The sequence below is a fragment of the Miscanthus floridulus genome, chromosome 15 (assembly GCF_019320115.1).
Source record: "Miscanthus floridulus cultivar M001 chromosome 15, ASM1932011v1, whole genome shotgun sequence".
Taxonomy (NCBI): domain Eukaryota; kingdom Viridiplantae; phylum Streptophyta; class Magnoliopsida; order Poales; family Poaceae; genus Miscanthus; species Miscanthus floridulus.
Window position 1 is genome coordinate 19,394,719 of NC_089594.1, and position 70,838 is coordinate 19,465,556.

The 70,838-nt window shown below is 45.4% G+C and overlaps 2 protein-coding genes, 2 long non-coding RNA genes, 6 other non-coding genes and 2 pseudogenes across 11 annotated transcripts; 10 read left to right on the plus strand and 2 right to left on the minus strand.

Annotated features, from left to right (window-relative positions):
- The first annotated feature begins 3,285 nt into the window (after positions 1-3,285).
- LOC136509776 (small nucleolar RNA R71) lies at positions 3,286-3,393 on the plus strand. The gene has a single exon (XR_010772515.1). It is a non-coding gene; the product is annotated as a small nucleolar RNA R71 (small nucleolar RNA).
- Positions 3,394-7,031: 3,638 nt separating this feature from the next.
- On the plus strand, positions 7,032-22,429 carry LOC136507136 (uncharacterized; annotated as a pseudogene).
- Positions 22,430-28,089: 5,660 nt separating this feature from the next.
- On the plus strand, positions 28,090-28,191 carry LOC136509723 (small nucleolar RNA Z278; annotated as a pseudogene).
- A 105-nt stretch (positions 28,192-28,296) lies between these two features.
- Positions 28,297-28,398, plus strand: LOC136509753 (small nucleolar RNA snoR97). Its single transcript, XR_010772494.1, has one exon. It is a non-coding gene; the product is annotated as a small nucleolar RNA snoR97 (small nucleolar RNA).
- A 574-nt stretch (positions 28,399-28,972) lies between these two features.
- LOC136509748 (small nucleolar RNA Z157/R69/R10) lies at positions 28,973-29,067 on the plus strand. The gene has a single exon (XR_010772490.1). It is a non-coding gene; the product is annotated as a small nucleolar RNA Z157/R69/R10 (small nucleolar RNA).
- A 71-nt stretch (positions 29,068-29,138) lies between these two features.
- On the plus strand, positions 29,139-29,234 carry LOC136509745 (small nucleolar RNA Z157/R69/R10). The gene has a single exon (XR_010772488.1). It is a non-coding gene; the product is annotated as a small nucleolar RNA Z157/R69/R10 (small nucleolar RNA).
- A 75-nt stretch (positions 29,235-29,309) lies between these two features.
- LOC136509756 (small nucleolar RNA snoR80) lies at positions 29,310-29,445 on the plus strand. Its single transcript, XR_010772496.1, has one exon. It is a non-coding gene; the product is annotated as a small nucleolar RNA snoR80 (small nucleolar RNA).
- Positions 29,446-33,385: 3,940 nt separating this feature from the next.
- LOC136507873 (uncharacterized) lies at positions 33,386-33,893 on the plus strand. The gene is made up of 3 exons (XR_010771767.1): positions 33,386-33,546; positions 33,626-33,799; positions 33,877-33,893. It is a non-coding gene; the product is annotated as an uncharacterized lncRNA (long non-coding RNA).
- Positions 33,894-34,051: 158 nt separating this feature from the next.
- On the plus strand, positions 34,052-35,118 carry LOC136506670 (uncharacterized). Of its 2 annotated transcripts, none has more exons than XM_066501562.1 (3): positions 34,052-34,260; positions 34,342-34,593; positions 34,983-35,118. In XM_066501562.1, the coding sequence occupies exons 1-3, from the start codon at positions 34,102-34,104 to the stop codon at positions 35,058-35,060; spliced, it is 489 nt and encodes a 162-aa protein (XP_066357659.1). In that variant the 5' UTR covers positions 34,052-34,101; the 3' UTR covers positions 35,061-35,118. The 2 variants fall into 2 exon arrangements, with proteins under 2 accessions (XP_066357659.1, XP_066357660.1); XM_066501563.1 differs by having other exon boundaries at positions 34,052-34,245.
- A 2,195-nt stretch (positions 35,119-37,313) lies between these two features.
- On the minus strand, positions 37,314-39,767 carry LOC136507137 (uncharacterized). The gene is made up of 2 exons (XM_066501955.1): positions 38,945-39,767; positions 37,314-38,467 (listed from the first exon to the last, which is right to left on the minus strand). Exons 1-2 carry the CDS (start codon positions 39,765-39,767, stop codon positions 37,314-37,316), a joined length of 1,977 nt encoding a protein of 658 aa, XP_066358052.1.
- Positions 39,768-43,725: 3,958 nt separating this feature from the next.
- TRNAK-UUU (transfer RNA lysine (anticodon UUU)) lies at positions 43,726-43,798 on the minus strand. The gene has a single exon. It is a non-coding gene; the product is annotated as a tRNA-Lys (tRNA).
- A 10,870-nt stretch (positions 43,799-54,668) lies between these two features.
- Positions 54,669-59,048, plus strand: LOC136509243 (uncharacterized). The gene is made up of 3 exons (XR_010772286.1): positions 54,669-57,311; positions 58,377-58,644; positions 58,782-59,048. It is a non-coding gene; the product is annotated as an uncharacterized lncRNA (long non-coding RNA).
- The last annotated feature ends 11,790 nt before the right edge of the window (positions 59,049-70,838 follow it).

Genomic DNA, 70,838 nt, shown 5'->3' on the forward strand with positions numbered 1-70,838 from the left:
AGTTCATCATTTCTTACTGTGCAGAAATCATTTCTAGGAAAAAGATAAAATCCTAGCCATTTGTGCATGAACCGCAAAGTAGGTTGGTGAAAGACATTGGTGCGAGGGCGGTAGCAAACAATTTCTTTCGATATCTCCCTCCAAAACTTATTCCTATCAAAGTCTTGTATAGCTGAGTCTACATCAATTATGCACTAAGCAGGGAATCCTAGAAGCTCACTAAAGTTCTTCCAGGGAAAAGAAAATTATTTCCCAAAGAACCTAAATGAGACTTCCGAGTCAGTGGTTTGTAAAGTGCATAAAAATTCAATAGTCAAAAGCTTGCACCCTGACTCATCTATTTCCCATTCATCCTCCCATCATATAGCCTTGAAAATAAGTTCAAATTCGAAATCCATACCTATGGACTGAAGTAGGGCTGGATCGAAGGCAGGGGTGAGGACGAAATCCTGGTCCTTCAGCTTCTTGTAGATGTTCTTCTCCCTATAATCCCAGAGCTTGAGCTGCTTTTCTTGTAGAAGAACGTTCCTCTCCACGGGGGCTAATCGGGACGGTGCTCCAATAGTGGGAGACGGAGGATCAACCTCCATGTTGGTGCTTGCTCGGGACGAAGAACTTCTTGTTAAATGGAACAATATCGTCCGCTTGAGCTTGCCGACGATCTTGCTCATTTTCCTGCAAAATAGACAAAAACAACACAACTCGTGGAACGGGATTAGGAAAAAAATATTAGTGGTTAGCCGTCCAAAAGTTAATTGTCCAGAGGTTAGTCGTCTGAGATTGCCTAGTGAATATTCTAATCAAGATTTTGGCATGTCTTCCTCCCTAATTCTTTTTAGTTTCCTTTCTTGATTTGGACAGCACTACCACTCTTAAACTCTATTTTTCTTGCTTAAATTTCAGCAGCACCTCTCCAATTTTCTCCCAAGATTTTCACACTACTTTCACACTCAATCTTTCCCACACTCTTTCTTTCTTCAACACTACTTCTACCAATGGAAATTCAACTATGAATTTTGCTTCTGGAATTTCAAACTCAGGTGGTTGCCATTTGTTGTGTTGGAGACCGAGAGCAGCAAGGAAGGAGTGGGATTTATAGAGGGGGAAGCAGCAGGCCAGCTGGCCTAGTGGTGGGGCCGGCCAGCCCCACCTCATGGCTAAATGGCCTCTCCATTTTCCTGATCCCTCTTTGCTTCGTGCTTAACCAAATGTTGGTGCCCGTCGGTGCTCTTTTGGTAGATATGGCCGATGGAGATTGATAGTAGAGGATAAGAAGGTGAAAGTAGAGATATGGAGGTGATGGAAGTGATAGGTGGTGGTTGTGGAGGTGATCATGGTGGGTCCCAAGTTTCTGTGGGTCCTAGTGCCTGTATTTCTATCGTATACATGTATAAAAATGCAATGCAAAATTACTTTTGTGAAACTATGAAATATGAGAAGATGAATGATGGTATTTTTTATTGTTGCACCTCCATAGTAAATATTTCTTACGGGGTTCTTACGCTCCATAAAAATTATTTACATGGGACTAGAATTTTTCGTATGCCGTGATGAGAATTGTTTATTTCATTTTTCTAATGCAAGTTTTAAGAAGTAAATATGCCGAAGTAAAAATATCATGCAAAAAGTAAATATGGATAACTACTGAGTTACCTCCCGGCGAGGGTTTAGAATTTTGAGTCCACCGAACTAGACTTCTCCATTCAAGTTCATTCTTCAGGTGTATCCTTCGGTCCTGGAAATGGAGACCTTGATACTTGCTTCTCATGCCACTCCAAATTGGAGCATTGTTCCGGTCTTGACTTGAAAGCGAACCGCTCTTCCTTTCCGTTAATATGGAATTTGATCTCTCCAGCTCCGACATCAATATGCGCATTTGTAGTGCTCAGGAAGGGTCTCCGAAGAATGATTGGTGTCTTCATGTCCTCCTGCATGTCAAGTACCACAAAATCTATAGGAACAAAAAAGTTTCATATTTTTACCAGAATATTCTCAGCGATTTCTGTAGGGTAGCGGACCGATTGGTCGGCTAGTTGTAAGCACATCGATGTTGGTGTGAGTGTTGAATAGTTGAGCTTATCGAAAACCTTCTTGGGCATGACACTGACACTTGCTCCAAGATCGCATAACGCATTCTTAAAGTTCTGGCTCCCGATCGAACAATCGATAGTGGGGCATCCTGGATCCTTCATTTTGACTAGTGAAGAGTTTAGGATGGCTGAACTACACTCCTCCATTAACTTAATTACCTTAGTGCAGGGCAGTGGTCTTTTGTTGATGAGGATGTCTCAGAGATACTTCGCGTAGGTAGGCACCTGTATGGCATCTAGCAACGGAATATTGATATATAACTTTTGAATTACCTCTACAAACTTACCAAACTGCTCATCCATTTTGGCTTTTTGATATCTGCGTGGAAACGTTAGGAGGGTTGTGTCATGAAAATCTTGTTGTAACTCTAGCTCTGGTGGCCCAACTTCTTTGTCGTTCTCCTTCTCCTCTTCCTATACTTCCACTGGTGTCTTACATGTCCTTGTTGGATATGGCGGATCATGAGTAGATTTGCCACCTCTTGTGGTTATGGCGTTTACCTTCTCAAGGTTAGTGGCAAAAGGCAGAGCAGAGGCCAATTGGGCTAATTGAGATTCTATCTTTTTATTATAGCTAAGTTGGTATTGTATGGCAGAAGAAAAACTATCCATTTTAGTATTTATATTTTCTAGGACCTTATCATTAAAAGCAAGCTTTTTAGAAATACTCTCATTAATCCTAGCTTGTTATAAGATTAAGTCTCTTAAGGATGGTTGTTTTGGATTGGAAGAATTATAATAATTACCTGGGTACTTACCTTGGTAAGTTGACCGTCGTTGATGATTCCATCCTTGTCTCTGTTGTTGTGAACCTAAATTGTTGCTGCCGATGTTTGCATCCTCTTGATATTCAGGGAATTCAACCCCCAAATATTCCTCACATATATTTTGAGCATTGAAACCATCTTGAATGGCTTGACGATCTTTCTTGTAATTGTCTCGCTGTTCGAGCCAATTCAACAGTGCGTCCATCTTGGTTGACAGTGCACACACCTCTTCTGGTACTTCTTCGCTCTTGTTGCATGATTAAATATTGCATGATAACCAGCCTTGATTAGAGGCTATCTTTTCCATAAGAGTCTCAGCTTTTCCAAGGGTGAGTGACATAAATAATCCTCCAGCAGTGGCATCGAGTTGTTCATGGGCTTTTTGATTTAATCCATGATAGAAACTTTGCATGAGCAACCAATCTTCCATTCCATGATGAGGGCAATCTAAAACATATTCTTGAAACCATTCCCATGCTTTTAGAATGGTCTCTCCTTTCTGTTGTTAGAAGTTTGAAATCTTTCCTCTAGAGGCATTGGTCTTGCCTACAGGGAAAAACTTTTCTAGGAAGGCCTTTGAACACTTTGCCCATGTATTGATGTGATCTTTGTTGATGTAGAACCACTGCTTCGCTCTTCCCACAAGTGAGAATGGAAAGAGGCTGAGTAGTATGATGTCTTGAGCAACGTCCTTGATGACAATCGTGCTACTTATCTCTAGAAAATTCTAAAGATGAGCACTAGCATCTTCGTGTGCCTTTTCGTTGAATGGGGTAGCTTGCACCATGTTAATGAGGCTTGGCTTGAGCTCAAAGTCAAGATTATTGGTTTTGAGTGTTGGTCCAGTGCGCATGTTCTCGGTGCTTGGAGCAGAGAACTCACGCAGAGTCTTGTCAGCTATAGCTTCAGAAACTGGCGTTGAGCTTCCTCTTTATTCGATTGATTCTGATTGATAGAAATTGTTGAATCACAACCAATCCTGCAATACCCTATATAAGATATGAACAAAGACAAACAAGGGTAAGCCTGCTAAAGCAAATGTAATGATTTTATCAATAAGTATTTATTTGGTCAATTCTCTTAGCCATGTGCCCCTCCCCGGTAACGGCGCCAGAAATGCTTGTTGACATTTCTTAGCATCACTCTTAACTAAGTTGTCATCCCTAGCATGATGCTAGAAATGTGTTGTTGGTAATTATGAGAACACTTGTAAACTATATATATATAAGGTATCCGCAAGCGCACAAATAATATACCATTGTTGCATTTCACCCATGAGTATACCGAGTATCGTTATTTATATTTTATCCACAGGGAGGAGCTATGGGGTTGTGTTGGCATAGAGATATTGACAAATAAGTATACTTATGATAAAACCACTGTCATGATATGGCAGGGGTAAGTCAAGTGATAAATAAATGATAAGTGTAAGGTAATAATGGTGTTCTAGAGATAGAAATAGATACTCATAAAATATAGTAAGGCTAAGCAGGAGATTCATTAAGAGCAAAAGATTCCTAAGTCATTACTTATATACTAAGTCTTTTGTACACCCAAGTATATACACTCTCATCTATAGTATAACTAACTTTGGATCTATGCATAAGGAACATTACTAAGGAAGATTAAGAACAGAGCTTGTCTTCCTTCATAATCACGTTCTACGTGCTCTACAAACGGGAAGTGGACTACAAAGGACTCAACGGGAGTGTCACATCCGCGATCTACTTCATGACCCAGAGTGCATAATGCATCCACAGGCAAACAATATCTAAGCACCATGCTTACATAATGTCGACCACTTAACTCTCTCGAGAACTGAGCTAAGAGCTTTGCGAACATATGCATATATTCATCATCAATCATAACTATATCAAACATATTACTAGAGCAAACTAGAAACATAATAAATAGCAATGTAATATTGAAGTAGCACAAAGTCATAAATAAAGAGATACAATGGCTATACCAGTCTCTAGACGGCAGATCTGGAATCCTGAGTGATAGCCCAACTCTACTTGAACCTTGCTAGCTAGCCTATACTAGAAACTTGAAGAATTAGAGCTCCATTCTCTTCTCTTAAGAAACCATAATTTCTGGTCTAATCTTGACTTATGGCAGCATGCCCTAGGGGGGACAGGGGCTGGTTATATAGGTCGGAGCGTCCAACGTGAGCCCTTGAATTAAACCGACTTAAAGGACGACGTAGATGCATCCTAGGAGGCAGTGGGAAACCGAATATGAAGGAGGCCGATAGGTGGGTCCCCCAGGGGCCGAGTGGCCTCTAGGTGGGGACAACCGGCCCCACCTGGCAGTGGCTTGGCCCCCGCTTCGGTGTGGAGTCCTCTCGAGTCTTCTGAAACCTTTTGGAGTTGATTTCGCAGCGGATAAGCGTGATTTTAATTGATGATTTGATCCTACTTGACGATTTTCTAGATATGCCCTGCTGAAAACACAGATTCACCAAAACTTATGAAAATTATCAGTTTAAACCCCTAAATCTATGTTGGTGATCCCTTTTATGTATTTAATCAAGTTAAGTTGATTGTTTATGATGAATGATAACTACTGTCAACACCTACATTCCTTATTGTTCATGTCTACTCCCGTCGTCCAACAAAAAAAATACAATTGCGCTTTTTGAAAAATCAAACAATTTGAAGTTTAACTAAAATTATATAAAATTATACTACTTTAGCAATACTTTTCAGCGAACGAACAGTGTTTTGCTCTCACAACAAATCAGCATAAACATCAGCATAAGTCAAATTTCAGCAAAACGAATAAGACCAAAATAAGTATCATTAAATTGTAATTTGTACGTAACTCATAGTTGCATTTTTTACGGAGAGAGTATCAAGTGACACTGGAATAAATCCAACACCTACAACTGAAACCGCAACACAACATGCACGCAAACGCTACTCCCTATGAGCACCGTCGTTAAATCCTGGAATAAATCTAGGGTCTACCACTGAAATCATAATGCCGTTAAATCCTAAAATAAATTTAGGAAAATACGAGTATCCGTGCCAAGTCTAGAACTTAACCCAGATGAATAGGTTCCACCATAATGAACCTAACCAACTGAGCTGCCTCAGTTCACAGTCAAATACTACTTCTAATTAATTAGTGGTGTGAAAAATGCAGTATTCATGTTTGCATGTGACCTTATCGTAGCAATAGAACATGGCCTACTTTGAAATTAAATATTCATGTGAGCGAGTATGCATATAATTGAACATGTGCTTTATTAAGAAACTTTGGATTATATATAGAATATGACAAAGTACTACTTTCTGATCCACTAATTTAGAGGATTTTTTTTCAAATTTGTGGAGACCATTTCAGGGCTATAAACAACTTACGCAAAAACTCAAATATAACATTACGGAAAGAATTTTAATTTGAAAACTATAAAAGCAATGATGCTAGACCCAAGCAAAATTGGTTGTGTTTGATTCTTAGCATCTACATAAAAAATTACAATATTTCTTAAGGTGTTTAGGTATTTTATTTGAGATCACACAAAAATAAAACATAAAAATAAATGGTGCATTTGGAAATGCTAGCCAGTAGTCCAATCGGCCACCCCAAGACTGATAGGCCTATCGACACTGGGTGGGCCGACTGCCCCTTTTGGCTGCTGAATTGCTGACTAGTGTTCAGTTGGCTTACTGATCACCGACTAGACCATACTTCAATTTTTTCGCTTGCCATGTAGGAATTAGGATGTCGGCCTCCCACTAGCGATAGGTACTAGTTTTACAATTTTATAAAAATAACATTTAGAACTGCAATTATTTATTAAAATAATATTATTTCAAAAAAAGGAGCAAATTATATGAGAGAGAGAGAGTATGGGGTGCAGGAGCCAAGCCAATAAATATGAGAAAGAGTATGACAGGACAGGACGTTTTTTTCTCAACAATACAAAGGCTCCGTTCGTTGGTCTGAAACTTGGCTGAAAAAAACTGTTTCCGGCTGGTTTGTTGTGAGCGAAAAACATTGTTCGGCTGGTTTGATGAACAGTAACACGTGAGGGGGAAGCCGGCTGGCTGAACCCGTCCAGACCAGCGAACAAGCCAAAAGATTGTTGTTCGACTGTATTTGATGCACGAGAAGAGAGGAGGGGTGGGACGCAGCACATGGGTGGGACGCTCGCTCAACATGTATGCTCGCATGGAACTGCCGAGGCTCAGGCGGGAGCCTTCACAGTTCCAAGACGACACACCTAGCCCGCCTAATCAGCTCGACTAATGCGTAGGTATGCTTCATTTCAGAAACTAGAAACTCTTCCATCAAACGAACTGCGCTTATAAATCGTTTTAGTTCCTTTGATGCATTTGTAGTTCCATCTCAAGGCCAATCCAGTGGCCTTTGGCTTATCTGGAATAATGAAGTTAATTTTACAGTAGTAGATCACTCCCACCATTATATCTTCGCTTTGTGTACAAACACTCTTAGTTCACAACAGTTTGGTCTAGTTTGCATCTACGGTGACCCTCATCACCGAGCTACCAATGCCATATGGAATCAAGTGCTTAATTTTGTTGAAAATAATAGCAACTTGCCTATATTATGTATGGGAGATGTGAACGATATCATGTATGTCAATGAAAAATTAGGTCCTGGTAGACCTGATGCACGTCGTATTAATGCTTTTTATGATCATGTGAAGCAGTGTGGTTTTATTGATTTGGGGTACAGCGGACCAGCTTACACTTGGACCAACAAGAGATTCACCACAACGCCGACGTTTCAACGCCTTGATCGATGTCTTGCCAATGCAGAATGGTGTATGGCTCACCCTGCGACGACCGTCTACCATCTCCCCATGCTTCGCAGCGACCATGCTCCAATCCTCACTATTCTTAATTCTGCGAGAAGGTGCACTAACAAACATTTTCGATTTGAGAATTGGTGGATCAGGGAGCAGGATTATCAAATGGTGGCTCAGCAGAGCTAGAGCCGTTCGGCTTCAAGACCCTTCATCCACAAAACCAAGTATTTGGCTTCGGATTTGCGCAAATGGCGTAAAACCAAACCAAAACTGGCCGACCAGCTTGCAGCTGTTGAAGATCAATTTTTGCAGGAGCAGTCAAAACCCCCTCAACATCAAGACTTTGATCTCCAAAACCACCTGACTCAATAGCACCACCAGATCCTACTTAAAGATGAAGAATTTCACCTACAGCGAGCCAAGAAAAATTGGGCTACTCAAGGAGACCGCAACACCACCTTCTTCCATCTTTCTATCACCAAAACAAATAGAAAAAATAGGATCTCTTACCTGCTGAACCCTGATGGCTCCCACTCCACTACACCTGACCAATTAGCTGACACTCTCACAGCTTATTTACGTAACATCTTCAGCTCCCAAGCTCCTAGAGGCCATCAGAGCTATATTACTAATTCTATTAATGCCTCTGTTGCTAACCATACCCATGCAGGCTTCACAGATCCACATGCTCACGACGACAACTACACCAATTCAATCCCAGACGTACAGGAGTTACACACCATTATAAAAAATATGCGCAGCAATGCCTCTTCAGGACCTGACGGCCTCAATGCGGCATTCTACAAGTCGGCTTGGACTTGGATATCTCAGGACGTCCACACCCTGGTACGTGACTTCTATACCTCAGCATTTCTTCAACCAGAGTTGAATCAAACTTTTATTGTCCTCATCCCTAAGAAAATGCAACCTGTTTTGCCGCAAGACTTCAGACCTATTAGTCTTTGTAATGTTATTTATAAGGTTATAGCTAAATCTCTGGCTGATAGACTAAAGCCTCACCTTCCCAACTACATTGATCATTCCCAAGCTGCTTTCATCAAGAATAGGCACATTTCTTCCAACATTGTCATTACCCAGGAAATCATCCACTCTTTCACTCTTAAGACTTGGAACTAGTAGGCTTTCCTCCTCAAGCTTGACATTGCCAAAGCATTTGATCTCCTTGATCGGGACTTCATTGCTGCTGCCCTCAACCGTCTGGGGTTACAATCCAATTTCATTCGTCTAATTTGGGCCTGCTTCTCTGAAAGTGCATTTAGCCCTTTAGTGGGTTTTGGATGATTAAATGACAACGTGATTAAAGGCCTAACCTGTTTGCTAAGTGTGGACAGGTAATAGGTTGTCTCACAGGTACTTAATGAAAGCCAAAAATGATGTGTTCTTGTATAAACTATCTAGTTCAAACACAAGACAACAATGCAAATGTAATTCATACAAAGGCTTATTTATTGTGGGATTTCCATATACTATGTGAAAGCAAGCTCGTAAGAATTAATTAATGAGACATGAGGGATTGCATATGGAATGGTCTCATATTTGAAGCTTGCTAAATTGAAATGAAAAAGATAACAATACAAATGAATGGATGATTCAACACAAGATGTGACTTGATGGCTTGAGATGGTGAAGATAGCAAGGAAAGGCTTTGAGGTACTAAGCAAGGGTGAAGGGCAAGCGACGGCTTGGCGGCCGAAGAACCTAGCTAGGGTGAAGAAGGAAGTACTTGCATTTAGTTGAGGTACTAATCAAGCTATGATGGTCATGTTAATGTGGAGAATCAAATCACTATTGGAGTGTTTGATGGAAGTGACTTGATACATTTGGGATTATTCAAATTTGATGAATGGAATCAAGTCACGTGCTCAAGATGGCTATGCTCAAGTGAAAAGATCAATATCAACATGTTGGCACCCTCACTTGATGAAGATTGGAATACACGGCTTCGGTTGAAAGAGATCAACTCAAAAGGTTTAAATTCGTTATACTTTTAAATTTGAGTTAATAGGAATATCGTACTATTAAGAGGGATGCATCATGTTGATAGATAATGTTTCATAAGTGCTCAAGCCAACCCATGTGAGTTTTGAGTGTTTGAGAGACAAAAGAGCTAATCTGTTTTTGCTGATCTGGCAATACCGGATGATACCGGATGTGTCCGGTATTTGCCCAGCAATAGTAATATTATTGATCTCGGGTTGGTTTGTCAGGAGTTCCGACGTGATTCGGAAGTTCCGACGATCAGGAGTTTCGGCAATGGTCGGGAGTTTCGATGTCTCGCGCTTAACTGACTTAGATGGTTCACAGTCCTGGTCATACCGGATGTGTCCGGTATGGACGACTAGAGGCCAACGGCTAGTTTTCAAATGCCTTGAGGGTTGAGAGTTCCGACGTGAGTCGGGAGTTCCGACGATCGGATGTTCCAGCATGCGTCGGGAGCTCCGACACCTCACAAACTTCAACTCAGTTACTTAGTTTTCAAATATGCTGAGGATCGGGAGTTCCGACGTGGGTCGGGAGTTCCGATGGTCGAAAGTTCCGGCATTCATCGGGAGTTCCGATGCGTCACAACGTTACTGTAACTCAGTTACCGTTGGCGCAGTGTAAGTCATACCGGACGTGTCCGGTGGCAACGGCTATAAAACGGCTAGTTTTTCCAAGGGGGCTATAAATACCCCCAAGCCTCCACCTTTGGAGGCTGCTGATTCTGCTGATCCTCTAGCATGTTTTTAAGCTTTGCTAACTCTCCCAACCCTCTCTTAGTGAGTGATTGATCAAATTTGCCAAATCCAATTGTGGGTTGAGTGAAATTCAAAAAGAGAGCAATCTCGTGATTCACATTTGTTACTCTTGGACTCTTCGGTCCTAGACGGTTAGGCGTCGCCGGAGAGCACCCGAGAGATTGTGGTGTGCCTCGGAAAGTTTGTAACGGTCGATTCCGCCACCTCGGAATCAACTAGTGGAAGGAGGAAAGGGAGTTGGAAAAGACTCCGGCTAGAGTGACCTTTGTGGTATCCTCTAGGGTTGACCTTCGCTAGGTCACCCGCAGCCCCCTCAACGGAGAGTAGGACTCGAACGAGTCCGAACTTCGGTAAAACAAATATCGTGTCTCAATTCGCATTTCATTCGATATTTGTGTTGCTCTAGCTCTTGTGCAGGTTCTCTATGTATATTGTCATCTCCAGTAGATACCTGCAGTTTGGTTTGGAGATAGAAATCAAAAGGAGCAAGTTTGGGGATGCTCTGCAGAAATTGTGTATACCGGACACGTCTGGTATTCATACCGGACACGTCCGGTATTTCCTACCTGTGCTGAAAATATTTATTCTCTGTTCTAACTTTGTGTTGCAGGGTTGTAGCTTCTATATATATTCTTTATACCTTGTATACCCTGTGTCTAACTTGTGAGGGGAGGTATTACTCTTTATTTGGAGTTTCCATTTTGGAAACTCCCTTTACTAATCATTTCCGCATTTAAAGGTGTTAATTTTCAGAAACGCCTATTCACCCCCCTCTAGGAGGCATCCTAGGTCCTTTCAATTCTTATCAGAGCAAGGTTCTCACCTAAAGCTTCACCGCCGTGAGAAAAGGATGTCGACGTCTATCGAGCTGGAGCTAGTGCTTCTTCAAAATAATGGTTCAAACTTTCTACCTTGGTCAATTCATGTACTCAATGCTTTTAGGGATATTAGTCCTCTTGTTGAGCATATTGTGGATGCAAGCATACCTCTTCCTATAGTTGATTGGAGCAACTACAAAAATTTGTCAAAAGAGGAAGAGATATGCGTGCAACTCAATGCTCAAGCTATTAATGTCATGTTGAGTACATTGAGTGCAGAGGTTCAAGATGAGGCAATCTTCAATGGACAACCACCTCCGGAGAGTGCTCATCTCATTTGGACTAGACTTTTTTATTTATATGGAAAATCCAAATGTGATGATGCACTTGAGATCGAGTTAATGGAAAGTGTGTCCATTATGTCTTCATACAGCGAAGAAGCCTCACAAGACCTCAAGAGCACCGAGCCGAAGCAAGAAGTGCAAGCAGCGCATGACCTGCTGTCTGCCTACACATACCGGACGTGTCCGGTATGCCTACCGAACGTGTCTGGTATGGCCGAGGCAGTAGAGCAGCAAGCAGCTATTTGCAACAATGCCCAAGCCCGGTGGCGATCAAGTGATGAGTCAACCTCAGTATCTCATGATACTCATCACTTGTGTCTCATGGCCAAGAAAAGTAAGAAGAAGAGTAACAAGAAAGATCAAGAAAAGGAGAAAGCACAAGTGGATGATCAAGATAAGAGTGATATTGAAGTTGAAGACAACTACAACCTTGATCATCTCAACTGCAAGGACAAGTTCATCATCATGAAGATAGTTGAAAAGAATGATGAGCTTGAAGAGATTGAGAAGCAAGAGCAATCACTTCAAAAGCAAGAATTGTTTCTCATCTCCAAGATGGAAGAACTAAAGGCTCTAAGTGAAAGGTATGAAAAATTGTCATTTGAGCATGCTTTAGTTACTAACTCCTCTTCTAGTGTTTCACAACTAGAGAAGGAAAACTTGGAGCTCAAGGCAAGGCTAGATGAACTATCAAGCAAGTATAATGTGCTACAAGCAAACTTTGTTCATCTAAAGTGCTCTCATGAGGAAGTAGTAGAATCAAGCATCATGCTTGAGGTAGCCCATGAGGTTGTGGTCACATCGGTAAAATTTTCTCAACCTCTCACAGATTCAATCACTAGTACACCATCTCAATTAAATATTTCTTGTACTAATGAGTGTGCTCCTCAAGTAAGCCAATCTTCGATTGAGCTAAATCTCATAGAAAACATAGAGCTCAAAGAAGAGGTGCAAAGATCAAAGAAAGATGTGATTCGGTTGAAGGGTAAGGAGAAAGCACAACCTTCTCATGATAACCATGATAACATGGTGAAGAAGCTTGAGAAGGGTTCAAACCTTGCTTCCTCCAAAGCCCAACAAAAGAATCACATTTCAAGCAAGACCAACACAACCAAGAGCAAGAAACATAGAAAAAGGATGTGCTATGGTTGTGGATTGTATGGACATGAGTGGGCTATGTGTCCACATAAGAGTTGGGCCGACAATGTGAAGTGGCCGAATAAAAGGCCTCAAATAAGTTGGCCAACCAAAAGAAAAGTGATGGACAAAGCGCTTGTCTCATGAGCAAGAAATTAGGGCATCCTACCAAGAAATGCCCAATGTACCAAAAGGCAAGAAAGGAAGCCCAAGTTGCAACATGAAGATGCTATGGATGCAATGAGATGGGCCACAAGGTTGATAGATGTCCATATAAGCAAAACAAGCAGAGAGCAAACAAAGGCCGCACATGCTATGCTTGTAAGAGAAAGGGGCATTTAAGCTATGAATACCCAAATGGTAACGCTCCTAAGTCGAACACATTTGTTTATAATGATATGCTTATGAAGACCACAAATGGAGTTAGCACTAGCAAGGTGATGTGTTCACCACAAACTAGTACTAAAGCCATTTGGGTGCCTAAGCACTTGTTGACTAACTCAAAAGGACCCAACAAGAGTTGGGTACCAAAGTGTGCTTAGGTTAATGATGTAGGTACTTGGTGATGAGATGAAGGACTCGGGGTGGTTGAGCAAGTAAATTGAAAATATTCACTCAATCTATCAATCAATTCTCATCATAATCTCCTATATGGTTGACCCGAAGATAATTTAATGAATATATCATTTAGTTCATCTTCACCATTGGTAACAAGTACTTAAACCGTTATAGGATAGCCACTTTGTTTGTTTTGTGCTCAATAACTCACAAATAGGCATTTTTGTAAAAAAAATTGAAAGTGGCTAATTAGTTTTACTTGATAATTTATCATGTTTACGATGTGGTGTTTTTAATAGCTCTCTAGTAGAGTAATTTATTTGTTGAGATGCAGGTGTACAATAAATACTAGAGCTAAATGAGGAATCACAAGCAGCGAATTAACCATGTCTGTCCTGCACCTACCGGACGTGTCCGATATTACTATCGGACGTGTCCGGTATGGCCAGGGACAGAAAGAAAGTTTTTCTGTTCTGTGTATTCCGGACGTGTCTGGTATACTACTGGACGTGTCCGGTATTGCAAGAACCAGAACACTAATAGGATTGCAACTGAGTCTTTGATCCACATATTTTCATATATCCTCAATTTACTCAGAAGCTTGTGGTTTACCAAATCTAAGTGGATTGTGAGCATCTCTTGAACTTAAATTTAAATATGGCAAATTATTTGGTTATGGTTCAAAATAGAAAATTGACTCCCAAATTCTTAAAAGAATAAAGTGCTAGTTGAAAGTTATTCAAATTACTTAAAGCACTTATTTAGGGGGAGCTCAGTTTCTATTTTGCATCTTTGTGGACTAACAAATTTATCTAGCATTCTTTGTAGTCCTTTGGATGAAAATTGATTTAGAATCTAGCATGATTATTTGACAATTAAGGTCAACATAAAGACTATCATGCTATATATCTTCTTAGTGGTATTCTTGTGGGCTCAAGGCAAAGGTATGTTTTTACATACATGAATTGTAAGTGCATCTAAGGCCCTTTATAAGTTAGAATGTGCATTTGTGTGACATAGGAGAGATGTTTTTCAAAACCCATAACTAGCATGTGTGGGTGATGTGAATTTAAAAACTATTTGAATCTTGGTCTTTGTGACCTAGCCTTGTCATGTGATGATTATAGCTCTCCTTGATTGTTTGATTGGCTAATCACACATGACATGGCTTTCTTAAGTCCACAATCTACTATGTCTCACAATATCTCTCTCTCAAGTAATCAAAATCTATATATGCCAAATATTTGGAAAAGAGAATTGACACTCATGGCATTTGGATAAGAAATGTATTTACACCTTATTTGGATCAAGGATATACATGTTTTTGGATCAAGAAATGATAGAGAGGGGGATTGGAATTAAGTGAATGAAATTTGGAAAAAGAACAGCCAGCCCGCAAATACCGAATGTGTCCGGTATGCGGTATGAGCGGGGTTATAAAGCGGCCGGTACCCCTTCGACCCTGGTCCTCTATCTCTCTTTTCTCTCCTCCAAGCCAACACAGCCACAGCTGTTCCACCGAAATTGGCGATCGGGTGATTCCACCGAGAAAAAGAAGAGAGGGAGATTGGATCGGAGGAGATTTGCAACAAGATAGAAGGCTCCGGGACTTGGATTTCCAATCGCATCTTCATTCACTCTCTCAAGGTACCCTAATCCCGGAGCTCATCCGATCTAAGCGGTTAGGGCATGATTTTGAAAACCCTTCGTAGAGATGCTACATTACTTGTCTAGAAGCAATGCCCAGAGTTTGGATTGTTTTGGTTGAAGATTGAGCCAAGGACCCTGGTTAGGGTTGCTGTCCGCTCATACCGGACGTGTCCGGTATGGGACAGCAGAGCAGATTTTGCTCCCTTATTTCAATCTTCTCAGTGGTTGATTCTTAGGACTAAGTTTAATTGTCTATTATGTTTTGTGAACCTTTTGACCTAGTTTGGTTGCGGTAATTACAAAGCATAGGATAATTATTCTTATTTCTATATTTTAACTAAAATAAGCTATCGTTTGGGCATGTATCTAAAATTTCTTGCAAATCTTTGGATACAGGACAGCGGCTATGAGTGTAAGACAGGAGCCTAGGTCCAAGCATAGGCATGATCTAGCTTTGGAGAAATACAAGAAGGCAAGATAGGAAATGCATCCCAGATATAGTCAGCAGGAGCAGGGGAGCAGCATGGGACTCTCTAGGGCTACTAGAGGTGCTCCACAGTACAAAGAGGGAGACAACAGTTCTTCCTCTGACATAGATACAGAGGAGTATAGGGTGGAGCCCAGTACCAGAAAGAGGAAGAGCACTGACAGAGGTTCAGATGGTGGCAGCTCAGATGATGAGCAAGAGATTGAGGAGGAGCAGGCAGTACCTCCAGCTCAGCACCAGCCAAGTCAGGGTATGCACTATGGTTTACTTGAGCCACATCCACCTAGTGTACCCTCTTATGTTTCTAGAGTTGACTATCAAGGAAAAGGGATGACCAGAAGAGCTAGAGATGAGAGGAGAATTCATCCAAGGGGCTTGTCTAGGATTCAGTTTGATCATCGATTTTAGATAGCCTTTCATATGGACTTTTAACCAGTGTGATCCTCACTAGGAACCTAGTGATTGCCAGGTCTCAGTGGATTGATTGGCAGTACGTCAGAGATTTGCAGAAGGCCTCCATTGATCACACTATTGCCATTTGTGATCATATAGGGGTTTATGAGATTATGGAGTTCCAGCATGACTGGAACACAGAGGTGGTAGCTCAGTTCTATGCCACCCTGTATGTTGAGGAGGATGAGAGGCGTATGCACTGGATGCTTGAGGGCCAGTGGTACAGTGTTGATTATGATGCTTTTGTAGCTCTACTTGGCTTCTCAGATGATGATCTTCAGAAAGATAGGATCCACACAGAGCAGGTGTTGCCTCCAGAGCAGCTCGCCTACATGTATACACCAGGAGGTGAGAGAGGAGCAGTGGGGAAGGTTCTAGGTCTTCACCCTACCTATAGATACCTGGACAGGATGTTCAGGAAGACCATTGATTGTAAGGGTGGAGACAAGGGCAACATTGCAGATTACTCCAAGAACTTGCTCCATAGGATGGCCCTAGATGCATGGCCTTTCAGCGTCTTTGATTTCATATGGTGCGAGATCAGGAGCGTTGGCGAGAGGCCCCTCAAGGGTTGTGGTTTTGCTCCCTACATCATGCACATGATTGAGCAGGTCACAGGGCATACCTTTGAGTATGACAAGGTACATAAGGCCATGAAGATTGTTGCAGACTTGCCTGAGGTTGGGGTACCTCTAGCAAGACCAGGAGGAGGAGCAGCAGCACCAGAGGCAGATGCACCTGTAGGTGGTGCAGCAGCAGGACGAGCTTCCCCTCTACCACATGCTCCTTCACGTTCTTCTTCACGTCGCCATAGTCCTCCTTCTCCTATTCGTAAGATGTTCAGTGCTATCTTTGGGATGTGCAAGGACATACGGACCTGTCAGCAGAAGGAGAGGGAGGCTAGGAGGAAGGACACTTGGACTCTAAAGCAGATTGCTTCTAGACTTGAGATTGATCCTCCTAGATCTCCACTATCAGATGAGGCAGCTAGAGAGCCTGAGACTGAGGAGCAGCAGCAGCAGTAGGCACTAGTGCACCCTGACACTTTACCACTACAGGCTCGGGTGCCTACTCACTCTCAGCCACGTCCCAGTGCTGCAGACGAGTATGCTTCTTACTGGTGGAGTGACCTCACGGGTAGTTTCTATGACCCGTCTGGTGCGAGTGGTTCTCGTCCAGCCGGTGCTACACACTCAGATGATGAGGATGCTGGTAGAGATGAAGATGATGATGAGTGATCACAGCCTTTAGAAATAGCTTGTAGCCCCTTTGTGCTTAGTATATCATTGTTGGACCTTTATGGTGATAGATGACAAAGGGGGAGAGAGACTGATTAAAACTTTAGGATATTGGTTTTATTTGCTTATCTTTGTACCTGAAGATATGTACTGTAGGCTATAGTTTCTTGTGCTTCCTTTTAATTTTTGAGCTTCATTGATGTATCTTGAGTTCGAGATAGATTGTATCATGTGAGAGATGAGACTCACTTATGCTTTATCTATGTATCTCTTGAGACATGATCTTTATTTATTTTAGTGGCTTATAGACTTGAGAAAATGTGTAATGAGTGCTATGTGTGACATACATGTGTTGTATTTATTTTCATAAGGACTATGCATGCTAGAATGAAAATATTTGATGTGATGCCTTTATATTTATTCTTGTGTGATATATCTTGTCATATGCATCACGGTTTTACCATGTCACACACACATGCACCCCACGGATGCAATGATTTAGGGGGAGTCTCCTATATGTTTTAGTATGTGCAATTGACATTTGAGGTTATTTTGTGAATTCTAATCATAAGCACATATTAAGGGGGAGCCTCTCATAAATCATTGAACCCAAAAGCTTAAATGTTTATATTCTTTTGTAAGCTTTAATCAAGTTGTCATCAATCACCAAAAAGGGGGAGATTGAAAAGTGCATCTAGCCCTTTCGTGGGTTTTGGATGATTAAATGACAACGTGATTAAAGGTCTAACCTGTTTGCTAAGTGTGGATAGGTAATAGGTTATCTCATAGGTACTTAATGAAAGCCAAAAATGATGTGTTGTTGTATAAACTATCTAGTTCAAGCAAAAGACAACAATGCAAATGTAATTCATACAAAGGCTTATTTATTGTGGGATTTCCATATACTATGTGAAAGCAAGCTCGTAAGAATTAATTAATGAGACATGAGGGATTGCATATGGAATGGTCTCATATTTGAAGTTTGCTAAATTGAAATGAAAAAGATAACAATACAAATGAATGAATGATTCAACACAAGATGTGACTTGATGGCTTGAGATAGTGAAGATAGCAAGGAAAGGCTTCGAGGTACTAAGCAAGGGTGAAGGGCAAGCGATGGCTTGGCGGCCGAAGAACCTAGCTAGGGTAAAGAAGGAAGTACTTGCATTTAGTTGAGGTACTAATCAAGCTATGATGGTCATGTTAATGTGGAGGATCAAATCACTATTGGAGTGTTTGATGGAAGTGACTTGATACATTTGGGATTATTCAAATTTGATGAATGGAATCAAGTCACGTGCTCAAGATGGCTATGCTCAAGTGAAAAGATCAATATCAACATGTTGGCACCCTCACTTGATGAAGATTGGAATACACGGCTTCGGTTGAAAGAGATCAACTCAAAAGGTTTAAATTCGTTGTACTTTTAAATTTGAGTTAATAGGAATGCTGTACTATTAAGGGGGATGCATCATGTTGATAGATAATGTTTCATAAGTGCTCAAGCCAACCCATGTGAGTTTTGAGTGTTTGAGAGACAAAAGAGCTAATCTGTTTTTGCTGGTCTGGCAATACCGGACGATACCGGACGTGTCCGGTATTTGCCCAGCAATAGTAATATTGTTGATCTCGGGTTGGTTCGTCGGGAGTTCCGACGGTCAGGAGTTTCGGCAATGGTCGGGAGTTCCGACGTCTTGCGCTTAATTGACTTAGATGGTTCATTGTCCTGGTCATACCGGACATGTCCGGTATGGACGACCAGAGGCCAACTGCTAGTTTTCAAATGCCTTGAGGGTCGGGAGTTTCCGACGGTCGTATGTTCCGCATGCGTCGGGAGCTCCGACACCTCACAAACTTCAACTCAGTTACTTAGTTTTCAAATATGCTGAGGATCGGGAGTTCCGACGTGGGTCGGGAGTTCCGACGGTCGGAAGTTCCGGCATTCATCGGGAGTTCTGACGCCTCACAACGTTACTGTAACTCAGTTACCGTTGGCGCAGTGTAAGGCAACGGCTATAAAACGGCTAGTTTTTTCAAGGGGGGCTATAAATACCCCTAAGCCTCCACCTTTGGAGGATGCTGATTTTGCTGATCCTCTACCACGTTTTTAAGCTTTGCTAACTCTCTCAACCCTCTTTTAGTGAGTGATTGATCAAATTTGCCAAATCCAATTGTGGGTTGAGTGAAATTCAAAAAGAGAGCAATCCAACCACTTGAGCACTTGTGCATATTGTCAATATCGTGATTCACATTTTTTACTCTTGGACTCTTCGGTCCTAGACGGTTAGGCGTCGTCGGAGAGCACCCGAGAGATTGTGGTGTGCCTCGGAAAGTTTGTAACGGTCGATTCCGCCGCCTCGGAATCAACTAGTGGAAGGAGGAAAAGGAGTTGGAAAAGACTCCGGCTAGAGTGACCCGAACGAGTCCGAACTTCGGTAAAACAAATATCGTGTCTCAAGTCGCATTTCATTCGATATTTGTGTTGCTCTAGCTCTTGTGCAGGTTCTCTATGTATATTGTCATCTCCAGTAGATACCTGCAGTTTGGTTTGAAGATACAAATCGAAAGGAGCAAGTTTGGGGCTGCTCTGCAGAAATCGTGTATACCGGACACGTCCGGTATTCATACCGGACATATCCGGTATTTCCTACCTGTGCTGAAAATATTTATTCTCTGTTCTAACTTTGTGTTGCAGGGTTGTAGCTTCTATATATATTCTTTATACCTTGTATACCCTGTGTCTAACTTGTGAGGGGTGGTATTACTCTTTATTTGGAGTTTCCATTTTGGAAACTCCCTTTACTAATCATTTCCGCATTTAAAGGTGTTAATTTTTAGAAACGTCTATTCAACCCCCTCTAGGCGACATCCAAGGTCCTTTCAATCTCCACTCCTAATTTCTCTATCCTTGTCAACGGTGAGCCTACAGCTACTTTCTCTCCTCAGCGCGGTATTCGCCGAGGCTGCTCCCTTTCGCCCTACCTTTTTGTGGTCGCAATTAATGAGCTTTCTATCCGTTTGCATAATGCCCTCCTCAACTCCAACCTTTCTGGAATTACTCTTGGCCCTGGGTGCCCTCCTATCCGCTCTCTTCTCTTTGTCGATGATCTCATCCTTTGTGGTGCCGCCACGGTGCATGAGGCTACCAACATCCGCAATATTCTGCATGACTTCTGCAATCTGTCCGGTCAGGTCCCCAATCTTCAGAAGTCATCTATCTTTTTCAGTAAGAATGTTAGCAATACTATCAAAGCCCATATCAGGGATATTTTTTCTGTCCCTGACCTCCTTCCTAACACCATGCACTTCAGCCACCCAATTATCTTCAACCACAATGACAGAAATAAAGCCGAGTTTATAATCAACAAATTCAGAGCTAAGTTAACCACTGTCAAAGCCAACAAACTCAACCATGCCGGCAGGCTCACCTACATTCAGTCTGTCCTTGCTTCTATCCGGCTTTATTACATGTCCACGGTCTTTTTTCCAAGACTTTTATCGAAAATACCAATGCCATCATCAGAAGATTTTGGTGGGCTGGTGTCTAGGATGACAATCCTACCTCTCCTATTGCTTTTCGATCCTAGGAGGATATTTGTCAGCCTAAGGAAAATGGTGGGCTGGGTATCAGGGATCTCTATACCGTCAACAGAAGCCTTCTCATTCATGCTGCTTACAACATTGCTAATAACAAAAACCCTTTTCTTACATCTGTTCTGAAGGCTAAGTACTACCATAATAGTTCCTTCTGGACTGCTAACACCAGTGGACCTTGGTACATTTTTTGGTCGTCCATTTTACAGGTTAAAAAAGACCTCTGCTCCAACACTGTCTACCAAATTCATGCAGGTAACACCTCAATTTGGTCCGCGCCGTGGTGTCCGATTTGGACCTCTATACATGACCACCTTCTCGTGCCTGTCACTACCTCACCCTTGCCGGCTACAGTTTCTGATCTTTGGGCGTCTAACACTCGCTCCTGGAATATGCAACTTATTTCTAACACTTTGACAACTAGGCTGTTCAGGTCATCACCGATGTCCAGTCTGTTCCTAGCGAACAGCCGGACATCCTGAGATGGACGCCTTCCAAAAATGGTCTATGCACTACTAAAAATATTTACAGGCACCTGTCTTCTCAGCTCCTGGCCCAGCTTCCATAGCAAGGTTCCAGAAGCATTCGGCCCCAAGCTAACAAAATTCTGCAGAGAGCTTGGAAAAGTAAGGAATTGTCCCCTCTCATCAAGGCCTTCACCTGGCGACTTATAAGACGAGCACTCGCCACTGCGGACCAGGCTGCAAGGTATTCCACCCACATTGACAAACATTGTACTTCTTGTAGTGCAGTGGAAGATGACGCTCACCTCTTCTTCCACTGCAACCTACCTCGAGCAGTATGGTTTTCTGCTGATCCTTCTCTCAGAACTGACACCCTTCCACAGGAACATGATGGAGTGCAATTAACTCTTCAAGATTTTATTTCTAATTCAACATCTGACCCTTTGTTCCACAAGATCTTAATCACTATGTGGTATCTCTGGAAGGCGAGAAATGATAATCGCTTCCAAAGAAAAACCTGGAGTCCTTGGCAGGTTCATCAGGCGGTTGCTGCGCACATCACCACTCTACAGCAAGCACAGATTGCAGAACCAAACACCACAGCCGCCCAAACTACTTGGCTGGCGGAACAACGATCTCAGCTACCTGCAACTGGCCCTGACCACACTCAGCAAGCTGATCACAAGTTCACAACAACCATCTACCGCAAGGTATGGCCACTCCCATTGCAGGTACTGACACAGCCTTCCAAGGGACGATCAACCACACGGTGCCTTCACCAAATCAGGGTCGCCTCACAGCCACCAGACAAACCGGCCCAACAGGTATGAATGCCTTATTAACAGGGAATCAACCTCTGATGACGAACAGGTACTTGATCAACACCCCAGCACTGCTCCAAGGCATTCGATGCTATGCTGACGCATCCACGCTTTCTGATCAACTATCTACGATGCCAAGAGAGGCTGGACTTGGAGTTTTCATTGTTAACATGCAGGTGCAGCCGACACAGACCATCTACATCAAGGCGAAATTGACAGTGCTCATGGCCGAAGCTGCGGCGCTAGCCTTAGCAGCGACTGCCACTCACTGCATGAACCTACACAATGTCAACTTCTTTATCAGACTGTGAACAACTGGTTCACTTACTTAATTCTGCAGATCAGACCAACCCACCTGACTGGAGAATCAAATGCTTTACACAGCTATTCTCCAACCTCTCAACCAGTAGACAATCAGAGATCTTTAAGATTAGTAGGAGCCTCAACACTACGGCAGATGCATTAGCTAGGCAGGCTCTCACAGACTCTGATTCACAGATTTTAAATTTAGAGTCTTCCTGTTGCTACAGCCATCATGTAAACCAATGCCCATTCATGTAGGCATTGCAATCTGTACACCTGAACTCTGTAACGTTACTATCAGCAAGATGGTGTTGAAATAAAATCGTTTGTTGCCAAAAAAAAAAACATGTAGATGCTGCAAGACATTGCAATTTTTCCGCCTGTATGTGCCTCCTCGGGATATATGCACCCATGAGACATCACTACTCCACGCTATTGGCTTTTATCATGCTGTAGGTATAGTGTATTGTACGTATACGGTACCACTTTAACGAATACAATATAAAGGTGTCCTCAACGATCAATATGAAATCGTTAGCTGGGTGCAAATAAAAAAGAAAAAAATTGCCACCCGCATGGTACAGAGGGAAGCGGGTCATGCAAGGCAGAGACAGGGGATCCATTAGAAACTGAGCGAGACAGGCGACGAGCTCATCGCTAACTAGCAGATTTTTGAACCTTCTCGATCCTGTACGTAGGCAAATAGCTAGCTAGGAAGAAGGCCTTGTTGGGGACGCCCGCCTAAATGTGCCTTTCTTCAGTCTCGATTCTGAGCAAGTTTCTCTCTCCTGAGGTCTTCTTCTACCTCTCAAGCAGCACCATCTCTCTTCACCCCAAGATGCAGAACCCTTGCTGACGCATTTTTCCCCCATGGCCACGGCTCGTCATCGCCCTCGACGTCTTATTATACTGGGCCAAATGGGACAGGCCCACTGGGCCGGCACTGGCACGCACGGCCGGCCCTGAGGGTGGGCAAGCGGGCGGCCGCCCTGGCCCTCAATCCCACGGGCCCCACCCCAAGTATACACTCAGTACATAGCAGTATCAGCATATGGCTTGGTTGGCTCGTTAAGGCCCACGGCGGCCTAGCAGATTGGCGTTCGTGATTTGTTCGTCGACTCTAAGATTGCGACTTCTCATCTCGACACCAAATCACAAATCCCGAACACAACGCAACAACTGCGACGCGATCACCCAACTCAACGGCGGCACCGTGGCGGGCGGCCAACTTGGAGTGAGACTCCAACGAGACGTACGTAGCTTCGTATGAACTAGGTATGCACTAATATTCGAAGTCCCCCAAACCACCCGCAACGGGCTATGCTAGCGCCCGGACGTCCGGACAGGACGCCCGCGCAGCCTGCCCCCATGCGCTGATGCTGATTTTTATTCCCACCCCACACGCGCACCTGCCCTGTTGCAACGCCCATGCGTCCAGACAACTCGCCTCTCCCCCGTAGCACGCCCTATCCGCCTGGATTTAAAGCCGCCCGCCTCGTCCCGCACGCGTACCCTGCCCCCGTCGCGCCCCGACCGCCGGACTCCAGCTCGTCGTGGCCCATTCTCCGGTGCCCGTGCCGTGCCACCATCACTCCCTGCGCCTGTTGACTCTCCAAACAGTATGAAACACATGCAACATGAAACATTTGAATGCAACGTTCGCATGAAATGGATAAAACATTTAAAGCATACACTTGCAACATACGTGTGAAACATATGCAACATCAAATAAAACACTTGCAACTTGCCACCATGAAAACATGCACTGCAACATAAGACTAAAACTGCTAAAACATTTTGAACATATTCTTGCAACATATGTGTGAAACATGTGCAACATCCAGATCATAACGCTTGCAACATAAGTCCGTAACAAATAAAACATTTTGAACAACACCTCTGAAACACTCGCAACATGCCTCTGAAACACATGCAATATGTGCAACATCCCTGATCTACTTTTGCAACATCCATATGAAACAATTGCAATATACCTCTGAAACACTTGCAATATGTGCAACATCCCTGATCTACTTTTGCAACATCCATATATAATAATTAAAACATATCTCTGAAACGTCTGAAACAGTTCATACGCTTGCAACATGCACTTCCATCGCAATATCTCCTTGCTGAAGTCGTGCGTCACGGTGGCTACAGCGTCGTTCATGTGTTTTTTTCTCGAATACCCAAAAGAGTTCCATGGTTCATGTGTACATAAGGGCCCCAATTTTTTGTTTCGCCCTGGCCCCTAAAAATTCAGGACCGGTCCTAGGCACGACACTAAAAAGCACGGCCCGGCCCGACGCCCATCGTGCTTGTGCCTAGCACGGCGCGGTGGTCCAGTCATGCCTGGGCCACAACTCCGGGCCACAGTGCCGGCCTGAGCACGGCACGATTATTGGGGTGCCACGGTGTGGCCCGCTTATTCTCCACCGTTAGATGGGCACTGATGGACCATAGCCGTTAGATATCAGTATATAAGCATCTCTCTGCCCAAACCCTAACTTCCTCCTCTCTCTCTCTCATCCCCTCTCATTTCCTTAGCATGTCGCTCGCTCCCTAGGCCACCGCTCCTCCCTGTTTCACCAGAGGCATCTCCACGCGACCTCGCACCTCACGAGCGGTGTTGTCCCCTCCACCCTCACCTTCGTCAACCCCGGCCACCGCCACCCCACCACCCTAGCTTGCCCTGCTCGGCGCCCCCTTTGCTCCCTAGGTCGACGAGATCTACAGCGGTGGCCTGGGTGATGACGTCGGTGCGAGGTCTGTGGCGTGGCGTGGCGGCATTGCGGGCGGGTGACTACGTGGTGCAGCGGCGTGACGGGCGCGCAATGACGACACTGGCTGACGAGCACACAACAACGTCGCAGGGTGCACAACTGCTTGCCCCAACGACGACGCACGGCGGAGTGGCAGGCTAGGGCCGGCAGTGGGCATGCGCGAGCTGCCGTGCTAACAGCACGGCACGGCACGGCTAGCCTCCCAGTGCCGTGCCTAGCAGTAAGGCACGGCACGACTAGCCTCCCATAGTGTCGGGCCTGGGTTGTAACGTCGACATGGCTAAGCTGTCGTGCCGCATTGTGCCATGCCCGTGCTAGTGCTAGTGCCAGTGCCGTGCGGTTCGGTTGGCCATGTATAGTCTTATGGGCAGTGAGTAACAACTTTTTTTCTAGCGTGCATTGTTAGTTTGTTACCCACCGCACTACCGGAGACTGTGTAGTTACCGAGTGCCCAGATAATTACCGAGTGTCAAAAGTCGGGACACTCGGAAAACATTTTATTACCGAGTGCCAACACTCGGAAAACATAAACACCCGGTAGTAGACATCTTTACCGAGTCCGAACACTCGGTAACCTCAAACACTCGGTAGAACTACAATTTTACCGAAGGGGCGCACTCGGTAAAAAGAGACACTCGGTATTGAGCTGCCACGTCTCCTAGTGTACCAACCGTGCGCTAAACGGCGTCACGGCATGACATGTTTGCCGAGTGTAGAAGTATTTGCACTCGGTAATAATAAAGTTTTACCGAGTGTAAGTTCACAACACTCGGTAAACACTATCTTTTACCGAGTGTAAGTTCACAACACTCGGTAAACACTATCTTTTACCGAGTGTACTGGAGCAACACTCGGTAAAATTCAACCAAATTTCTTGTTTGTTCCCTTCATTCTTTTCCCTCTATCCACATATGATATTGAGTTTTTTACCTGTGTGCCATTATAAAATATTGAAATGACCTGTGTACCATTAAAATTTGAAAAGGTTCTCCAATACCCTCTTTGAAATTTCTTTTGCTCTGTATACCACTTCCGTCAGCTTGCCGTTCAATTCTAACGGAGGTGGCTACGAACCAGAGTAAAAATTACCTTTTTTACCTGTGTGCCATTATAAAAGTTCAAAATGACCTGTGTACCATTGAAAAAACGAAATTGCTTGTTTGAGGCCCTAAATGAATTCAAATCAAAAAGTGGTCAACTACAAAGTTTCATAACTTTTTGAGATCTACAATTTTCATTTAGTAAGTTTTTCCATCCGAGGTCGTTTGAAAAAATTTGAATTTTAAATTGGAGAGATTCAAACGTAGTTTTGCATGATAAGATGATTTCAAATCAAAAAGTTGTCAACTACATAGTTTCATGTAACTCTGAAAGTAGTCAACTACATAGTTTCATGTAACTCTGAAACTATGTAGTTGACAACTTTTTGATTTGAAATCATCTTATCATGCAAAACTACGTTTGAATCTCTCAAATTTAAAATTCAAATTTTTCAAACGACCTCGGATGGAAAAACTTACTAAATGAAAATTGTAGATCTCAAAAAGTTATGAAACTTTGTAGTTGACCACTTTTTGATTTGAATTCATTTAGGGCCTCAAACAAGCAATTTCGGGGCATGAAATAATTGGCATTTTTTCATTTTTGTTTTGCATGAAATAATGGAGACTTTTACCGAGTGTGACCTAAAACACTCGGTAAAGATTAGCCACGGCCCACCTGCCTGCCATGCTTATGTTTACCGAGTGCCGTAGATCGGGGCACTCGGTAAACATGTACCAGGGCTGCGGTGCTTGAGTTTACCGAGTGTCGTACATCTAGGCACTCGGTAAACAGAAGCATTCAACAAGCCGTTTCTCCCTCAAATCGTTTCCTACTTTCACACACACACCGCACACGCCTCCCCACCACCGCGGCCGCCTCCTCCCCTCCACCACCGCCGCCACCGGGCGGTCCCCCACAGCCGCCGCCACCGGAGAGACGGAGAGAGAGAGAGAGACGGAGAGAGAGACAGCGGCACCGGCGCACCGGACGACGATCCCCTCCGCCGACGCCGCCCCGTGCTCCCTCCTTCGCTCCCGTTCCCGCGAGGTGGGGTGGGGTGGGCCCCAGCAGCAGCAGCGACGGCGAGCACTCTCTCCCCTCCCCTGACCGCGGCCTCCCCTTCCGTACGTGCTCCCGCCGCACCGGTGGCGACAAGGGACCCCTGCCTGCTCCCGTCGACGCCAGGTACCTGCCCTGTTGCCCACCTCTCCCCTCTGTCTGGTGGCGCCGTGATGCAACTAGTATTAGTAGATGGCTGCAAACATCATGGCGCCGTGATGCTTTTCATTTGATTGAGTGTCCTTTTTTTCTAAGTAGGTCATGATTTGTTCAACCTGAATGTAAGGAACCTTTGTTTACAACTACATGACACAACTGATATATGTTCACCACTAAGGCCTGATTTGAGTCTACAGCTAGCCATAGGAACTCCTAAGTACTTAATGGGCCATTTACCAATTGCACAGTTGAACATATTGGAAAATTCCAGGCTTTTAGTGTCATCTTGACTTATCTAATGACCTCACTCTTAGAGAAGTTAATTTTCAGACCAGACATCTTCTCATAAAGGTAAAGAAGAAGTTTGAGATGAGCAGCTTGCTCTTTATCATCTTGGACGCACAGAATCATGTCATCATCATACCGAAGAACTGCTACCCCATTTTCAATATATTCAGGAACCAACCCCTTAATCAGATTATTACTTTGAGCAAGAGAAATCATTTTAGCCAAAGTATCAGCAGCTATGTTGAAAAGGAAGGGAGACAGGGGATCCCCTTGTCTAACCCCTCTACCAGATTTAAAATAACTTCCATTAGAATTATTCACCTTGACACTAACAGTGCCAGAGCTCATTACTAACTTAATCGAGTCACACCATTTAACACCAAAACCTCTTTGCTTGAGACATTCAAAAAGGAAGTCTCAATTCTGTTTGTCAGTCTTTCTCAAAGTCCAACTTGAGAATTTTTCTTGGTGCAAACCTTGCATCCCATTGGCCACTCATGAAGTCGTCCAGTGTTTGGAGTCTGCAATCGGCTCAAGTTCCTGCGTAGCTCCTACTTGGAGCTGCTGCACCCGCATGACAAGACTGGGCGGTGTCCAAATGCATTTGCAGTTTAGTAATAGTATTGTAGTTTAGTTATTTCTCTCAAATAATTATACTGGGTAAATCGGAACCGAGTTTAACTATCCTTGCACTAGTGCTTTCTGATTTGTGTTGAGGCTGAAAAACTCGAAGAGTGTGTGTTGTCATCAGCTTCGGCTCTGTACTGTGAGCTGGGAGTTAAATAACAGCACAAGATTGTTTACTTCTGTGGGTTTAAGCCACATATTTTGCCTTTTCGTTGCAACATAATTATTTTTTCAGCCTTCAGAACAAGGAAGTTAGCTACTTATATGTCAGACTAATTCATCTGTCTGATGTACAACCTCTGTAGTTTTGGCTGCCTTTGCATGTAGCTCACGCCCTCTATTGACTAGTTGTATTTATAACAGGACTGACCAAATTGATTTGAGCTTGTATAGAAATCATTGGAATTATTTGCTAGGTTGGCCTGGTTAGTGGCTACTGTTAGAACCAAAACACAGGTTTGGGGCTAAATTTCAGATTTCATTAGCCATGCCACAACTATGGCAGGGTTGGGATACATATAGGATAGCTTGCTTGAGCCTTAAGAAAGCTTGCTTGAGCCTTAAGAAAGCTACAGCATATTCTAGAGATGCTAAAGTAGATGCTAGGGATAAAGATAAGGGCTGACACAGCCACCAACTACTTTAGATAATTATCCTAAGTAGATGCTATTTTCTCTTTGTTCCAGGCAGCATCATAGACTGGATTCGTGTCTTCTTTTCTATGTGGTTACAATGGTTCATTTGAAATGAGAGTGGTGAAGAGCAACTTTTGGGGACTAGAGTTTCAGATATTATCATGGTAGTATTTGACAATCAAACCCTTGGCTGTCTGAGCTCCTAAGTACCAGTTCTCAACCTTTTTATTATTAGTTTATATACATTTTTCTTTACTTCCTGCTCTGAGAAGTTAGATTTTGAGTGGTGATGAGCAATTGTGTTTTGGACTAGAGTTTCTGATACTACTTGCTGGTAGTTGAAGACCAAACCCTTGGCTGTCTGAACTCATCTAACAAGTGAGCAATATCTTTGTCATTTTAGATGTAGATATTTTTTTTCCTTTTTTTTCCATTAGATGCGTCCATTACCAATTCTGGAGGATGTCTCTGTTCCTCTTTGTATAATGGCTCGGACGCGACATGCTATTCTAGATAGTTGTGGTTATATCCTGATTGGTGGCGTTCTTTATGTCAATCCAATCCTGGAAAGGCCACATATATTCCATCACATGCAAAGCTGATAAATTTTCCATGTGTTTTTGGTATCCAAATTTATTAAGTATAGGTACATTGACTATACTGAGAGGTGACTATGATCATTTTAGGTCCCATTGATCTTATTTCCAGTTTTATTGCTCTAAACTGCAATATCGTCTATATGTTAGGATGGATGACCGTCAGTGGATGTACACGGGCTATCAGAAGAGGGGTCAATACACAAATGAATGGATTGAGAAGGCCAATGATTTCATGACGAAGGCATTTGCAAACGGACGACGACATGCCTGGTGTCCCTGTAGGAAGTGTAAGAACAAGGCAATGAAAACATATGAGGAGATGAGTAAAGATCTTGTCAACAATGGATTTGTAGAGAACTATACCCGGTGGACCATGCATGGTGAACGCCATCGTGCGAGAGAAGAGGTCGTGAGACAACGGATCGAGGAGTTTGATTCTGAAGCCGGGGTGGCAGAAATGTTAAATGACCATGACATGGCTTTCGATGAAGGAAGTGCAGAGCAGGAGCCAGAGCAAACTGCAAAGGCGTTTTACGCCATGTTGGATGCGGCACAACAACCCCTTCACGGGCGCACCAATGTTTCTAAACTGGATGCCATTGCACGTCTAATGGCTGTGAAGTCCCAGTTTAGCTGGAGTAGAGAATCCTTCGATCAACTGTTGACAGTAGTTGGCACCCTACTTCCGGATGATCACGTTCTGCCAAAGAACACGTATGAGTCAAATAAAATCCTTCGTGCACTCAAGATGTCGTACGAGCAGATACATGCTTGTCCGAACGGATGCATCTTATTCAGGGGAGAACATGCTGACGATAAGTACTGTCCGAAGTGTAAGGCATCTAGGTACATTGAGTTAGAATCTGGTGATGGTCGGAAGACGCAAACAAAAGTCGGCGCAAAGATCCTGAGGTACCTTCCTTTCATACCGAGGATCCAACGACTTTTCATGAGCGAGGAATCCGCAAAACAGATGACGTGGCACAAAACTGGACACCGATACACTGACAAGATGATACATCCGTCCGATGGTGAATCATGGAAAAGCTTCGATCGGAAGCATACCGACAAAGCTGACGAGGCTCGTAATGTACGCATTGCACTGGCAACTGATGGGTTCAATCCTTATGGTATGGGTTCTTCACCATACACATGTTGGCCCGTATTTGTCATCCCTCTCAACCTCCCACCTGGCGTCGCCTTTCAACGGCAAAATATTTTCTTGTCACTTATAATTCCAGGACACCCGGGGGCTAATATGAGTGTGTACATGGAGCCTTTGATAGACGATTTGGTCCGTGCATGGGACGAAGGGGTAGTGACATACGACCGATTCACAAAGACAAACTTCAGAATGCATATTTGGTACCATTATTCCATGCATGACTTCCTGGCTTATGGGTTATTTTGTGGCTGGTGTGTTCACACGAAGATGCCATGCCCGATATGCAAGTCAGCTGTGGAGTTCTTTCGGTTGGAGAAGGGGGGCAAGTTTTCTTCGTTTGACAAACATCAACAATTCCTCCCTCTTGACCACCCATTCAGGAGAGACAAGAAGAACTTTCGAAAAGGTGTCACAGTGGAAGACTCTGCACCGGAAATGATGACAGGTGCCCAGGTTCTTGAGATGTTAGATGGTCTTGTGGTCGACAATAAAAAGGGGGGCTTCGTGGGATACGGAAAAGAGCATGCCTGGACACACAAGTCGTGCTTGTGGAAGCTTCCTTACTTTAAGGACCTCCTTCTTCCACATAACATTGATGTAATGCACACTGAAAAGAATTTCGCCGAGGCGGTCCTTCACACAATCATGGACTGGGAAAAGTCAAAGGACAATGTCAAGGCTAGATTGGATCAAGCAACGCTGTGCGATAGACCAAAGCTAAACATGTTGCCTCCCTTTCGCGGGAAGTCATGGAAGAAGCCTAAGGCCGACTTCGTCCTAACGAGGGCCCAAAAGAAAGAAGTTCTTCAATGGTTCCAATCGTTGATGTTCCCTGACGGGTATGCAGCGAATTGGAGGAGGGGTGTGAACTTAAGTACCATGAGAATCACAGGGCTGAAGAGTCATGATTACCACATATGGATTGAGCGCCTTCTTCCGGTGATGGTTCGTGGCTATTTCCCTGATCACATCTGGCGAGTGATGGCTGAGTTGAGCATGTTCTTCCGCAAGCTATGTGCTAAGGAGATATCTCGGACCGAGATTGAAGAAATGGAAAGAATGGCCCCGGTGTTGCTCTGCAAGTTGGAGAAGATCTTTCCCCCCGGCTTCTTCAATCCGATGCAACATTTGCTCTTGCACCTACCATATGAGGCAAAAATGGGGGGCCCTGTGCATGCCCGTTGGTGCTATCCAATTGAGCGATGCCTAAAGGTTCTTAGAACAAAATGCAAAAAAAATGCAAAATTGAAGCTTCCTGTGCAGAGGCATCCATTGTGGAGGAGGTGTCATACTTCACAACAAGATACTATGCCGACAACCTTCCTAACGTGCATAATCCACCCCCTCGTTACAATGCTGCCGACAATCAGTCGACCCTCAGCCTTTTCCGAGGGCAACTCGGAAGTGCAAGTGAACCTACCTTGAAGATGTTGAGCCTAGAAGAGTGGCGCTCTATCCAGCTGTATGTGTTGCGGAACCTTGAAGAGGTTGGCCCGTACATTGCGTAAGTTTTACACAAACTTGTTTCTTTTCTTGTCAGTATTTCGCATGCACCCATCCAACCCTCTTGTTAACGTCCGTTACAGCAAATTTGTTCTCCTCTACCATCGTCCATCACGAAGGGAACCCACCGAATCGGAAGTTGAAACCCTTCTAAGACATGGCGCGGGAGAATGAAATCCCACTTTTATTTGTTGGTTCAAGGAGGAGGTACTGTTCAATTTCATTTGTTGTTTGTACTTAACTTTCAACTTGACAAATATATAACGAATCATCCTACTTGAACTAGCAGGCCAAAACTGACATGTCTATGAGTGCCGAGTTGAGGCAAGTTGCCAATGGATTTGAATTTAGGGTCAAGTCATTCTCTGTGTACGATGTCAATGGATATCGCTTTCACACAACTCGGCATGAGCAGAGTCGGCCGAATCAAAGAACCACAAATACCGGTGTTTTCACGCCAGGCACAGATGGGTTGGACTACTATGGAATAATTGAAGAAATATACAAACTCAAGTTTCCTGGTTGTGTACCTCTTCATCCTGTCATATTCAAATGCCATTGGTTTGATCCCAAAGAAGTGATAAAGACCCCTGAGCTTGGGTTAGTCGAAGTTCTAAAGTCATCCGTCTTGTTAGGAGACGACGTGTACATTGTGGCCCAACAGGCCACGCAAGTTTATTATCTCTCATACCCGTGCCAAACCAGAGACCGTCTTAAGGCGTATGATGTTGTGTACAAGGTATCGCCGCAGAGGAAAATGGGGTGCCTACGGTTTGGATGCGAGGGTCGTCGCGCCTCCCAGACTTACCCATACAGAGACGGCCAGTGATTCGACCATCCGGAACTAAGTAAGTAATTTTTTAATGTTAACACTAATTCATAGGTTTTTAAGTTATAACAGAAACTAATATTCAATCTCAATAACTTTGTGCAGGGATTGGGAAATGGTGATCCCAGGGAGTCACTCTCGCCGAGTAAACGGGATCCTGGGTCTTCTGTGCAGGGCAAACTACCCCGGGATGGTGAGGATCGATGGTGTTGTGCAGCCCGCCATGAAGTGGTCCCACTGGCACGCCGCCAGCGATCAGACTGATCGAGCTGGTAGGTGTTATAACAGCAAGGCCGACCGGGTGATGAAAGAGCTGTGGGTACGTGTTCATCGCACTATGCTGATAATAACATCATATTAATTGTATATTAGTGACTGTATTTGCTTGTAGGATTACTACACCTTGGTGGAGGGAGTACGTAGGGAGGACGCGGATGACGTGGTGAACAGAGTCTGTGTTCACCGAGTGCAGGACCTCTTCTACGAGACAAAGCTCCTGTGCAGAAGAATTTACCATGCCCGCAGAGGAAACAGAGTCACCAGAGCGCAGGCAGTGCACCTGCCCCTAACTAAGGAGCAATACTTGACGGTAAACATGAGATTACATCGTCTGTGATTAATTGCACTGAAATTGATTTATGATTTGTCATGTGCTCGTGTACGTGCAGGTGCCTCCTGCTTGGTGTGCGGGGATGGACAACTGCTGGGAGGCCATTGTGGACACGTGGTTGAGTGAGGAGTACGAGCAATATCACGCCGTACGCTCACGTTGCCGTGCGATGATGCAGGGTTCCTCGCACAAACAAGGGCCCACTACCCTCAAGGAATATGCAGCCAGATATGTACGCGGATTTCATTTCGTTGTTGCTACGCTAACTTCTGAATGCATAATATCTTATTGTTGTGCTTCTTCCTGCAGACGCGGTTCCACCCCGGTCAGGAGTGCGCCTCGTTCAAGGCATATGCCTTGGCACACAAGGGCAAGGCAAAGGACCCCGACCTCGTCTACAACCCGGAGGACCCGCCCGAGGCATACAGTAACCTGAGCGTGCACAGTCGCCTCAGTGAGTACACGGCGATGGCGAGAGAGATCCATGGGCCAGAATTTGATCCGAGCACCGCTGACCTCGAGGGTGACATCGTCATGAGGTTGGGACCAGGTAAGCCACACGGGAGGTACTATATGGGCAACAGCACCATAGACACGGCCAACACTCAGACACTCGCCCAGATTAGAGCCCGGAGCACGAGTTCGAGCCCGGCCATACGCCCACGCTCACAGCCCCAGGTGGTAGCACTCCAGGTTAGTTCTGTTGCATTCGTTGTCCATTCATTTTCTACCCGTTCTTTATTTGCATTCTAACTATGTGATAAATAATTGTAGGCCCAGATTGAAGCCCTGCAGGAGTCACAGCAGGCCTCACAGAGCCAGTTTCAGGCCCTCCAGCTATCGCACCAGGCCGAGTTGGCACAGGAGAGGGCGCGAGTGCAGGCCCAGCTTGAGGCCTTCCAGCAGTCGCAGAAGGCCTGGTACGAGTACATGGCCAGCTTTTCTCAGAGCATGGGCCAGCCTCCACCGCCTCCGCCGCCGCCGATGATACCGTTGGTGCCTCCACCTCCGCGCGACGGCACTCCTGTGAGTCACTCTTCATCTTGAAAGGCTTTTTCAGTTCAGATTGTGCTACAGTCAACACTATCATGTTAGAACCTAGAAGAGAGTAGGATACATACATGTATAAGTTAGATTATTAGTAATATTGTTCAGACCTTGAAAGGCATCATGTTAGGTTCTACATGAGTACATAGGTGTTTGCCCAATTCATGTTCAGTCTACTCGACCATGTGTGACGATATCTTGCACATAGAGGAGACCTAAACAGCAACTAACTTGATATGTGTTATCTATTATATGCCTATATATTGATGTCACTGTTAACTGGTCTTTCGAAGGAATATTTGAATTTGGCATACTACCTTATGATTAATTGACAAATATGTTTATTTTCTTTTGCTCCCTCATTCCAGGGACCTTCTACAGCTGGATCGAACAACGATCAAGACTTGGACTTGTCTCCGTTTCTCGGTAGGGCTCCGACCATGTGACAGGACCATGTTTCACTTGTTTGTATGTTGAACTTAGAAGTGGGTTGAACTTTGTGGACTTTGGACATGTTGATGGTGTTTGTGGACTTTGCATTGTGCTTGTGACATTTGTTGTAGCTATATGTTGGTTATAATGAGTGGATGTGACATTTGTGGACATATATGTGATATATATTGTCTATCTGTTGGTAACTGTGATATTCTGTTATAATTGTTGTTAATTGTGGCTGGATATGCACTGAAACAAACAAAAAAAATACTGTGGACAAGTTTTACCGAGTGTTACACTCGGTAATGGTCATGTTTACCGAGTGTTCCACTCGGTAAAACAGAAAACAGAACCAAATTGGTTCTGATTCTGTTAATTTTGCCGAGTGGTGCCATTTTTTACCGAGTGCCACGACCCCACTCGGATATATGTGCCATTTTTTACCGAGTGTAACACTCGGTTAACGAGTTACATGTTTACCGAGTGTTACCGGTACACTCGGTAAACTATATTAGGGAAAAATATTTGCGGAATTGTTTTAATCATGAAAATGGTTATCTGTTTACCGAGTGCTATGTCTAACACTCGGTAAACGACGCCGTTAACGGCAAGCTTGGGGACTGACGACCGTCACGTCGTAGTTGTTTACCGAGTGCCGGCTTAGCACTCGGTAAGATTTATTCTCCGAGTGCCCCGTTAGTTGACACTCGGTAAACTAACTTTACCGAGTCGTTGTTTACCGAGTCATGTTTACCGAGTGTGGCACTCGGTAAAGAATTTACCGAGTGTTTCTCCATATTTGCCGAGTGTTTATCACACTCGGTAATTAATCAGTATCCCGTAGTGCCGATCGAGTAGATAACGGTTAGGAGCTGAAGATCCCACTTGAGCATCCATTATTCTGCAAGGTCGTCATGGCTGACGCACATGTGCCCACAACAAACAAAGGACTGCAAGCTTTCCTACGAGACAGATCAGCATCGTCATCCAATATTTCGATGGGAACACCTTCACAAGACTTGCCTTTTTTTTAATTAATTCAACCACCAATAAATCAGTTCACATTTTATTTTTAGCAGCTACAGTACGCGTGTAGCAAATGAAAGTGAGAAACCTGAGACTGAACATGTAGAATGGTTAGGTTACCGAGAGAAAGAGCGTGCACAGAAGCTGACGAGTGTCCAGCCTCGGTCACTATAAATATGCTGCATCGGAGCCGCATCTCTCATCTCCTCACACTGCTAGAGCTAGAGCTAGACCATCTGAGTAGCATCATGCTCTTTCTCCTTTGAAGCCCATGGCAATTGCCTTCCACATCCACGAGATTCATCGGCCGGAGCGCCGCCCTAGCGGCCCGGCATCATCACCGGTCGTGTTAAGTTAATCGGGACGGTGATCCCACCTAACTGTGTCCTACAATGATTATGTCGTCTACTGCTACTTCCACCATGGCCTAATCCACATCGAGTCCTGGTCCAAGACCTACAAGCATCACCCCCCCTGTCTTTGACCGGATTCAGGGCTAAAGTTTAGTCGTGTCACATCGAACGTTCGGATACTAACTAAGAGGAATAAACATGAACTAATTATAAAACTAATTGCTCGGATGCTAACTAGGAGGACTAAACATGAGCTAATTATAAAACTAATTGCATAAGAGTAGACTAATTAGCGAGACAAATCTATTAAGCCTGATTAATCCATAATTAACAAATGTTTGTTGTAGCACCACATTTGTCCAATCATGGACTAATTAGACTTAATAGATTCGTCTCGTAAATTAGCCTCAATCTGTGTAATTAGTTTTGTAATTAGCATATGCTTAATACTCATAATTGGTATAAAAGATTTGACGTGACAGGGCTAAACTTTTGCCTTAAAAAAACAAATACAGCCTTCATCAGTCTCGGAGCGCTGGAGCTCTTCCAGCATAAATATGAGCCCGGACAATGTTCCCATACTCAGCAACCCCTCTACGGTTTGCCGTGAGTTTGCCAGGGCTCAACTCGAGCGCTTACTCGACGCTATCTAGCATGGTGCGCCCACCTGGATACACTGTCCAGAAGACCTCTTCTAGACCAGTGGCGGACCTAGAATTTTTGCATAGGGTATGCGCCGCAAAAAAAATTATTATACAATTCGGTAAACCATTTATAATTCGGTAAAACCATATTATAATTCGGTAAAACGACGTCAAATCTTAATATAACTTGTTCAAATGAAATACAAATACTTCGAAATATAACAATAGGAGACTTACAATATTACTTGTTTATCCGCCGCTTTCTCAATGACATGAATGTCTCCATTATATCATCTTCATTAACTTGAAAGAAAATACCATGCTCAATAAATGTGACTAGACAATCATCTAAAACAGTATCACCTATCTTATTCCTTGACTTTGTTTTCACTATAACCAATGCAGAAAATATCCTTTCAACACTCGCAGTTGCCACTGGTAAAAGCAATATCAATTTGAGAAGCAAGTACACCATATCATACACTTTGTGCCTCTTTGTTTCAATAAGCTTAACTGAGAGATCAACAATGTTGTCTAGACCTTGGAAGCTAGCATATTGTCGCATGTCATCAATATAATTATCAAGTTGCATTTCCAGTTTTAACAAATCGTTGTTGGAGAAGTCCTTAGGATAAAATTCAGTCAATCTACGTACCTTCCGTGCATCAAAAGAAGCAAAGGAGTTGGAATGACTGAAGGCTGACATACAAGAGAGTAGCTCCATATTGATCTCATCAAACCGATTATCAAGCTCTTGACTAATTTGATCAATGACACCAATGTACACTTCTCTTCGGAAATGGTCATCATTTGTTTGGTTTCGGGCACGAGCATACCGTGCTGATTTTCCATAAGGCACATAAGCACCATCCATAGAAGGAACTTCAACACCATGTTTAATACAAAAAGAAGTGACCTTCTGAAAAAAATTATCCCAACCATTAGACCTCAACTCCTGCATTCTGCTCTTTGCCACATTAACAAGTGAGATTGCATTAAGAATATCTTGATCCCTTCTCTGCAAGCACTCGGATAACTCATTTGTATATCCAAGAATAACATACATTAAGTGCACAAAGAAAACAAACTCAAAGGTTTCAAATGCTCCAAGCACAAAATGTATCTTTGTCCAATCTTCCTTATATGCATTATCAGCACCAAGTTCAATGAGCACATCATGAATTGAGGAATATATAGTGATGATGCTACATATAGTTTTGTAATGAGAGCCCCACCGAGTGTCACCAGGCCTAGGCAAACCCATCTCTTGATTTAATCCACTCCCTGATTCAAGCTCACCACACTCTAGTGCTTTCTTGACATTCTCAAGCCTAGCATTTCGAAGCATATCATGACGCTTGCAAGAAACCCCAACAATGTTCAACAAGATAGATACTTGATCAAAAAAAAGTCTTGCAGTCAGTATTTCCTTTGGCAACAGCAACAAGAACTAGTTGGAGTTGATGTGCAAAGCAATGAATATAATAAGCGGAAGGTGATTCTTGCATGATTAAAGTTTTGAGCCCTTTAATATCTCCTTTCATATTGCTAGCCCCATCATAACCTTGACCTCTAATCTGCTGCATACTCAATCCATTACTAACAAGTAAAACTTCAATTGCTTTCTTAAGTGACAAAGAGGTAGTATCATCTACATGAACAACTCCAATAAAGTGCTCACATGGCCTTCCAAGTTATCAACATAACGCAAGCAAAGAGCTAGTTGTTCTTTATGTGATATATCACTAGACTCATCAGCTAAAATTGCATAGGCCTCATCACCAAGTTCCTCAATTATTTTCTTTCTAGTTTCTATGGCACAACAGTGAATAATTTGCTTTTGTATCTTTGGGCTAGTCAAAGTGCAATTACCTGGTGCATTGTTCAAGACATACTTGTTCACTTGTTCACTATTTCCTGCAAGAAACTTTAAAAGTTCAATGAAGTTGCCTCTGTTGCTAGACTCTTCACTTTCATCATGTCCACGGAATGTCAATCCTTGATGCAAAAGAAACTTGATACATCTAAGTGAATATGTCAATCTTTTCTTGTAAAGACGAAGCTCCTCCTCACTCCACTTGTCAATGTTATAATCAATTGCTACCTTGGGATTCATAAAACCAATGTACTTCCCTTGAGCTGCTTTATGTGCCCTAGAACCAGAATGTTTGAGAAGTGTTGTGTTTCCTATATTCCAATTATTCCATCCATCAACAATAAAAGTTTTTGACCCACTGCCCTTCTTGAACAAGTAGCATATGAAGCAAAATGCAGAATCCTTCTTGACACTATATTCAAGCCACTCATAATTATACAACCATTGTATACTGAATCGACGAGGTACGCCTCCAATGTTTTGGTATGGAAAATCATGGATATAAGGTTTGCAAGCACCTTTAGTAATATATGCTCTACGAATTGCATCTTGATCATTAATAGGATAATCTTCAATGGGCAGCCTTTCACCTGGATCATATGGTAGGCGATTCATGTCATACGCCAGCGGCTTTGATGCGGGCGGTGGCGGTGATGCTAGCGGGGGCGAGGGCAAATGATCTGCAATTTCTTCAACTTGTACTCTATCTTCTTCTTGATTCTGCTCTTCCACAATATTTTCATCCGGAGGTGGGTCAGTAGCAGCCGCCTTCTTTGCGGCTTTTTGAAAAAGGGATCGAATGTCTCTGTTTCTTTTCATAATTCAAGACTCAAGAGTTCTAGAAAAAACACTCGCCAATTAGCAAAACTAACGATCGGAAGAAAAAAACCTGGAACTGAGGAAGCACGGAGATGGATGGGGAGTATCACCTGAGGAACTGAGGAAGGACTAGCGATCACTCGATCAGTCTTGCAGGCGATGGCTAGGCCAGGCAAAGCGACGGGCGATGATCTGTTGGAGTGCTGGTAGGGCGGCGGCGGGCGCGCTGGGCACGGCACCGAGCGGTCGAGTCAAGCTGGAGCTGGCGCTGGCTCACGCGAAGAGCAGTCTGGACTCCTGGTACGACGCGTCGTAGTCTCGTAGATGAGGCCCAGGTCCAGCGCGTGCTTGCCTGCTTGGGCCGGATGTGGCCGTAGTCATGGGCCCTGCGACCGACCCACCTCCGGATGAAAGCAGCAAAGAAGCCATAGTCATGGGACGGGTGCAGTGGATGGGTGGCCCACAGGGTGGTCGGTGGACCACCCTGACCACCCACTAGGTCCGCTAATCTAGACAGTGTATCCAGGTGGGTGTACCATGCAAGATAGCATTGAGGAATTGCTCGATTTGAAGCCTGGCAAACATTTGATGTGACAGAGCACATGTAGAAACCAAACAGGGCCGTAGCAAGAGAAGATGAAATAAAGTAATAAACCTAATCTCAGCAAACCAATATTCGTTTTGTACTATTGTGGTAGCTCCTTAGAACTCGGTGTCATGGCACGTACTATGCCACGAACCAATAGTGTTGTGTGTTTTGGGCACTGCTGTATAAAAAAAAGCAAACTACAACAATCGGCTAAGACTACCGATAGAACAAAAGACGTAATAATGCAGAGGAAAACGAAAGGCCATGGTGTTGATGATCTGGCTCCGGCTAGATGTTGTGCCTTGGTCGCTAGTTTATTTATTACTATTATGTGGTAAGGGTCGGTTTGGATTCCATAGACTAATAACTAAGAGCATCTCTAAGAGTTTGCTATCTCAACTTGGCATCCATATAATTTTGGCAAAACAAGAAAAAATAGCCTCCAACAGTTTGGCAAAACAACTTGCCATCAATAGCAACTTGGCAAATCTTCCCTCCGCGCACGCAAATATACGCACAGAGGGATGTTATCTACCCATTCTCTCTTCCTCAAGCCACATACGAGAAGCATAACATTTCGTCTATATTACACTATGCAAGAGACATGGAACGTATCCGTTACTAGGTGAATGAAGAGGGAATCCTACTCATCACCGGGAATCCTACCTGACTGACCCCAACTCTAGGAAAGCTGGTGGATAGCTGAACGGAATAGGGAAAAGCTGTATTCATTTTCTGAAAAAGAATAAGTCCTTCCAATTGCGTGAGCCTATTTCTCACTTTTCCTACCAGCCCTACCTACATAAGTTTGCTATAAAGAACTGAAGAACGGCGCATCTTTAAGGGGTTAGATGAACTTCTTACTTCCCTAGATGAGGGAAAAGGTGGATACCTGCTGAAAGCATCTAGGCCCCTAGTTGGGTTTCGGTGATTAATGACAATACAAGTTTACTATGACTAACGTGTGTTTTGCAGAGGCAATTAAGTTAGGTCATGGTAATGGAGATCAATTGGGCAATCATGGATGTCATGCCCCTACGATGGAAATCGTTTCGGTTTTCAAAGGATGTACGACAAGGTTAAGGATGACTAGTTCTAAGTGTCGATTGGAGTTGGAGTGACACTTAGAGTAGTTTAGGACTTTGTTTTTCCTTTGGCCATACTATTAAGGGGGGTATGGACGGGTAGCTTGACCTAGGTGAGTCTAGTGAGTTAGGTGTGGTGTACACTTGTTAAAACTAGCTCTAGGTAGCTCCTACGAATGCCTAAGATCCATTGGAGCAAACTTCATTCACATATGTTCAAGAGTTGGAAGTGAATGGAGGGTCAAATGCTGACCGAACGCTGGCCGCAGGGTCCGGTCAGTTCATTTGATCAACAGACTGCGTTCGGTGCGACCGGACGCTGGAGAGGTCAAGTAACCGGACGCTGAGATGCAGCGTCCGGTCGACTCCAGTAAGGTTCCAGAGAAGGGAATCTGCGACCGGACCCTGGGGGTTCAGCGTCCGGTCGAGTACAGTAAGCATCCAGTGAGGGAGAAATGCGACCGGACGCGTCCGGTCAGTGCTGACCAGACCCTGCCAGCGTCCAGTCATCACTTAATCACTGGTCCGCGGGTTGAACTGACCGGAGCGTCCGGTCAACATGACCGGAGCGTCCGGTCACCCCGCAGAGGCACATAACGGTTCGTTTTTCAGGCTGCCTTATAAATAGAAGCTCCACTCGTGTGTGGAGTCACTTTTGCTCATTCCAACAGCTAAGAAACACGTTTGTGAGTGCCAAGAAGAGCAAGGTCCTAGTGAGGTGTTTGTGATTTGAGAATCCAAGAGTGAAACCTCATTAGTGAATCAAGAGTAGCAAAGTGTGCATCCATCTTCTCATTAGGCTTCGCGTGGTCAAGTGAGAGTTCGTGCTTGTTACTCTTGGTGATCGCCATCACCTAGACGGCTTGGTGGTGATTGGGAGTTCGGTGATCATCCGGAGAGCTTGTGGGTGACCCGACTCAAGTTGTGAGCGGCTTTGGGTGATTCGCCGCGATGGAGTGTCGAAGAATCAACCCGTAGAGAGCACTTGATCCTTGCGTGGATCAAGGTGGAGCTACACCCTTGCGCGGGTGCTCCAACGAGGACTAGTGGGGAGTGGCGACTCTCCGATACCTCGGCAAAACATCACCGCGTTCCTCTCTCTCTCTATTTACTTTGAGCATTTACTTTAAGCATTTACTTTGAGCAATTCCATACTTGTCTTTACATTCATAGAATTGCCATGCTAGAGTAAGTTTGGAACCTAGGTTGCAAGTCCGTTGTGCGTTAGATTAATAGAAACACTTTTCTAGGCACAAGGGGTTAATTGGGCTAACCGTAGGATTAATTATTGCAAGAAAATTTAGAATTAGCCCAATTCACCCCCCCCCTCTTGGGCATCTTGATCCTTTCACCTGCTACTGTACTTACGTGAAGTAAGCTATTCCCGTCCCGCTCAGCAAAGAAAAGTTAGCTATTAGATTAGTTAGGGTCCAGCTTTTCCCAATAGATTAGTTAGGGTATCTACCAAAACCATAGCTCGCTCCTCCTTTCTTGGGTTTCCTATGTTCCCTAACTGTCTGCTATTGCTAAAGCTCAACCTATGCCTCTGGCAAAGGCAAGATGGAAAGCAAGCTAGTCAAGGTTTCAGAAACAGGAATGCAACCAAGCTAACAACAAGAAGCCCTCAGGTCATGAGAAAAAGGAAATAATGGATCATCTGCATGGAAGGTCATCCCTATTCCTATCTTTTTATCCGACTGGAAGCTTGTAGCAGTGGAAGAACAGCAATTCTTGATACTTTTTCTTTATTCACTCAATCCAACCGCTTCGTCTAACATAAACCCTTGTCTAGGTCAATTGATACATACAAGCCGCATATATCATCTATACAATCCTTCTCTCTCTTATTGAGTCAATCTAGCATAGTTCAATCTTTCTTCTTCTTATAACTTTAAACAAGCTGCAAGGCGTTGCTATCCATCGCAATACCCACCCACAAGAAGTAGTGGCAATTCTCTTCCCTTTGCTGACTACCTTCACCTTGTGCTATATCTCGAGTGGACATAGCCACCCTAACAACTAACCTATATCTACTTGCTTCGGCCTTTATATATCTGCATTCTCTGCTATATCCACCTTTACTTGGTATTCAGTGCTCTATTCTAGAAGTCTGTAACACCTGACCTCGAACTCCATTGGCTCCTTACCTCGAGCCGGGATAAGAAGATAGATTATTTGATTGTTTAAACGTGAGACGTATAGAGAATTCTGACCTAAATGGATGCATTGATTAGGGTCTTTGTCCCTAAGAAATGCATCCTTACGAATACAAGAGTGGTTTTTTTGGGTATAGCAGGACTTGAACCTGCGACCATTAGGTTAAAAGCCCAATGCTCTACCAACTGAGCTATACACTCAATTTTACAAGAAGGCTTGGTGTGGAAAAGAAAAGAGGGTGGCCTGGCCCCTTTTCTTCTTATCATATCACAAGGGCGCGGCTCTGTATGGGGCTTGTACTGCGGAGCAAGTCTGGGAGTCCTTTCCACTCATTGAGGATTCTATCTAAAAAAGAAGGTCAACGGGGGAGACTATAGTAGCTCGAACTCAGACTATCTACGAAAAAGCTAAAACTCCCTTGTCTTCAACTATGAACTTACATCTATCGATAACACGGGTTTCTTAGGTCAATCACATCCCCAGGAACTTCTAACTGGCCTAGCAAGGACCAACTTGAGAAATTGATTCGATTTAATGAGAGGCTCGGAGATGGTATACGTAGAATAGGGGAAAGTAAAGACAAACTTCGGTCAATTTACGTTTTCAAAACTATAGCTATCTTGCCTAGAGTCCCAGAGCTTAACGGAACTCTTGTTTACTATAAGAGCCCACCGCTTTATAAGTGCTTTCCTCTCTCTTTCTTTCGAACCATAAACTCTGAAGCGGTTTCACTTTACCATACTGGAGAAGGGCTTCACTCGCGCCTTGGGGACAGAACTAGAGTACAAAACTAGCTTCCTTTGTACATATTGTTTTCAGGTAATAATACTATCATTGAGAAAGAATAGATAATGACTATCAGGCATATGACTGATTTCTATATGGGTGTAGGCTCATACTCTCATTTTATCCTTGCTCGCTGTTCCCGACAGGAATATGTCACTTAAAATAAGCTATTGACGTCTTAGTTCCGACCTTGTCTCGTTTCTTTCTTTTGTTCACTGGTGCAAGGCAAGGGCGGAGCTCTCTTATGTTCATCTTCCACGCCTGTCTACATCCCAAGCACTAAATGAGTGAAATCCAATCCCGGAAAAGGCTCTCTTGCATCTTTTGCTTCCCCACCCGGCCTCTATTCTAGATTCACCGTCTTCGGATGCATCAGTTTATTATGCTTATGCCTAATCTTAATACTGGCTAGTTACTTCAATTACCTTACCCCACAGCCCCTCCTTTTAAGGAGGTTTCAGAGCACCCAGTCACAGCTCGTCACAAGAAAGGATTGATGGTCGAGTCCCCGTGCATGAAGTCAGTGGATTCGAGTGAACTGACCGTACTACAAATCGACATACTTAAGGAAGCTTCTTACTAAACCAAAGAAAGGGCAGCTCCAGTTGTGTTGTCGATTCCCTTCTCCCGAGAGCTTTCACACTCTGGGATGGGAGTCCCTTCCAAGACTTGACCAAAAGCTTATCTCTTTCATCTCAATTTAACATTTTCCAAAACGTGGCTAGACCGAGGCAGAGCAAGAGTGCAGCTTCAACCGATCCCTGGCGACATCTTTTAGGCCGATGATGGGCGTATCAGCTATCTCACCTGGAGAGTGAGGAAAGAAAACGGTCTCGATAGCGGATAAAGCTCTTCCGGTTTAATAAGTTTCTCTTGGACCGTGCGTTCCGCCAACAGATGAGACATGAGGAGAAATGGAGACTTCTCCCCATATCTGGTCTAATCCATACTTTTCTTTAAAGTCTCTAGTGGGTGCGAGCGGCTCCCGCACCGGGTCGGGTCTGTAGTCTGTCGTTTTGACCAAAAGATGAAGTTTGGTTAAGTCCTCCAAATGAGTCCATTCGCCTCGTTCACATAGGTCCTTTCCACGAGGGCCAAAGTGAACCCAAAGTCTTGTGTAGGCTTTTTTGTTTATATCCATGTGGCCAAAACAAGATATTTAGCAGGGATACAGACGATGTGATTCCTGCTTTCATAGTTTGATCAGGTAGCTGAAGTCGTGGTGCTGATCGCATGGTTTGCCTCCTCTCTCGCGGCCGTGTGTTGGTCAGCGTGGTATGGAGTAGCGGTTCCTCGGTAGTCTGACTGTTTCGATGCAGCATCTCTATCTTTCGGTACATCCCGGGCAGGCCTTTTCTAAAAAGTCTTGTGCTCAGGTGCCCGTTTTAGAGTAGTTCGTGCGTTGGGTAAGGTTTCCGTTCGAGACCATGAAAATGAGATATTTTATTAGATAGAGCCGATGAATCAAAAGAAAAGCAAGCCTCTTTTTCCTGTACGTACCGGTACTATATCCTTTCTTCTTCCTTCTACATATGATAAAAACTTCATCTATTGGAGTGCCCGGTGAATATGTCTAGTCAAAGTTTCCTTCCATAGTCATGCCTTTTTTCCTAGGTTTTTTTCAGCTAGGCCCGCTTTTTGTCACTAGTAAAGCATATTCTCTTTCCAGTTTAGATGTTTCATCCCCTATTTGTAGTTTCTTTCCATGTGGGCGCAAGCGATCCAGTGGTAGTCTCTGACTCCCTCTTGGAGTTTCTGTTGGAGTTGCTCAACCATTTCTTGTCTCTTTCTCTTCCCTTAATTAGGACTACTCTCCTTTTATCTTCTATATGGAGGGACTATAATAGCATTTATGAACCTTTCGTAATTCCTTTACGAGTTCTTTCATTCCTATCCCGTGATATTCCCTTTATATATTCAGAAAAACAAAACAAGAAAGTGATTTTTCTATAGAAAAAAAAGAACTTCTTACTTCCCGATGCCAACTCCTTGCTTTTAGTTGACGTTAGTAACATTCGTCTTCGTCTTCCACACCGGCATCAACAAAAAAAACTACTACTCCTCTTAAATGGCATATTTCAATTCATTCATTCACATCACTTCCGCTACCAATCCTATCCTTACCTTTCTTTTTCCAATGGACAGATAAAGGTCATTCTATGCTTTTTATTATTGAAAATATAGCAGATCTGAAGTATTTTTTATTATTTTTTTCTTCATTTTTTACTCATTTTTAGCACCTATAACGGAGCCATCAATTGGAGATTTGAAAAGGATATTAAAAGGAAACAATTGCTTAATTCTAATTATAGTATGGATTTTAGAGTTTGTATATTTTGTGGTAACTGTGTTGAGTACTGTCCAAAAAACTGTTTATCAATGACCGAAGAATATGAACTTTCTACTTATGAAACTCAACTATTGACTTATGTCCTAGCTTCTTCTTCAGTTCTTGTACGCAGAAGGAAAGGTAGGATTGTTGCCGTGGGTCATAAAAGGTTAGCTTACAGGCTTGATGGAATGATTTACCGGATACTCAATTTCATTTCTAATAAAGTATAGCTTTTACTTGGATAGAGCGGAAGCATAAGTAAGCAAGCGGCATGAACCTATAATATAGGTTGAGGAGATGCTACGAAAGTAGCCACTGTTCTATATAAATATAGGGATTCTAAGTTTATAGTCATAAATAACCACACTACTCATGATAAGTTGTTGTGCTTTAACCCTCATCACCTTATAGATGGAAAAGAGATGTTTCCAATTAAACCATAGATGTCCACTTCATACTTTTAGTATTAGATTTCGGCTTGCTTGGGTTCATTCAAGGCATCTTCATTTCATACCTATTAAAGAAATCAATCACGCATCCTAATTGGTGAGCTTATGTCCGCCCTAGTTCCTTCCCCGCTCTTAGTTTGCTTTACAGGAACCATTTTCGTGAGGAGGGTTCCAATGAATCCGAGGAAAAAAGCACATTATGGCCAGTGATCTTTAGCTGGTCGTGACCAAGAATAGGCATCTATTTTTTAGACATAGATCAGGGCTACCAAAGCTAGCTACTAAGTAATGCAAGAAATAGGTTTACCGGTATATGTGTTTGAATAGGAATAAGCATGTGGTTGTGTGATAAGTCAGTCAAGATAGGCTCAGCTCACGGGTAAGCAACTAGGTAGAAGTAGTAAGCTTTTAGGTGTTTTAGTTGTTTCATAGGAAAGCAGGGAAGAGTTTCAAAAAAGGTGTATTGATAGTCAAGATAAGCAGTGGATAGTATAGGGTAAGAAAATATCATGTTCGAAGATTTCACTCCCACCTGGACTTTCTTTTTGATGGTTCTTCTTTGTACCAGTTGAATCAATTACCCAACTAATTTCATTCAAAGACGCTATGATCCACTGCTTACTCGAGTGCTTGAGATATTCATTCGGTTTAAGGCACCTTCATCGTTGGAAGGAAAAAACCCTTCTCCCCGGGCTGATCATTCCCTCTAACAAGCTAAACAAGAGTCCTGGAGCGATAGAGGAAAATCCAAGGTGCAAATGACATAATATGAGAAAAGTTCTATTGAGTTGTTGAAAAAAGAAAAAAGAAGGAACTTTAGAAGCGAAAGTTGGCTATTCATCTCCTTGATCAAGTTTAGCACTTTTGTGCTCGATTTTCCTTTCTTTCACAAAGCTTCAGTTGAACAAGCGTGTAGTTCACAAAGCAGTGTTTCAACATAGGTAGTTAAGTAGTTCACAGTTGGGTACAAGAGGCAATGGAGTAGTTCACAGCTACTGTCTCAAATAATCTAGTAGGGAAAGGAGTGAACAGCAGGGAGTTTAGTGAGTTGCTTTGCTATAATGAGTGCGTACTTCCAGAGTGAAGGAATGAACAACAACCATAGTAGTGAGTGAAAAGCATCGATGTTGGTCTGATCAATGAGTTAATTTCCAACAGTAGGAGACAGCTAGTGGACAAATGAGTTCGTTTCCAACAAACAAGGAAGTAGTGAGTGAACCGTTTCAAAGTGCGGAGTGAGAAAGAGTAGTTCAATGAGTTTGTTGACAAGAGTAGGAGAGTGAGTTGATAGCTATACAAACTCAATGCTAGCAAGTTGTGCAGTATCGTTCGTAGAGAAGAATGGGTGAGGCCGAGCTTGTCACCGGCCAGACAACAAGAGCTGGTAACTCTATTCTGGGAGGGTACTATCAACAGAGGGAAGTTCACAGGCGTTGAGAGTGTTCTTTGTCACCTTATCAACTAAGCAAAAATGGGCTGAGTAGTTATTGTCTTCTGACGTTCGGTTGGTGGTGGGTGTGTGGGTGGCATAGGGAAATAGGCTCCCCTTTTCTAGCTTTACAGGGCAGGAATTTGTTCTATCTTAGCCCCGGATTATCGAGTCTAAAAGAAGAAGAGTGCCTTGTGTCCCAGCTCACTACAGTCAGTTTTGTCCCAAGTACTAATTGAAATTTCAAGTAGTTCAAAGCAAGGTGTCAACTCTATGCTTATCACTCAGAACTCACTTCGTACTATTGGATGGAAAGCAAGGAAAGAAACTGTCCACCTGTCGCTTAAGTCAATCCTTATTTATCAACAAACGAAAGTCCTACTAACTCCATTTGGAAACTCACTCTACTATGGCACTGTCCTATTCTATCTACTGCTGGTTGTAACTCATAGGACACTGTTCTCCTTCACTTCACTACTCTACTACAGGCTTTGCCCACCCAATCCTTGCTAGACCCATCATCATGCATACTGAATTAACCTATCAGGCACGCATCCCTACAACATCACGGCCGTCACCAACCAAATTAGGCACACGCGCACCTCGATCTCTCCCCTCAATAGTATCAGAAGAACTAACTTCTATCCATATTGGAGCAAGTAATTAGCGTAACCATCCACTGACATGTGGGCCCCGGATCTAATCCATGCAGATAAACACTCACAGATTGCCAAATAATGCATCATGATCTCCCCGCACTGGCAAGATTATCCACGCAATTAAGGAGAGCAAAAAAAAAATAGGCAGGCGCCGAATTCAAACGCACCAGAACAGATGGTGGTCAGCATGGATCAAGAGCATTGGACCAATGTGTATACGCACCATGAAAGAAGCCCTCCCGTTTCCCACTCTTCTTTCTCCCACCCCTTGTTTGGGGTGGGCCTCGGTATCTCTATTTGCAAAGATAGATACCTACACTAGAAGACTTTCCTTTCTTTTTATGTGATCAGAAAACGAATGAGATCAGAAAGGCCATCATTGGGGCAAACGATGCAATAGCTTCGGTGAGAGCAAAGCCCAAAATGGCATAACCGAATGATTGTTTAGCCAATGAAGGATTTCGCTCCACAGAATGAATCTAAGAACTGAGAACGTTTCCAATCCCGACAACAGCTCCCGCTAAAGCAATTGTAGCAGCTCCAGCACCTATTGATTTAGCTCCCTCTAACATGTAGAGTTCAGAGTTTACATTGTTTCATGCTTTTCCTTCGCTACTCGAAATTTCGAGTATAGTATTTCTCGTTGATTTGATTCCTCTCCTCTCCTTAGTTGAACAGGTGAAAGCGAAAGGAGTTACTTCAATGAAACTGGAAAACCTAAAACCCACATAGTGGAATAAGAAATCTAAACACCCACACAATCTCGATTTGACACAGCAACACTTTCCACGGTAGGATTGGACCAACGGAATAGACTAACTACAGTACGCAGTCGTCTATTTGTTAGGAAGGCGACTTGAACATAGATTCTTTGACCCAGGTGATCAGGACTCGTACAAGTATCTGACGTGATTAGGCGGGGACAGGATTCGAACCTGCAGTCTTCAGATCATGAGCCTGATGAGTCGACCAATTCCTCTACCCTGCTTCTTCCCCTGATCTTTCTTTCCCTCTTCCCACCAGGTTCCCCTTGCTTGCTTGGCTGGGATAGAACCAGCGTTTAGGTTGTGGCTAGGCGCGGAGGTTGGAGCTCCCTCCTTGACTGACGACCGGTACAAACTTGCTGAAAGCACGAGCATAGAAGCGAAAGAAGAAGCAAGGGGATTGAGCTTCCAAGCGAAAGAACAAGGGATGAGCGCTTTGTTGCTAAAGCGCATACGTTTTCTTGCTCCTTTGTATACGCAATTCTCCACTGAACCCATTGACCTAGGTACCGAGTCTGTTATGCGTACGTCTTTTCGGACTCTTTATTCGTTTGTGGACAACATAAATTCAAACATGAGAAAGGGGATCATTCCATTTTGAACACACCCATCTATCTCATCTGACCTCTCCGAATTCCTGAGTAACGAACCATGGGGTATAGATGGTTGGGGCATATCATCATCCAGAGGGAGTGGTCTTAATATCGATGTCTTTCTTTAACCTTTGGGAGGTCGAACCACTGAACCTATTTCTTTGACCTTGGGACCGATAGGAAGAAGAAAAAACAAAGCAAGGACGAGTGGAACAAAGGAGACTAGACTAGCGTTAGGAAGGACAAAGGAGACAGATAGAATTTACATCAGAAAAAGAAAAAAGGACTTTTTGAAGTTTGAGTGAGGATAATTGTCTTCAATTTCGGAGAATCGGCTGAAAAAACAACTACTCAAACTACAGACTTGTATTAGTAGACTTGATTGCTGAATTCCTCTTCTATTGGAGAAAGTACTTTGCTTTTCGTATGAACAATACGTTTTCTTGCTGGAAAAGAAGCTAGGAAGAACTTCTCTACTTGATACTTTATCAACTACTACTTGAAACACTTATTCTCTCCTTTTCTTCGAAGTCTTGCTTCATTAAGTTACTTGCTCTCTCAGCCTCAGAATAATAATCAATATTCAAGTACTTTATGCTAAATTCTGTATAGCAATCAATGTCTGAGGGCATAGGCTTAGCTACTCGCTCGATGAAAGGCTTTCCTGGAAGAAAGTTGAAGACGACTTCTAAGGAACGTATCTCTCATCTTCCTTCTCTTCACTGTCACCTATTACTATGTTCATCTTCACCTTGCACTGATGAACAGGGTAGCTCAACACATGTCAAGCATAGGCCTAAGGCTCTTATTTCTTCCCATACTTCATTCCTATTCTGAGAGTTTCCATTTTCTAGCTTATGCTCTTTCATTTTTCCCTTGACCATAATTCCCTTATTCTGGCTAGGGTATGTTAGAAGGTTGTTAGGCTTGAAACTGCTTTTCTTTCTTTTCTTTTGATTTGATAAGAAATTCTCCATGTCTTTGGATAAAATGCATCAAACTTACTGCCTTCATTGCCATGACAAGGTCTTTGATGTCTTCCCTCAACTCAAGCAGGCAGTGATAAAATAGTGCTCAGGTAAGTCAGGAGATTCCAAGCTAAGGCCCTTGATTTGACCCTTCTATGTGGAATCTTGACCATTATGGACTTGGTACAATCTCTTCCATTCCTCAGCAGCAGTGAGGTGAGGCTGCTAGCGAAACAAAGATAGAGGGATGGGAGCATGAATGTCTGATGGTTGTAGTGGAATCATGGCTCATCCCAGAATAGATAGAGAGAATGTGTTACGAAATGAAAAGAAAAAATAACATGATATGAAAACAAGCAAACACACAATCAAATACGAAGACAACAATACTGGTTCTTATAGTTCCTTGGGCAAGTAGCAATAGCACCAATAATAAAGGGGGATGAAGGCAGCCAAAGCCGAAATAATAAAGGCGAATCTTATGCTCAAGCCGCAAGGGAAAGCAGAAGCTCTGGTAAACTGACACTAAACTGATTACAATATTAAAGAATCAGCGAATACAGATGCAGACACAATCAAAGCCAGACAATGGAAGTCACGTATCATCTTTCTGCAGATGGAGAAAATCAAATAGCGATATCACACAGAGAAGAGAAGTAAAAAGCATGCAAGTGACTACGAGCTAGGTCCACTATTGATATGCCTTGAGGAAGGAAGTGGTGAGACCCAGGGACAGATCGAAGTCGAAGTAAGTGCAAAGAAAAGGGAAGTCCAGGAACTATTTATGCCATAGAAACACACATCTGCTAGTGGGTACTACCAATAGGGGAATCCAAAAGGCTAAGATGGATCATGAACACGAAAATAGCATGCACGGGAGTCAAAGTGTGCGCAGCAAATCAACTAATAAAGAGTACCCTTTGCCGTCTATGTTCGAAAGGATAAAGCAGGCAAGATAAATATAAGTACAGGAGAGGAAATAGGAATGAATTAAAGAAGGGAACACGAGCCGGCACGCAGGAACCTTCATCAAGCTGCTTAGCTTAGTTAAGGGTAACGAGCAATGGAATTCGATGCCTCACGGGATCTTGACTAACCGCGACAAGAACATAATCAGCTATTTCACCTTGCGAGTGAGGAAGACAATGTTTGAGCTCCCTGTCCGATTGATTTATCAGGGAAATGAGTAGTACATAGCCTTCTCCGATGGCCGGAATTTAAGCTATTGTCAACGAGAGGTTAAAGAATATTCCCGCAAGTCGGGATAAGAAAAGATCAGAAAACGGTTCGGTTGTGAATCTGGGTCAAGAAATGGGGGTTATGCGCCAGCCTATCAAGCAAGCTGAATAGGCGCGCCTGGATGATCAATTCCTTGGTTTTTTCTTACCTGACCGAGAGACGGGGCCGATAGAGCATATTCCAGACAAGTTGGTTCGATTCGTAGTTCACTTTCTATAAGATAACAAAACAGCAGACCCGCCCCATGCTTTTCTTTACGCTGACCCAGCATTCCCCTTTGCATTTCTTTCAGGCACAAAGGGATTCGTTTTTATGAGAAGCGAGTTGTTCTAGGCTGGGCCGATCCCTACCCGTTTTGATCTGACAGCGGACGAACAGAGAAACGTGGGTCTTTTTCTCGCATTTTAGCGATCAATACCGAATCCTCATCTATGCAATTATTGTACTTATTTGATGAAAGACAAAGAAAGAGATCAGGTGATCGAAGAAAAGGATGGGTTAAGTTATTCACCAGCTTCCCCTTCCTTTTCTCCGATCAATGGTGGTGCTGAATCTATTTCACTTTTCCAGCGGGAATTCAAGTTCCTCTGTTAACGCGCCCCACTTATATAAGTGCTTGCTGATGAAAGTTGGCATGAAAGTGCTAACTAACCTTACCTTATTTCTAGGAGCAAGTGGAATATCTGACCTGATTATAAGCTCTATTAATTTCTATGCTTTGCGATAAGCTTTCATATTACTACAAAGAAGGTTTTCCATGAGATTCATAGTTGATTGATTTACGGGTCAATAAACATATTAAATAAAGCGAAGTAGATAAGTATGAGGGAAGAAGTATTTGATTAAATACCTATCCAGATGCCTTTCTTTTGATACCTAATACACCGGTGCTTCTACCTATACAGGCAAACAAACCCATCCCTTGCTTGACGAGCAGCTCTTTCTATTCGCTTGACAAAGCCGCTGCTGCTCTTTCTTAATGCCTCACTGCCTGACCTTAGAGAAGACGAATTAGACTGCCTGATAGACTAATACTTCCTTTTCTTACCCCGCCAAAAAGCTATATATTTAAAATAAGAGCACATCGACTAGGGCCCAACTATTGCTTTTTTTACTAATAGTTAGCAGGTGTCCTCGTAACTAATCGTATTCCGTTTAACTATTAGTAGATGACCTTCCCTTCTATCAATGTGATAGGAAATCCTACTACCATCGGCAAATCATAGGAGCTAATCCTCACCTGGGGGCGGGGCCCGTGGAATAGGCGTACATGGAATTCTGGGCCTGCCCCTACTGGTAATTCACCGTCCCGCTCTTATGGGCAGACAGAAAGTTCGGATTCGAAAACAGCCTCCTCAAGTGGAGTGCCCTCGGCGGCTAGGACACACGTTGGGTACTATTTGTGGAAAGTGATGCTTGGGATGAGCAAGTGCATTTGTTGGCTTTCGAGCTGTAGCGGCTGCGGGGCGGGAGAGTTGGTTATTCAATTGATCCTCTGATGTTGGCCCTTCTGCATCATCCAGCAAGGCTCGGAAGTCTGAGCTATTAAGGTGCGGTTGACGGATATTCGTTTCTTAGCGGGGCTCTTCGTTCGCTTAGTGGGGCTCTTCGTTCACTTAGCGGTACTCTTCGTTTTGTTAACAGGTCTTTTTATTTTACCAAGTCAAAAATACCAAACTCTGGAGATGAATTGTTTTTTTACTTGGCATATAATTTTAGGAGTTGGCAAATCACAAGATTTGCCAAATAAAATTTGACAAACTCTTGGAGATGCTCTAATTAACTAAAGTTTAACTTATAAAGATCCAAACAAGTGGGTATACTCGTATAACCCAGGTTTCGGAGATGCCCCTCACCCATCCGCAACCCGTCGGTTCCTTCCCCATCCTTTCTTCCGCATCCGCATCCGCGCCGCATCGCTCGCACCCTGCCATGCTTCCCCTACGCCGCGGCCGTAGCGGCCTCGGCCGCGCCCGTGGCCAGCCTGCTTCGCCGCGGTCGTAGCGGCCCCGGCTGCGCCCGTGGGCGGCCCTGCCTCCGCCAAGTTCCCCTCTGACTCGACGCCGGCGGCGAGCAGCCTGCACCGGCCCCCAAGTGGGATGGCGTGCTCCGCCTCGTGGCCGCGACGAGGTACCCCTTCTCAGCAAGACCTAATTTTTTTTCTTCTGTACTTGGCCATCGCGCTTGGGTCGATGGATCAGCAAACAATGATTCGATTTTTCTGTACTTGGATGGAACAGCAAACAATGATTTGTTTTCTGTCAGGTTGATCTGTCTTTTTTTTTTCAGCTTCTCCTATAATTCGTCTTTGTTTTTAGTTAGAATAGTATTTTTCTACGACAACAACTCAGCCAGGTTTTTCAGCGAAGGGAACGGGCCAATGGGTCCAGAGGCGAGATTTGATTTTTTTTCTCAGACCGATTCGGTGGTACCTCCGGTCAATTATTTGAATGAACTACTTGTACTTCTGGAACGAACGTTATTTTAATTGAGACTTATTTGTTGTCCACAATATTTTAATACAAAAAATTTATAATCAACTTCGGTGAGCGCGCACACAAATCGAAAAAAAAACGGCGAGCAAGCAACACAGCGTGAGGTGGACGAACGTACATGCGTGGTTAGTTGAACTGCCAGGGGTATAAATGAGTTTGGGCTAAAGTCCTCTTTGACACGGCTCATCTAAAACGGTTTCGGTGAACCCAGAAAAATTTATTTTAACCTGGCTTACAAAACGACTTCACGCTACGGTGCCTCGATTTACGCAAAATGGATAAAGCCAACGTCAATATAAGCCGTGCCAAAGAGGCTCTAAAATGGTAGTGCCTATTACCCTAAGGATCAAACAGGGCTGAACTAATTACTAGTTAACTAAATACTAGTCAGCTAATAGTCCTAATTCTTCCAAACATAATCTAAGACTACATCTAATCCCGGGTAGTTAATGAGCGTATATTGAAGATTATATGTGAAACCTAGGGGGCACAAGCCCCCTTCCCTCTGCCCGAGGCACAGAGGGAGCAGTCCTCAACATGGGCTGCTTGGATTTGAATGAACATGATGGTCCTTGGAAGCCAGATGGTGAGCCCAGCGGTGGCCCTCTCTGTCTTCGGTTTATTTAGAGATCGACCAAAACCAATGCCATGTATAAAAGCACATCTAAATTCATAAAGAGATTGAGTATTTTTCTCAAATTAAAAGTGATGGGATAGAGAAAGGTTGTACATCTACATGCATGCATGCGCGTGTCGTGGGGTTTTGGACGGAGGAGATTGCCACGCACCACATCCCACACGCCCCCCGTGGGCCAGTGGGCCTAGCGCCTGCCGGGCCACATCACCGTCATGCGAGCACGGCAGCACCCAGCGCCGAAGCCAGCGGCGCCACGACCCTGGTCATGCGCCCGGCCCACGCCTCCCTGCGCGCGCTGCACGATCCCCTCCAAAGCCCAAAAAGGGATAAAAGAAACCCGGTTTTAAAAAATGTTTGAAATGGGACAAAAGTAGTACAATTAGTATACAACTCGTAGCAAGAGAAGAGGAAATAACCGTAATCTTAAGGAAACCAATTTTCCTTTTATACTATTGTGGTAGCTCCTTAGAACATGGTGACATGGCACGTACTACGCCAAGAACCAATAGTGTTGTGTTTTTGGGCTGTGCTGTGTCAGGAAAAAGAAACCGGTAAAGAGACCGTTCGACTTACCTTATATTCGGTTTGTTATTTTAGCTGGAACAGTATTTTTTTTTCTCACAACAATTTAGTCAGAACAGTGTTTTTCAGCCAGTTTCAGCCAAGATTCAGCAAGCCGAACAGGACCAAAGTCTGCCACAATGTAAGAAAATATCGATGACGAAATAAGAGAGCGTTTGAGCCTCGGGTCATCATATTGCAGGCCGCCAACTTCAAAATTTTCTAGCATGGGCCCGTTCGCTTCGCTGAAAAAAATAAACTGAAACACTATTCCGACTGATTTATTGTGAGAGAAAAATACTGTTGTGATTAAAAACATAAGCCGAAAAGTACAGATTATAAGACACGCCAACAGGACCGTTAAGAAAAGTAGATGACTCGATGGTTGCCTGTTAAAAAAAGAGTTAAGAACCGGCTGGTGGTCACTCAATCACGGGTACGAATGAGTGGTGGTTCTCTAACGAGCTTGACCCACCCTCGATGATGAGCATTGTGCGGCATGAGGAGTTCCATGCATCGGGGCAGTGGAATTCCTCAATGCCGCACCATGGTGGCCGAGACCATGTTACTGTGGCCCCCGCCCGCGCCATGGTGGCCGAGACCGCTGCGCCGTGCGCTCGCGCCAGGCTGTACTCATGTGTGTCAAGCAACAGGTACGATGGTTTCTTCTGGCGGTCACAGTAGACTGCAGGGAGCGCGACGATGGGGGCTCCATTGGGCTGGCCAGCCGGTGGAGCAAGACTGCGACGAAGCCCATCTAGCAGCCGTCGACTATCAACCGCAGGTGTAAGCTCCCCCAAGGTTCGTCTTTGCCACTGCTGCTCCTTTGCTTCTACCGCTCTGGCCTATGAAATGATTGCTTGCAAGTGTTTGATAAAATGCCAATGATGACTCTGGAACCAAATTCAGTGTGATCTTGGCAATTTGAGTTCACTCACACTGGCTTTAGAGTTTAGAATAGCAGCAATATTTGTTTGCTTGCCCACTGAATCGACAATTGGTTTGCTTCTTTGCTCATAAGCCAATGCCTTAATATGCAAAACAATTTGTTACTCCGTGGGTTAGTTCTCAAGTTTTCAGACATGCTAGCCTTCATTTAAATGGATTGTTTCCCATTAAACTTTTTACTCTATATTTTCTCAAATCCCAGGATTGTATTATTAGAAGGATTATAATGAACAGCAGACATGTTCCACACAGGATGCATGCACCTGCATATCAGATTTTAGGGGGAAAAAATATTCCGAGAGAACTTCATCAAATGACACACTACTTACAGAGAAGATGACTTGCAGCAGCAATAATCTTTGTTGAATAGTGTTGCTTCAGTGAACAGCTAGCCTTCGAGGCATTTCGTCAAGCAACTGTGAATAGACAAACATAAATGGTTTGTATTGGCCTGATCAATTTACTGTTTCTTCGTATTCCTAGATATTAGCGTGTTTTCAGTAAATTTTATATTCCATACCTGTTGCCTTGGAGGATATAATTTATAATGTATCAGTTTACCCAATTATGAAAACCTTCCGTTGCCAAAGAATGTGAATTCAAATTTCATAGTAAATACATGCATTCTTTGAGGAGTATTTCTGTTAGCGCCCTTATTGTCAAAATAGCTTGTACAGTTGAGTTCTTACATACACCACACGAAATGTGGCTTTGCAAGTTCTAAACACGGAGATAACTGCTGGTTATACTAGCCGAATCTAGAATAGGTGCTCCAAGGAGGGCACCTATTATAAAGGAGCGAAGCGACTGCCTATTATACTAGCAATCACTGATAACCCATGGATAGCCATTGATCGGATTCGGGCGGTGAAGCGTCACAGCTGGTGGCTGAAATTGAGCATGGGGTATTGCTTGCAGGTGGGAGCACATGGGAGGCGTCGACGGCGGCAAAAGGCACTCGTGCGACTGGAGCAATGTCTGCATGCCGTGCGCCAGTGGACCAAAGGCAGCGGGGCCGGACGGACGTCGCACGCATGGAGGAGGCACACTGTTGTCTCTCCACCACCACCGCTGGGCCGCAGCAACATGCTGCTGGTTAGCCACATCACACAGGGATGCACCAACAGGCCTGGGCCACAGCTACAAGCAAAGCCAGTGATCAAATCGGGAGTGTAAGTACGGGAGTGTAAGTACTTTCACGCTTACATGAATCTAAAAAATCGAACCTTGGTGTTGGCTAGAAAGATAGGAGATGTATCTTCCTGATTGGAATCCATGAGTATAGTTGATTTTGCTTAGCTGACAAAATGCTTCTTCCCTTAGGCCCCGTTTGGCACGGCTCGCACCGGCTTCAGCTCATCCGACGAAAACACTGTAGCAGCAAGACATCAATCATCTCATAGCTTCGGACAATATCGTAAAGCTACTAAAAACTGTAACCGTGCCTTCACATCAAACATTGTCCAGATAAATGGATTACAATGAAAGAAATGGATATCGGAGATTTCTTTCTGCCAATATAAAACATTATCTTAGCTGCATCACAGAAAGGTCTATAAAGTAGAGTTTGTGAGCCTGCGACGCCGCGCACTCCGTGACTGTGTTAAATTCATAAACTTTGTTTTTTGGATTAAATGTCACTTTAACGTTGGTATTTAATTTTTACAGTATTGTTATCTTATCGTGCAATCCGTGTATTTTTAGTATAAATTATTAGTTATCTCGTAGCAACGCACGGGCACGCTACCTAGGTCACTTTCACGCAAGAGCGACGAGCAGGGAGGAGACCAAGGCAGATGGAACACGTGAGCGTGAAACCAAATGAAAGGAGAAAAAAGTTGTTCCTTTTGCAAATGCAAAGAGGGGAAGTAATTAAATGTAGGCAGATTTGACAAGGTTCTCAGAAATGCAAAGAGGTTCCTTTTGTCTTAATTCTCTTTCCTTCTGTGTTAATTCTCTTTTCTTTTGCTCGTTGCCATGTATGCTGGTGCATGCAAACATGCAATGTGTATATGGATAGCACAATAATTTTCTACTTTCTATTTTGCCGTGATTCCTCTATCACATGACAGGCAATATTCAATCAAGGAGATGTCGTGGGATCACAGGCATGGGCAGACGGATGAACCAAAATAAATGTCGCACCAAAAAATATCCACACTAAAAAAGCTATCCCTTTTACAAATGCAAAGAGGGGAAGTAATTAAATGTAGGCAGATTTAGCAAGGTTCTCAGAAATGCAAAGAGGTTACTTTTGTCTTAATTCTCTTTTCTTCTGTGTTAATTCTCTTTCCTTTTGCTCGTTACCGTGTATGCTGGTGCATGCAAACATGCAATATGAATATGGATAGCACAATAATTTTTTACTTTCTATTTTGCCGTGATTCCTCTATCACATGACAGGTAATATTTAATCAAGGAGATGTCGTGGGATCGTAGGCGTGGGCAGACGGACGAACCAAAACAAATGTCGCACAAAAAAAATATCCACACTTTGTTCTTTTTAGTTGTAGGAGATAAAATCTCAGTCCAATTCCTGCAATTCATACTTGGTTTAGTACTATGGTTTGATTTGTAATGACCTTCAAAGTGGGCACTGCTGAAATGTCTACATAATGTTTAACCTATTTTCAAGTTGCAGAACTCAATACCTCAATACTATGACATTGATTGTATACTGCATTCCGGCTTAGTTTAATCAAGTTTATAGACCATTTACTAATTTAATACATTTGAGGGGCAAAGTATATTAAGTATTGACTGAAAGTTCTAACTGGAAATTCCAACGCTGCTGGCCAACAACTCCTTGCTTCTCTAAATTATTTATCGAATTCATCAGCTCCAGTTTGGGTTCAGTTTGATATAGTTCATTCTTTTGTTGTCAGTAACAACACAACTTTACCTTTATTGGTGATTCTCTCCACTATCAAGTGCTGGGAACATACATGGAAGACTATTTTTTACGCTTACTTTATTATCAAAAGATTTGTGCTATCAGTTCATATGGCAAGCCTTCCTATATTTTACACAGCTTCAAGCTAAGTTAATGCCTTCTCTGTTTAGATTTGTATGTTTTGCTTTGGTATTCTTATGCACATGCTAAGCTTGCACCTTATGGCTTGAGTACTAAAAAATTCATATATGGTACAGTCTTGAGACGTGGGTCCTCCTTTTTTTTTGTAGCTTTGTTAAAATCAGACAGAATTCTGTTTTTCCCTATGACCATCACTGCCACCAAAAAAATTGTGTGTAACATCTCGTTTTTCAATTTTGAACTATCATAATTGATACCTCAGTTTCATCTTTACACAAAATCACCCAACCAACTTTGTCGTTTTCACTTTTCACTAATATTTTTTCAGCTCTAAATATTCAGATCTCATTCAATTTTATTCTTCGATACAAACTATATGAACATGCACATATACTGGGTGGCTTCTGAAAAGTTTTCTGGATTTCCTGGACAATATGCTCCCAACCATCTAGACTTCAGGTGCCCTTATTGTGCTACTTGAATATAGCCTTTGGGTTGCATAAGATAACTTCTCAAAAAGTCATCACGACCCACCCCCGCGTCGTCTCTGAGGTGACTCGGGGGGCCTCCCGCCGCCACCCCCTAGGGGCCCCTCGGGGCCAGCCCTCCGGCCGCCATCGTCGCTCCCTCCGACTTACGGTGGCGGCGGCCCGCGGTGGCGTTGCTCAACAAGGCAGCAACCGCAGTCTCCTCTCACCTCGCTCCCTCTTTCCCTCTCCCTTCGCCCTCCCCGAGCTTCCCCTCAGTCGGTGGCGTTTCTTGGCGTCGATCTGCCGGCGTCTGTGGAGGTGACCGGTGTGGAGGGCCAGTGGCAGTACCCTCGTGCTAGTGGCCGGTTTGGCGCCCGGCCTGGCTAGCCCCGCGCTGCCAGCGGGCGGCCTGGAAGGCCAGCGACCGCGTCCCCTGCCAGATGGCGGCGGGATCAGGCAGATCCGGCAGGCGCGCGCGCCCCCTGGCTTGTGGTGGCTGGATCTGGCATCAACGACCACCCCCTGGGCGGAGGTGGCTGGATCCACCAGTCGCGCCTGCCCCTTAGCCGATGGTGGCTGGATCCGGCGGCCATGCCCGTCCTCTAGCCGGTTGCGGTGGAATCCGGCGCCCATGTCTCACGTGCTGTCCGCGGCCACCGAGGCAGCGGTGGCTGGCCTTCCGTGCATGGCCTGGGCCTAGGGTGAGGCGACCGGGACCTGTTGGTGGCCGACCGACTTGCTCCTGGACCAGCAGCTGGTGGGGGTCGGTTGGCTCGAGCCCTCGGTTGCCGATGGCCAAATCTGTGGCCCTGGCCATCCTTGGATGCATGGAGTTCTAGGCAAAAGCTCAGCTCGGCTTTAGCCGAGCGGACGATGGTGACTGTTGGTGTTTCGAGTTGCCACCGACTAGTAAATTTCTAATATTGTGTGTCTAGCTCGGATGGTGTGCTTAGAGGACACAAGGTTTATACTAGTTCGGGCAAAATGTCCCTACGTCCAGTTCGTTGCTGCTGCTCGTATTACTAGCACTGAAAGTTTATAGTAGGGGTTACAAATGGGCGGGACAGGTCCCAAGTCTCTGGTGGAAGAAGTGAACGGGTGCCGAGAGCTCGGTTGCTTCTCGGTTGTGTGCTTGTGTGTTCTGATCTATTCGGGGTTCGATGGGTTTGAGTTCCCTTCATGGGACGCCCTGCTTTCCCTTTTATAGGCCAAGGGAAAGCATGGTTACAGCAGAGGAAAAAGAGGAGAATGAGGAGAAGAAGTCCTCCAGGATCGTCGGGTCCTTCTTTTCCTTCATGTAGGTCCCACCGACCCTGTAGACATCAACAGGGACAGCTCCATGTCACGGCTCTATCCGTCACTGGCGCCATGCGCAGGCGTCGTCTCCCGGTCATGATGCTCCACTCCGTCCTGGTGGACATCGTGGTGAACTGACATGCCTGTCAGTGTTCATACGAAGGTTAGGCAGAATAGCATCAGTACGCCCAACGCTGTTCCTGATGTGAATCCCCTGGTATGGCCCATCATGGCCACGGGTTATATTGGGGCGTGTCGGTCACTTCCCTGGTGTCGGAGCTTTGACCTAGGCCCATTTGCTTGGACCTGGAGTGGTTGGCGGCGGTATGAGTCTTCATCGGGTGAGACAGATCCTCCAAGGTCGGAGTCGGGCAAGGCAGAGCGCAATCCCAAGGATCGGGCGAGGCAGTGCTAGCCCTCAGAGGTTGGGCAAGGCGGAGCCCATGGCCTTGGTGTCAGGCGAGGTGGAGCCCATACCCAGAGGTCGGGCGAGGCAGAGTCCACGGCCTCAGTGTCGGGCGAGGCAGAGCCCGCCCCAAAGGTCGGGCGAGGCGGAGTCCGTCCTCAGAGGTCGGGTGAGGCGGAGCTCGCAGCCGCGGTGTCGGGTGAGGCAGAGCCCGTCCCCAAAGGTCGGGCGAGGCGGAGCCAGCCCTCAGACGTCAGGCAAGGCGGAGCCAGCCCTTAGAGGTCAGACGAGGCGGAGCCAACCCTCAAAGGCCGAGCGAGGCAGAGCCCGCCTTAGAGGTCGGGTGAGGCGGAGCCCACGGCCTCGGTGGCCGGGGGAGGTAGAGCCAGCCCTTAGATGTCGGGCGAGGCGGAGCCAGCCCTCGGAGGTCGGGTGAGGTGGAGCCCGTGGCCTCGGTGTCAGGCGAGGCAGAGTCCACCCTCGGAGGTCGGGCGAGGCGAAGCCCACCCTCGGAGGTCGGGCGAGGCGAAGCCCGCCCTCAGAGGTCGGGCGAGGTGAAGCCCACCCTCAGAGGCCGGGCGAGGCGGAGCTAGCCCTTAGAGGTTGAGCGAGGCAGAGCCCACCCCCAGAGGTTGGGCGAGGCAGAGCCAGCCCTCAAAGGCCAGGCAAGGTGGAGCCAGCCCTTAGAGGTCGGGCGAGGTAGAGCCCGCGACCTCGGTGTTGGGCGAGGTAGAGCCAGCCCTCAGAGGTCGAGCGAGGTAGGGCCAGCCCTCAGAGGTCGAGCAAGACAGAGTCCGCCCTCAGAGTCCGAGCGAGGCGGAGCTTGCGCACCTGGGGATCGGTTGGAGCTGTAGTCGTGCTCTTGACTGCTTGGATAAATCAACGTTGATGGTTATTAGCTCCTCCTCTTCGGGTACCCTAGTATTGGTCCTCGACAGTAGCCCCCGAGCCTGTGGAGGAGTAGAATACTCCTTAGGAGGCTTTTCCGAGCAAGAGGACTCCGAAGGCCTTGGCCTTCTTTTGTTGCCCATAGCATGACCTGGGGACGATGATTCCCCTTTCCTCGAGCCCCCTCCCATAGCAGGGGCCCGGTCGTGGATCAGTTCATCTTCACAATTGTCTTCCCTCAAGTGTTTTTTCCGATAAAAGTGGAGGGGCCAAGCCATGCCATGATTTTCCTCTAAGGATGAATCATGGCGTCCGGTGAGCTGTTAATGGGCTAGTCTGAGTGGGGCCTTGGCATCCCATTTGCGGGGATCCGGCTTAGTGACCGACGCCAGATTCTCAGCAGTTAATCCATATAGTTCTCTGGTCCGTTCGATCGGGCCCAAGGGCTCTCTTCCTTTCTTTGAGGAAAAACCATGGATCGTACCCATCGAGACTCGATCGTGGGCCAGGATGCCCATGATGCTCGTGTGCCTAGGTATTGGCTGCTAGCGGGACCATCCCATACTTTAAAGGTGCCCGGAGCAGTTGTCAAACCCACTAATGGTCCAACCTTCGAACTCCTAGGCCTAGAAGGGCCGTGGAGGTGTTTTTAGATCCGTATCCCTTTTACTTGTGATGAGTCGTGGCCCGTCCAGAGAGGTGAAATGTCCGGCGAGTTTTCTGAGGGAATGGGCAGAGATTGCGTGCGTATGTCCCGCGGCGAGACATTGTGGTAGATCATTGTAGGTGCGGAGATCTTGGCAGGCGGTTGGTTTCCTCGTATCCGTCGCCCCTATAAAACCAAAAGGTTCGCTCCCTGGGTTCTATACCTTGCATCCTTGCCTCTGCAACCACGACTGCCACCGCCAATCACTTAGGGTTTCCTGTCTCTGCATCCCCACCACCATCGAGCTTACATCCACCCGCCCCCATCACGAATGGATCCGTGGTGCCGCTCTGACATCACCTTCCAGCGCATAGAGGACCTCATCCGTCGTGGTCTTCTCCCACATGGACCTCGGCTGAGGATTGGTTGCTGTTCGGCAAGGAGGATCTATCGTCGCCACCTAACAGCTACGTAGTGTCGTTCATCCACTTCCATGAGCGTGGGTTCATGACCCTCGCCCACAGATTTCTTCGGGGGCTGCTGCACTACTATAAGATCAAGCTGCAGCATCTCAACCCCAACGGGATCCTGCACATGGCGGCGTTTGTCGCCCTTCGCGAGGGATTCTTGGGGATCAGCCCCCACTTCGATCTATGGAGTTACTTCTTTGCTGTCACCCTCCAGAAGAAGAGGGAGAAGAGCTGTAGGAAGAAGCTGCACATGCCAATGGGGTGTGCCGGCATCCAACTTTGGAACAATCGGGTCGGCGATTACCCGTTGATGCGGCTATCAACGTCCAACAAGGGGTGGCACTCATAGTGGTTCTACCTCAAAGAACGACGCCATCGTCCCTCTGCCAAAGTTCACCGAGCACCTGATCCAAGAGGCCCTAGAGTCATGGAGGAAGTGGGCGTCCTGGAGAAGGACAAGAAGAAGATCTAGGACCACATCACCGCCATTCACATCCTGAAGGAGAGCGGCTTGAAGTGGTTGGGAGTCATCAGGGCCTACCACACAAGGAGGGTGGCGCCGTTGATGACGCGCGTGCTCCCACTTTATGCAATGGTGCCCGAGGCATCATTCGATGGAACGGCGCTCGCCAAGGGGAACGACGCTCGCCGAGGGTGCGCTCCCCAACTTCGAGATCGCGCAACGCATCAAGGAGGCAATGGAGCCCTTGCGGGACAACACGGGTGCCCCCTTGATTTCGTCTACCCACTGCTGGGACATCCCCCGATGTGGCCAAAACCAGGCCATGTCATCTTCGTAAGTTTCCCCTTCTCTTGCCTTCTCTTCTATTTATTTCCCGACCCCTTGATACTAACTTTGAGAGGGGCAGGGTCAGCCGAGGGACCTCATCTTCATGGATCACCCGGTGCTATTGCCATGGGATTTGTCCATGAGGGCGGCGAATTGCGCTGAGGGTGGGCGGCTAAGGAAGGCGAAGGAGGACAAGAGCAAGAAGAAGCAGCGGAAGATGCAAGCATGGGAGCGAGAGGAGGACACCAACAACAACGACGACGATGATGATGGAGACGATGATGATGATTTTGGAGACGACGACGAGGTAGTTGACGTCATCGAGTGGGATGACCTGCAGAACCAGGATGTGCTGATAGGTATTGGTTCATCCTTGCAGGAGTCAGAACCCTTCCCATTCCACAGAGGGGAGGGTACGTTCAGGGAGCCGGCGGAGGTGGGATGTGCTATCGGTCTCCCTCAGGAGTCAACTAAGATGCCGGCGATGGTGGGTGGCTCTGCCGTCGCGCCTCAAGAGTCAAAGGGAGCGAGGCCCTTTGCCCAGGAGTAGGGGGTGGGCTCGAAACAACCTCGCCCCGATGAGGCAGAGCAAAGGTCAAAGGGTTCACCCCCCAAACGTATCTACTACCCAACGGCGCTGAGGTCAGTTATCTACTCCTCTGTTTTCCCCTATTTTGGTCGGATTTCATTGTGACTTATGCTTTTCATCTCTTGTAGCATTGGGAAGCAGCGTAATCCTTCGGCGCTGGTGCCGAAGAAGAGCGTCGCCCTTCAAGCGAGGCGACAGCCGTTGGCTGGCGCTGCACCCATTTTGGGTGGGACAGGCGCTAGTGCAACTGCGTCTCTAGCCAGTCAGGCATTGCCCATGGTGGTGTCCGTGCCCTTGGTGGGATGGGCTGACACAGAGGCTCAAGGGGCATCTTCGGAGGTCGTAGAGCAGTCGGCAATGGTCACGATGCTGCTACCGACGACGGGGTGAACGGGGCTACCGATCGCGCTCGTGGCGCCGACCGTGGTAGGTGTGATGCAGCCGGTTGGAACCCCACCGATGTAGGTGGAGGTGGCGGCGGCTATGATAGGCAGGCCATAGCCTAGAGCAACCGTGGCGGCGCTTGAGGCACCGGCGTGACCCGCGCCATCGGTGGCCCACACAACGATGCCTGGCGTGGGCCGAACGGAGAGGGATACAACCAAGGGGTCCTCAGGCATCGTGGTGCTGGGAGAGGGGTTAGCGTCTGTACCGCTGACCCCTTTTGTCTTCGAAGGGAGTGTCCCGGCGAGGACATCGTGGCGAGAGGGGTCGACGACGCTTGGAGCCAGCGGGGAGTCATCCCTGACCCTAACGTCGGTGGGCAATGACTCGCCTGCATGGGGCGAGCCCTTGCTCCAGTGGACAAATCTACAGGATCCGACATCGATGCTCTTCACCCTTAACGCAGCCGCCGAGAGCATGAAGCGGGAGAGCCTCAACATGGGGACCACGCCAGGGGTGCGTTGCGCTACGTTGTCATTTCCTCTAGCCAGGTATTTGTTTGATCCTGTTTCTTGCCCTTTTCTTTCTCTATACATTTTTTGTATTCTGACTGTCGTCTCCCTGTAATCCCTCATAGCTTGTAGTCGGGGGAAGTCTCAGTTCCTTCATGAACAGAAGGAAACCTGGGACCGCCTCGTCGAGGAGGCATGACTACGCAGGGAGGTGACCACTTAGCTTGTTGCCGCCCAGTAGAGGGTGGCCGAGCTGACTCTCCTCGTTGAGGAGGCAGACAGTCTTCGATCGCGGGTGGCCGAGGCCCGTCAGGACGCTGACGAGGCAGGGGAGGTGTTTGAGGCCCTATCGGCGAGGTCACAGAGGATCGACGAGGAGGCCGCCAAGGTCAGGAAGGAGTGGGATGAGCTACTCTAGAGGGACGTCGAGACCCACTAGTGGATCCTTGACCTTCTGGCAGAGGTTGAGATATAAAGGGAGCTAAAGCTAGGGGCTGAGGAGAGGCTCGTGGCTCTGGAGAACAGGGCAAGCCTAGATGCCATGGAGGTCGCTCGGCTACGTAAGGAGCGGGATGAGCTGCTCCAAACCGCGGAGAGGCTCCGCTTGGAATGTGGTGCGGCTCATGAGGAGCATAACTAGGCATTCCGAGAGCGTGACTAGGCCTGCCAAGAGCATGATGTCACGTAGTAGAAGGTCGGCTCCCTCCAGGCCGAGGTTGGAAACACAATGACCCAGAAGCTGGAGGCCGAGAGCGTTTCCATCGGGCTGGCCGTGGACCTCGCCGAGGCGAGGAGGAATCTCCATGCGGAGAGCGATGAGCTTGGTATCCTAAGCGCCGCCCTTGGAGTGGTCTACGACGACCTTGAGGTGGTGCGGTCGGAGGGGACCAGCTCACTCACGACCCGTGCCGTCGAGATCATGGCTTGGGTGCACCAGCTCGAGAGGAATGCCCTTCGCACCGAGGTCAATCAATCCTTCGCGATTGCTCGTTCTCATTATGGGGACAGCATCGACCTAGAGACAATGAGCCATGACTTCGCGCCTAGCTATGAAGTCCACGAGCTGGAGGAGATGGAAGCCACGGGGCTCCCCTTTCGTAGGACCTGGCGGATAGGATCGAAGTCATAGTTCTCTCCCAGAGGGTTAGTTAGTTCAATAGGTCGGTCGATCATTCTTGTAATCAGTGGACAAGTTTTGACCCCTCTATACTATCTAAACAAACTTGCCATTTTGTTTCATTTGATCGAATTTGTTTTCTCTCTTTTTATGTGTGAAAAGGGGTTAATGCGTTCTGACCCTTCCGTTTGTTAAGACCATAGAGTTCGAGGTGTAGGAGGGAAACTCTGATCAGGCTAGTAAGCGGGAGTACTGTAGCCGCTAGGGCATAGGTTTCCTACAGTCCGACCAGCCTTACTCAGTCGTTCATTTCCCCAGACCTTACCACTAGGTTTAACGTGAGGAAGAGGTCGGGTGCGGCGACTATTTTAGAAAGGGTGTATATGTACCCTTATCAGCCCCCGAGTGAGATCCAACCCCTTGTTGTTGCTAGGGTCGGGTGTCACTAAAGATCGAGGAGAGGATAGCGAAATTAGTAGGAGAAAGCGTCTCTTGTTTTCGCATGTACCCCCTCCCTAGGATCTGAGCCATCGTTCTATGACCGCATATTCGGTCTCCTTGTGAGTCCAACTTTCCTCAAGCCCCCACGCGTAGCGGGGGTCCAGTCGAGGGTCGACTCGTCTTTGTGATCGTTACCCCGTCCATGGTTTCTGCAACCGGAGGGGTTGACCTAACGTCACTTGCCTCGATGGATCGAGTGACGCGCTCGGTGAGCTCGCAACTGGCATGTTCGAGTGGAATCTGGGTCCATCGTTCATGATGGGGTCGGCATAGCCCTCATGTGGCATTCCACTACTCCTTAACCCACCTCCCGACAGATGCTCATGTCACTCCGGGGAGCGACTCAGGTGGCCCGCTAGCCTCTCCTTGATGGAGATTCTATGGGCTTGGCTCGAGGTTAGGATTGAACGAGAAGGTCAAGATGACCCTATCTGCTTCTGAGCAGGTCAGGCGAAGGCCGCTGGGGCTCATCTATGTTTTCTCCCCTGGCTCTGGTCGACATGAGGTGGCCTCGAGCCCTTTGTGGGCCAGTCTTCGAACCCCGGTCTGTTAGATTCCCTAGTTAGGGTCGGGCGGCTCGAGCCCCGAGCCTCGTTGGGCTCGGCAGGGGTCGCCTGATTTTCATGTGTCACCCCGTCTATGGTTTCCACAACTAAAGGGGCTGAGCTAATGACACTTGCCTCGATGGATCGAGTGTCACGCTCGGCGAGCTCGCTAACTGGTATGTTTGAGTGGAATCCGTGTCCGTCATTCGTTGACAGGGTCGGCATAGCCCTCATGTGGCATTCCACTACTCCTTAACCCTCCTCCCAACATATGCCCGTGTCGCTCCGAAGAGCGACTTAGGTGGCCCGCTGGCCTCTCCTCGATGGAGATTCTATGGGCTTGGCTCGAGGTTAGGATCAAACGATAAAGGTCTAGATGTCCCTGTCCGCTTCTGAGCGGGGTCGGGCAACGCCACTGGGGCTCATCTACATTTTTCTCCCCTAGCTCTGGTTGACGCGAGGCAGCCTTCAAACCTTGATCGGTCGCCGCTCATATTGAATGAGATGGCTACCGCTTCATGACGCGACATGAAGCATTGTGATGTAGCAATTGCATATGCAATGCTTGGATGTATGGGATGAATGTATGGATGTATGGATGAATGTATGAATGAATGTATGGATGAATGAATGATCATGTAATAGAAAAGTAAAAAGAATGGTGGTTGGTAAAGTTACCTTGATGGCTCGAGCGATGGGTTCGGAGAGCTCTTACCGGATATGTCCGTGTGGGGTCTGGGTCCGTCGTTCATGACGGAGTTGGCATAACCTGCATGGGGCATCCCACTGCTCCCTACCCGTCTCTTGGCTGTGGCCCAAGCCATCTGATTGACTTTGGGTGACCTGCCGGCCTCTCCTCGATGGAGATTCCATAGGTGAGCCCCTCCAAACCCTTCCTAGGAAGGCGGAGGCTTAAGCTCAGGGCGCGGGGACAAAAACTCATATCATGCTGGTAAGCAAAAAGCGCCGTAGCCGCCGGGGCATAGGTTTGTTGCAGTCTGACCAGTTTTACTTAGAGTTTGTTTCCACACACCTCGCCTCTAGTTTTTTAATGTGAGGTGGGGTCGAGCATAGAGAATGTCTACTGAATAGACACTCCTGCTAGCCCCGAGTGAGGCCCGACACCTTGCCGTTGCCGGGGTTGGGGGCTCGATAGCGAAATTAATATGAGAAAACGTGCGTAAGGTAAGGGTGACCCATCTCTCGGTAGCAGCCCAAATCATCCGATTGACTTGGGTGACCTGCTGTCAAAGGACTTACCATGATGTTACAAGTGATGGGTTCAGGGAGCTCTTGCCAGACATGTTTGAGTGGAATCTGGGTCCGTCGTTCATGATAGAGTCGTCATAACCCGCATGGGGCATCCTACTGCTCCTTACCCATCTCTGGGCAGCAGCCAAGCCGTCCGATCGACTTGTGTGACCCGCTAGGATAGGACTTACCTATGGAGATAGAGAACAAGAACATCCCGCCCTAGAATTTAGTTAGGCAGATAAGCCAGGCGGCGAACTTGTAATAAATGGACAAGCTCTTAAATTTTGTTATGGCCAAACAACTTTTTAGCCTTTCTCCCCTTTTCGTGTAAAAAGGATTAGTGCGTTCTGACCCTTTTCGTTGTTAAGGCCGTAAAGCTCGGGGTGTGGGAGAACAAATGCTGATCACGCTAGTGAGCAAAGGCGCCCTAGCCGCTGGGGCGTAGGTTTCTCGTAGTCCGACCAATTTTACTTAGAGT

Bases quoted from the DNA above. Each gene is read 5' to 3' on its own strand.
- LOC136506670 (XM_066501562.1), top strand. From the start codon at position 34,102: ATGAGGTTGGGACCAGGTAAGCCACACGGGAGGTACTATATGGGCAAC. The intron at 34,261-34,341 runs GTTAGTTCTGTT...AAATAATTGTAG, and splicing joins CCCAGGTGGTAGCACTCCAG to GCCCAGATTGAAGCCCTGCA. The intron at 34,594-34,982 runs GTGAGTCACTCT...CCCTCATTCCAG, and splicing joins CTCCGCGCGACGGCACTCCT to GGACCTTCTACAGCTGGATC.
- LOC136507137 (XM_066501955.1), bottom strand. From the start codon at position 39,767: ATGAAAAGAAACAGAGACATTCGATCCCTTTTTCAAAAAGCCGCAAAG. The intron at 38,468-38,944 runs GTAATTGCACTT...TTTTTGATCAAG, and splicing joins TGTCTTGAACAATGCACCAG to TATCTATCTTGTTGAACATT.